General features: G+C 36.8%; 4 protein-coding genes across 6 annotated transcripts; 2 read left to right on the plus strand and 2 right to left on the minus strand.

The window, feature by feature from the left end:
* Positions 1–3,816: 3,816 nt before the first annotated feature.
* Positions 3,817–41,427, minus strand: LOC111518978. 3 transcript variants are annotated; one of them, XM_023177467.2, is made up of 2 exons: positions 41,352–41,393; positions 3,817–4,731 (listed from the first exon to the last, which is right to left on the minus strand). In XM_023177467.2, exons 1-2 carry the CDS (start codon positions 41,385–41,387, stop codon positions 3,844–3,846), a joined length of 924 nt encoding a protein of 307 aa, XP_023033235.2. In that variant the 5' UTR covers positions 41,388–41,393; the 3' UTR covers positions 3,817–3,843. The 3 variants fall into 3 exon arrangements, with proteins under 3 accessions (XP_023033235.2, XP_046867792.1, XP_046867791.1); XM_047011836.1 differs by lacking the exon at positions 41,352–41,393 and adding an exon at positions 4,788–4,855; XM_047011835.1 differs by lacking the exon at positions 3,817–4,731 and adding an exon at positions 40,294–41,295 and having other exon boundaries at positions 41,352–41,427.
* On the plus strand, positions 12,359–19,642 carry LOC6645527 (LIM domain-containing protein A). The gene is made up of 3 exons (XM_023177466.2): positions 12,359–12,746; positions 12,872–13,172; positions 18,397–19,642. Exons 1-3 carry the CDS (start codon positions 12,587–12,589, stop codon positions 19,403–19,405), a joined length of 1,470 nt encoding a protein of 489 aa, XP_023033234.1. The 5' UTR covers positions 12,359–12,586; the 3' UTR covers positions 19,406–19,642.
* Positions 22,102–24,205, minus strand: LOC6645550 (serine/arginine repetitive matrix protein 2). The gene has a single exon (XM_002068193.3). The coding sequence runs from the start codon at positions 24,137–24,139 to the stop codon at positions 22,361–22,363; it is 1,779 nt and encodes a 592-aa protein (XP_002068229.1). The 5' UTR covers positions 24,140–24,205; the 3' UTR covers positions 22,102–22,360.
* A 7,490-nt stretch (positions 41,428–48,917) lies between the features above and the next one.
* LOC111519000 lies at positions 48,918–50,056 on the plus strand. The gene is made up of 2 exons (XM_023177515.2): positions 48,918–48,982; positions 49,039–50,056. The coding sequence occupies exons 1-2, from the start codon at positions 48,947–48,949 to the stop codon at positions 49,918–49,920; spliced, it is 918 nt and encodes a 305-aa protein (XP_023033283.2). The 5' UTR covers positions 48,918–48,946; the 3' UTR covers positions 49,921–50,056.
* Positions 50,057–72,089: the final 22,033 nt, after the last annotated feature.

A 72,089-nucleotide genomic window follows, 5' to 3' on the forward strand; every position in this document is an offset into this window, starting at 1 on the left:
GGAGAAAAACAACACACTATTAACAAATTCTTTTTTTGTTTAAAAACATGTTAATAATTTTTATTTTAGGTAATATTTTTATTTGAAGAGGATTTAAATATTCTTAAACAATTTTAAGTTCAAGTGTCCTATTCAAGTGGTGCACATTTAAGACTCCACATTTTGTTACTTTTTGGTTAACACTGTTTTTTGTATACTTACTGCTTTGGAATAATTTTGAAATTTGCGTCAAATTATTATAGTAAAAGAAACTTTTGAAGAAAACAAAAACTATATTCATAGTTGTCTTGGCTTAGCAGAGATTAACTATACAAAATCTATTTCAGAGGTGTCCTATTCAAGTGGCGCGCAGTGTATATAGCGCTGTTGGGTAAATCTTAGCGAGTCTAAACATGTCAAACCTTTGTATTCTCCTTGACTGGATATGCACCTATGTAGGTTCTATACAAATGATTTATGTAAGCCCATTTTAAAATTATTTTCGTTGTCCATTAGCTGATCCAAAAAATCATCATGTTTTTCATATATTTGAAATAAATCCTATATCATTTCTCTCGATAAAAAATCATTATAAAAGTCAAAAGCTTCAAATATAGAGGACTTTCAAAATTGTCCGCTATTCCCAGTGCTTTTAGGATGATTATTACTTCTCAGTTGCACCATTTTTGTAGCTTTTTAATTTCACCATACTTATGTAAGTTTAATTTGTGGATTCAGGAATGGCAAATAATCTGATGTTATTTGTTAGCGATTCTCTCTTAAGTGTTTGAAAGAATTCTTCTGGCTAGATTATTACACCTACGGGAAGAAGGTTTTCGAAGGCATCACTGCACCCCAGGCGCTCTGCTCCTTCGAAGATAAGCAGTACACTTCGGCAGTCTTCCCGGACGTCAAGATCGACCGAGTTTGGCACAATTGATTTCTACATAAATTGAAATTAATGCTAACTGCTCAGCACTACATGATCTTAAAATCATATCTCGCTGATAGGCGCTTTTACGTAAGGTGTAAGAGCTCGATGTCGAGGATTGAGCGGATAAAAACAGGCGTCCCTCAAAGTAGCGTCTTGATCCCCATTCCTAATACGTCGTACACCGCCGATCTGCTTGATTGCCACAATGCAGACGATACTGCCTTTGTTGCTTCCGATTCACACCCTTCGGTGGCATCGGAAATCATCCAGGATCAACTTAACCTTTTGGAACCATGACTGTGCTGATGAAATGTCTCAGTCAACACGGCTGAGGGATATGATTTTCGCCACTCACAGGCCAGACAGCTTTAATGGGGCGCTTCTCCTGAGTGTGGACAAGGTGAAGTACCTGGGCCTTACCCTTGACAGGCGTTTGACCTGGAAAGCTTACATTAAGGCCCAAGACATCAAGAGAATTTAGGTAAACTTAAAACTGCCCAAGATGCAGTGGTTACTCGGCAGGAGATTTGAGCTCAGCACCTGCAACAAATTGCTGCTCTACAAGGCCTTTCTGAAGCCTGTATGCATACAACTCAGCGGCACAGCGTCTAACTCAAACATTGAAAATCTGCAGCAATTCCAGCACAAGATTTTACGCAGTAATGGTATAGCGCCTTCTTACGTGCGTAACTCACTCATCAACAGAGACCTAATCCTGCCCGTGAGTTATCTGCGAGATCCAGAGGCATGGCATGCGGTACTTCCCAAGGCTAGAGACTGCTCAAACTGCTGGACAACAGCATGCAGATTAGACGTCTGAAAAGAAGTCACCCACTTGCTCTGCCATTTAGACCAGCGACGGATGGGTAATTCCACCCCCATATTATGATTACCTTTGACAACAAATATCCATTTAGGATATATCGCAAATAAAAATAAATATAAAAAAGAAGAAACAATTATACTAAATTAAGCAAAGCTTTTGATTCTATTCTCTAAACTGAATGACATTGACTTTGCACCTCTTTTCCTTAGGGATGTCTGCAACTAAAATTTATGATAAATTCCTGTTATTCAGTTGGTTTTTCTATATGAATGTATACACATATTATGTATGTATGTACATATGTATGTGCGTATGGCCACATGCGGGTCAAGCTAGCCGATGGCATCTGGATGCCGGCTCTGGATTGTCAGTACCTAATATCATATCAACGCTAATATATATACATTCAATGGGCCAAGAAGCAAATGATCGTACAAAACAACAACAACAAATTATAGCAATTACAACAATCGATGAACGAAAAACAAACTGAATTCAACTCAACTCAACTGAAAAGTCAACTGACGACGACAACAACAATGCGATGCGATAAGACCATGACCAAGACCAAGTCAATGTTGATGTCTGCTGGCCTACACTTAAAACCGCGATTACAAACGAATGAAAACCGATTTGATTGGCTTAAAATGGGGTAAATAGATGTGTGAGTGTGTATATATACATTGATATGTGTGTGTGTGTGTATTACTGACTCATTCTGTTATTTAATCATTTGAAATGCAAAGACAACAACCACAGTCTAAGGAAAGCGTTGTCTACATATTGGCTATCAACATGTTGCCAAGCCATCACAACGCAAACGTCTCTCAAAACTAAAACGCTCTTATCTGAATGGATTTTTAAAGAAACTCATAAATAACAAATAAATATACATATGCATCTGTATATTAACATTTCAATCGGTTCAAATGTGTTTTACTTTCATGCTTAATGCAAACTACTGCTGAAATTTCCTAAGCGCATACAATTAGTATTCGACTTTATATTTAAGTTTTAAAATAAACTATTCGTGAATCTAAATTTCTTCTATTTTTTATTATGATCACACATTTGCACATGGATGTATGTCTGTACATGTCTTCGATGTATGTTGTGTCCATAATTGAAAATATGCCAACTTGTGGTGGGTTATCTTTACCACAATATTTCAAGCTATCACAATATAACTGAACACCAAAATCTGAGTCTAAAAATGTTCAGCTGATTAGTGTCTGGTTAGGTAAACGAATATTAAACAAGTAAATTTACTAACTAATGTTAAGTGGCAACATGAGAGATTTCTTTGTTTAAAATTCTATATAATGACAACATTAAAATGCCAAAACATGGGCACTCTAACACTATCCAAAAGTGATATATATGACTTCTCCTAAAAGAAGAAGAAAAGGATAATAAGGAGTGGAACAATAAAAGTATGGAAACTGTTAAAAAAAACTAGTGTGTTCAATGCCAAAAGGATTGAAACTCTTACAAATTCTCAAGTTGGACAAATAAAATATTGTTATATATTTTTTTATACCTCAGCTAAACGATTTTTGATCTCTCAATATAAACTATTTTTATACCCTTGCAAAAAGGGTATATTAATTTTGGTCAGAAGTGTGCAACGCATAGAAGGAAGCATCTCCGACCATATAAAGTATATATATTCTTGATCAGCATGACGAGACGAGTTCAAATAGCCATGTCCGTCCGTCCGTCCGTCCGTCTGTCCGTCCGTCTGGATCAGCGCAAACTCCTTCTAGACTGTAAGAGCTACAGAGTTAAAACTTAGCATGTAGGCTTGTATATACTGCAGGGGTTGTATATTTCGGATTCAGTCAGATCGGACCACTATTTCATATAGCTCCCATATAAACGATCGGGGGAAAACAGTGAGTTTGAAAATTCACTTGGCAACGTTTCGGTAGTAAAGCAACGTCCATAAATTATTATTATATTTTATTATTTTTATATTACGATAAACTATTTGACCGTTGCCAGTCAGAATAATCGGTAGGCAAACGAGTCTGCCGTAATCGTAACTTTTTTTTCAACATTTCAAAATGTAAATTCGATAAAATAAAAAATATATATGGGTAATCTAATCGTAAAACTCAAATTTGATCGTCCAAAAACATAGTTTAAGGCAGTTGAATCTCTCCTTGATGATATCCGCACTGCCCGCATCCATCCAGATGTAAACCTGTTCATTGGGGCAAATATTTGTGACTGTAGGGGGTACATATTCCCGGCTCACGACAGCCCACTTCTCCGTCTTTATATCAGTGTTCTGCTGTTCGAGGAGCGTGAAAATTCGCAGCAAACAAGTCTCTACCTTTGGCCAAGTAACTCTGGCCGCTGTCAGGTGCAGGAAGTCTATAAAACCAGCGGCCTCATAGAGCCCTATAGAACACACGCTGCTCGCCACCCATTCCCTGGTCTCTTCGTTGTCCGCTGCGATGTACAGCCGGCCATGGTATTCAGCGACCGGAGTGACATCATTGAAATCTAAGCTCCGAACGTCTCCGAAACGCAAAAATTTACCAAAGAACCCTTTGAACAGATCGCAAAAGTTCTTTGCGCATTCGGAGGCAGAAACTATCACAACAAACGGCCTCTTCTCTGGCAGGATGTTCATGTATGGGGGATGCTGACCAGTTGTAACATCCGGTTCCATTTCCATTTCAGATTCAACTTTAACTTCGATACTTGAGTCTGACACCGAATTATCGACTAGTGGAAGCGCGATATCCTCGGCCTCAAGAGAAAATCGTATCAAGCACACAAAATTGTTGCCTTCATAGCAAGACACAATCGGCTTAATTTGTTCGTTGTTGCCTAGACCAGCAATTTCTGTCAAAAGAACTGAATCGGCCAACGTTACATCAGAAGTACAAATCTCCAATGGTTCCTGAATATTGAGAAGACTCTGCAGCTCTCTCTTAAGTTCGTATATACTAGCTGAGATCGGGAGCTTCATAACCAATTGCTGGAAAAGAACACTTGGTCACGATTATGAAAAGTAATATCCTCACGTTTACTAACCTCTCCGGATTGCATGATCAATTGAACAGTCAACATATTTTCACTTTTGTTTTTCTCTTTTTTAATATTCAGAATTAGAGCAAAGTTTTTGTTTTATTTTTGATGTTGACTGTATGAGTTTACGAAGTAGAATGATTGAAGTACTGTACCCCCTTGACCAGGTCGAATTTTACAAACATCCCAGGCCTTCTTGGATCTCAAAAATATGTGAATTGCTTCCGTCTAGTCGAAAGTACTAGATACTTTCGAAAATAAGCTGAGCAGTATGCAATTGTCAAATATTTCTGTCTCTTTTTATACCCTTGCAAAAAGGGTATATTAATTTTGGTCAGAAGTGTGCAACGCATAGAAGGAAGCATCTCCGACCATATAAAGTATATATATTCTTGATCAGCACGACGAGACGAGTTCAAATAGCCATGTCCGTCCGTCCGTCCGTCTGGATCAACGCAAACTCCTCCTAGACCGTAAGAGCTACAGAGCTTTGCATGTAGGCTTGTATATACTGCAGGGGATGTATATCTCGGATTCAGTCAGATCGGACCTATATCATATAGCTCCCATACAAACGGCAAAGTAACGAACAGTGACTTTTATCAATTGGTGTGTTTATTACACCTATAGACGACTCTGCCAAATTTGATCAAGATCGCGTGACTATATCATATAGCTCCCATAGGAACGATAGGTCGAAAACAGTGACTTTGATCAATATCTTAGTTTTTTCCTATGCTAAGATTGTTGGCCGTTCTTTCGCAAACATTAGCCTTTTTAGCTTAAACGTTTTTCCACTTTGATGGCTATAAGTAAGGAAAGAGTTACCAAAGAAGTTGCAAGGTTATACAAACTTTGACGCGGTCGAAGTTAGCCCCGTCCTCTGGTTAGAAAACAATTAAACCGATTTTGAGACACTTTATTTTTAAGACCTTACAGCAGAAATAACCCAGTAAGATATTTGTATATGAAAAGCAACCATTTGATCTAATTTCATTTTCATTTAAGCCTAGTTTCCTATTTTCAATTCAAATTAACTTATATTACTTGTTGTTGTTGTTTTAATCAGACGGAAGTATACCGTTAAGTTCAGGCAGATTAGAATTTCTTGTATCTTAAAATCAAAAACTGTTGCATCCCAGCAGTGGCTTAAAAAAATGTGTCCAAATGATCAGACTATCATGTCTATGTCTTTGAGACAGTGTAGCAAGTCACAAATATTTCAATAAACCAAAAATGAAACCTATTTCGATTCAAAAAAGTTTTTGGAAACGATTTCAAGGCCTGATTGACCTGTAGTCTAATAGTAACTCTTGAATAAACGTTAAGAGAATACGTTTTTTTAGTATTAAGTCAACTGATGGCTAAAATTCATTCATGATCTAAAAACTAATATTTGTTGGTCTTTTTGTTGTACATACCTATGTATGTATGTAGGTACGTGGATGTATGTATGTATGTATGGATGTGTGATCTATTGTCAAATAGAATAGACTAAATTTAATGTTAAAGGCGAAACGAATCTTTGGTGTTAAAGTGATTGAAATGCCCCCCGTTAATTTGCATCTTTCTCGTTCCCTCTCACTCTCTCTCTCTTCCCCGCTTTTGACTTTTGTGAAACGTTTTTCACTGTTTCTGCCTATCTATCCGTTATACGTTATATACGTACACACACACACAATACATACATATACATATATGTATATATATATGTATATATACCTACACATATCGCCCCAGCCACATGGCCATTTACCAATTGCGACGCTGTTTCAGTTTTTATTTCGCTGTCGCTTTCCGTTTGTCGTCTTCGTCTTTGAGGTTCTTAACGATATGCGACAATTTTGACCCCAAGAGACCAGACACATACACATACACACACACACACACACACACACAAAGAGAGAGAAAGAAGCACACACACACAGCTGCATATTACGCCACAAATTTATTTGGATTGGGGTTGGGTCAAAATTTAAATATGTACAATAACAACATGAAAATAACGCCAACTGGCAAACTGATTTTCGCCTGACAGAGAGCCAATCGATCGTTTTCAGCTACATACAAAAATACATACTTACATATGTATGTACATCAGAACATACAGAAAAAATTTGAATTCGGGCTCGTTTTGCTTGACTTATTGTCACCATCAGAAGTAGAAGAAGTTTGATCGTTTGGTATGTGTTTTGGTTCGTTCCGTATCATTCCGTTCCCCAAAAGACCGTCGTCATCTTTGTCTCTCTTTCTCTCATTCATGGTCTCCCCCATATTTGTTGCCAAATATGTGTATGCAGCTGCGTCTCAGACGACGGCTTCATCAGACCTTAAAATGATGGTTCGAAATGATTTTTCAAACTTGGTCTTGATGATGATCGGCACCACCAACGCCACCACCCGGCTCCCCATCCTAACCCTCTGCCGTCTTTCAGCTTGCTGTTGACATGGCTGCCTTCTATTTTCTCCATCCCTTCCCCCCCTTATATGTTTTTTTTTTTATGGCCCTGATTGAATTGAGTTGGGTTGGGTTCGACTTTTTTTCGGTTCAATTAGGGTTCGTATTCAGGCTTATCGTAATGGGTAAGAAGACAAGCAAAAAAAATGAAAATAAAATTATATGTACATATATGTATAGATATTTGTACACACATATGTACATACATACTTATGTATCTGTATATGTATGCCAACAATTCCGATCGTTCATGTTCAGTTCGGTTTGTGCCTTTTTCTACTTCTGCCTGCCGCTGCTGCTGCCTGCTGCCCCTGACAATGTTGTTTTGACCTGTGTCAATATTTATTGGCTTTGTATTTTTACAGCCAAGAAACGTAGACGTTGTTCCGTTCTCTTCATCATAATCATCATCATCATGGGGTATTTGCATTGAATTAGTGATTAATTTTTACTGATAACGCCACACGGCAGGGGGATCGGCCGATTTGGACTTGCTTGGTGTTTCCTACAAATTTTTATTCTAATGTAGGTATGTACATATCTATATTTTTCTATATGTATATATGTATGTATGTGTAGACTTATTACATAAAAGCCAATTATGAGCATTTTTCTATGGGATTTATTAACTAATTTGACATACATAGATCTACATACATATGTATATTGATACTTATCCATGTTATCCCATTACATTATTCTATTATCCCCTATATATTTAACTAACTTATTTATATTTAGATATACCAATAACATTAACTCAAACAGGCTAGTTTGGCTGACTCTAAATAACAGAAGGATAATAAAAATATACCAAAAGGATAATTTTTTATATAAAAGATTAAAGTAAAAGGTATACCATGCCTCAAAAAAAAACAGTGCGAAAAGAGGCGTGACGAATATTTGAAATAATCTTTATTTCCATATATACCAAATTTGATAGCTCTAACTTTTATAGTCTCTAAAATATGGATGTTCATATGGACGGTAAGAGTAACAAACGGACATGGCTAGCTCGACTCGACGGCTATTGCTGATTAAGAATACCTTATGTGGTCGGAAAAGCTGTCTGTTATATACATTTCGACGACTTTAATATACCATTTCATCCAATGAGTGCATGGTATAACAATAATTCCATCACTCTGGATTCGTCGCTTTAATACTAGACTTTTATTATGGGAAAAGGGATAACCAATTTTTTTTTGTAGTCAACAAAAATTTGCTTCATTAAAGCGATGCTTGATTTCAATGGATATTATTTCAATATCGACAACAAGCCAGATATATTTTATGAAAGGACAACTATCGAAAATCAGGATTCAGATATGTACATCGGGGTATCCCTGACTTTAAAAACAAAGTGATGTGAATAAATTCAACTTGTTTATTTACCACAATCTACTCCTTATAGATTATAATCAACTGGCATTATACGATCCTGTAAAGTAAACCATATAAGTGAGTTAAAAGAACTTTTTTTATTTTAAAATAACCTCTTTCAATCAACAAATAAGTTAAGTTATTAAGTTATTTCTACTAAATATGTGTTATAATTTTACATAAATAATGTCAAACAATTCTTTGCAAAAGGGAAAATCACATAAAATAATACATTGAGAGTAATATGTATGTATGTATTTTGTAATATTTAAAAACCACTAGCTTACAATCAGTTTATGGTTATTATAATACAATTTTCTACAGCTTGCAATATATGTACCTTTGGGATTATTATAAGAATTTCGATTCGATACTACTGAGCATGTATGTATTGTGATTAATTGTAACTGAAAATGGATTGTTCTTATCAAAAAATTATAAAATAAAACGATCTACATAGATCTTTGATTTGAAACTCTTGCAAAATGGGTCAATTCCAATTGCTTGTTCCAACAATTTTAATATGCAAATAGGCAAACTTATTGGCCATGTTGGAAAACTTTGAAGAATTTGAGGTATGAATGTGTTTTTTTTTTTCTTTTGGATCTTGTTCCATTTTGGGAAGGGGGCAACGGAGATTGGCGACGTCGCTGGACTTGAATTTTGTTGCTATTTTTTTTTTGCGGTTGCCCAATTAACTGCGTATTATTGCCCAAGTCAAGCACAAAACTCATCTCGCCTCATAAAAAACCATAAATGTATGTACATATGTATATGTATGTATATACATATGTATGCATGTGTGTGTGTGTTTGCGTGTGTGTACATACACAAAATTTAATCAGCAGTAGCCGTCAAGTAGAAAACACAAATTCCGCTTGCATGAGTTTCAATTTGGCTTGAAAAATGCCAAGAAGATGCTGATGAAGAAGAAGAAGAAAAGGTCGAAGAGATGGGATGGAGATGTGGGATGCGATGGGATGCGATGCGATGAGATGAGATGAGAGCACCGATCGTGCAACTGCAACGGAAGCAGAGAGTTGAGAAACCCTGGCGGGAGGTAGGGTGGTTGGAGGTTTTTGCCAGAAATGAAAGAAAGATGAGGCAAAAATATGTATACAGAGAGGCAAAAAAAAAAAAAAACAACAACCATTATCATGACAACATTTGTGCGGGCACGTTATATGTTATACACCCTCTCCCCCAATGGGCCCCCGTTCTACACCCCGCCTCCTACTACCCTACCCCTACCCCATACCACACTCGACCAAAACAGAATACATTAATTGACACTTGGCCGGAAATAGTTCATTAGGCATAAATTACATACAGACAAAGCATTCTCATTCTCATTTCTCTTTCACATCCCCCCACGGACGCCCCTACCGTATTTCTCTCTCTTTCTCTTTCTCGGTGGCTTCTCTATAGTTGGTTGGGTTTTTTTTCGCCATTCCCATTCCGGCGCATTCGGTCGGTCCCAGGCGAGTTGCTGTCTGTCGATTATATTTACTAGATTTCAGCGGCTTAAATGCCTGGGCCGAAGAAGAAGTACGAATTTGTATGTACGTGTATGTGTGTGTTTGTGTGTGTGTGTGAACGAAGCACTCGCAGAGTGTGCTGCGCTTATCTCTTTTATTTTTCTCTATGCTGCACTGCAACGAATATGAGGGCAAAGCGCAGGCCAAGAGAATAGCGTCCTCCGCCTACTCCTCCTCCTCCTTCGGTTCATCCTACTCTCTCGTCTTTGGCAAGATCGTTGACGACATGTGTGATCCAAATGTTCCCGAACTGCAAGAAACAAACCAAAAACCTATGGAATAAGGCAAAGAGAAGAAGAATAGCAGCAGCAACAACAACAACAACAACAACAACATCCAAAAATTAAAACTAAAAACGCAATTGTTGTAGACGCCACCACCAAAACGCCACTAGAAATAGAAGAAGAAGCAGCAGCAAGCAGTGCCATATCGTCGTGCATTACTTAAGCGGGCTCAAATCCCTCTTCAGCTCTGCCGCCCCATCCCTGCCCCAAGCACATAACGAAAAACGACGACAATAACAACAACAACGACGACGACGACGCCAACGACGACAATCGACGATAAAGAGAGCGACCGACCTAACAGCAACTACGAATTGGAAAATGAAATAAGTGCAACAATAACAATTTTTGGATGGGGGATGGTTAGACCAAAAATTTAAGAGAGTGAGAAAAATTGGAGAGAGAAGCAAAAGAAGTAGGAGGAGGATCGAACAAATCGAATGGGCCGAGTTTTAAGACGGCCTGGCTGAGTTACATACAATGTTGTTGTATTTAATGCATTTCGAGTATGTATGTATGTACATATGTACGTGTATGTGTGAATGCAAGCAATTTTGGGGTAGGCCAGACCGATCTTTAACTGAGCGCTACTTGGCTCTGGAGGATCCCTCATCTTCCGTTGGGCAACAAAACGAATTACGCCATGGATAAAATCGATTTAAAAGAAACGCCAAGATCCCGTTACCCCATTTGAACTACTTATAAGAAAAATTTTAATAATCTTGCAGTTTCTCCTATAAAGTATGTTAAGCAATTCTGTGTACAAGTAAAGTGGGTATTTTGAAACAGATTTTTGGCTTTAAACCAAAATATATTATTATTATAATTAATCAAAATGAATATTTACTCTATTATAAGAAGGAAATAACGGTAAAAAGTACCGAGAAATTTTTGATTCATTTCTTAATCAACATACAACCGACTCTATGAATTAATTCTTTGGTATTGATAATTTTGGTTTTTCCAATTGAAATTTAGAATTTTATTTAGTTATTTTATGTAGACAAATGTTATTGACTTTAAATGTTATATAAAGCAAACGGTACAACCACAAAAAGTGTACGATTTTCAGCGACGTACACTGTACATTGTGTGCTTATCTTTTGCTTAAACATTTAAAAAATAGTTCTGCAAATAAATGCATCTTTTCGCAGAATAAAACATAATCACTATTAATTCTGATCATTATCAAAATTAGTTTTTATTAACAGTTAAAAATCAAAATCAGTTATTGCAGGGTATTTGCATACACAGAACTTCTCAATTGTTGTTGCTGCTGCTAACACACACGTATAAACATGCGCCAGCATGGCTCTATGTGTGCGTGTGTGTGTCGCGTTCGTTCTTTTGCTCGCTTTTACTTTCTGTTGTGGTTTACAATTAAACGGCATTTTTCCCCCTGAGCGAATGCGCGAGAGGCCACATCAAGAACATGATCGAGGGAGAGAGACAGAGAGGACGAGACTCTCTCAGATTGTGGCCTGGTCTGCAACTATGTCTGGGCCTGACTCTGAGCTATCAACGCGGTTTTGTTTGGGGGCTGCGACGCCGACGCAGATAACGGTAACCAGAACCAGGCACAGACGCAGCAGCGTCAGCAAGGAGAGAACGGGCGGAAGCGGGCGCATCTTTTGCTCGTTCGTTTGCCTGCTCTCTCGCTCTCGTTGTCTCGCTCTCTCTCTCTTCTGAGCGGAGAACATTGTGTGCGCGTGATTTTCTGGCTTAGTGTACATTTGTATGCGTATATACACATATGAGAGAGTGAGCGAGAGTGAGAGGGAGAGCATACAATTTCGCGGTTTAGTTTGGCCTACGAAATGCGGGCTTGCTGCCGACTGCTCTGCTGCCTTCGGCTTCAACGACTTCGGCGCGTTGACGGTGGTTGTTATTTTTTTGTTTTTCTTTCTTTTTGGCTTTGGTTTTTAGTTGCTGTTTAAACTTGGTCGTGAGAGGGTAGCAGCCCCGTCAATATCAACAACAACAATAATAACACCCCAGTGGATCATCCATCCATCCCATCGATTGATCGCGTTCGAAGTGAAGTGAATAGAAACAAAATTACAAAAAAACAAAACAACACACACACATAGTGAACATTAAACACTGGCCAACATAAATCATCAAATTCTTCAGCAAATTTTGATGGCGCCCATCTCTGGCTCATCGCCCACAACAACGGGCTCGAACTCGTTGCAGGATATGACCGCTGCAGCTGCTGCCATTGCCCTCGATATGAAGCCAAAAGTGGATCAACTATCATCATCAACGGCTATAGTTCCGCCAGTGCAGAAGATTAAAAAATGTGTGTACTCCCCACCACCACAAAATTGATCCTCCATCTCCCTCCGCCCCGCCTGAATTAATCCAAATTTAATATAATTAATTTCTCTTCTTTTCTATCTCGTTCTCGCTCCCTCTGCTCTTTAGTGGTGCGTCGCAATGCTTCGGACAAATTGAAGCTTATCCAAATGGTTCACGACAATCCCATATTATGGGACTCAAGATTGCCCAATTTTAAGGGCGCCGAAGAGGAAAAGAATCGCGCCTGGGAGTACATCGGTCGAGAGTTCAATGCTCCAGGTCGTCGAGTTGCGCGAGCTTTTAAATCTTTGCGAGAATCTTATCGCCGCGAATTGGCCCATGTTAAGCTAATGGGTACTGGATTTAAACCCAAATGGAGTCTATATGAGGCCATGGATTTTCTCAGAGATGTCATCAGGGAGAGAAAGTAAGTAGATTAGTCAGTCAATCGATTATGAGATTCATACCAATTAGATATATATTCTATGCACACTTTTTGACCAAATTTTTGTGTTGACATAGAATCAGTTACAATTTCTCGATCTGATTTGTTGTTACATTTGTTTTTTTTGGAGGTCTGTTTGAGGTCTTATCATTTTTAAAGCTCCCGTTACAAGTCGTCCACCTGTCAAATGCGATCGCGTTTTTGTAATAGTAGAAAAAAGGCACAGTCCCTGGGACTGATGACGACGATCGATCCATATAAAGAGCAATATATGTATGTATATTCGATAAGCTTGCTCTCGTTCTGTCACTTCCCCCCTTCCCTCTTACTCTCTCTCTCTCTCTCTTTCGCACTCATTCTGTCTCGTCCCCATAAAGCAACGCAATGAGTGAGCGCAGTGGCCAAAGTGCGGCTAGCTGTTGTTGTTACCCAAAGCCATGAATAACGGTTCTTGGCTGTGTTTTGGCTTTGTGTGTGATAGCTTTAACCTTGCCATTGTGTCACACTCACTCACTCAGTCATTATTTTTGTTTTGTCTTCTTCTTCCTCTGTGTTCTGCGGTTCAAAATGCAAACTACAAAAATATTTAGTTCTTTCGATCAATTTTGATCGTGCACCCCATTTTCCTTGGACTGAATGATGAGTCATTACAACTGATCTGACACACAGACTAAGTGAAGTGAATATGAGTGAGTTGCCCCCCGCCCCAAACCCTCATACCATCTACTACTCCTTCTATTCAGGCTCCCTCCTGTTGATTGCTAAACACGGTGGTGAAAAGTGGAAAAGCCAACCACCGGCCCAAGCACCACCTAAATGATTACAAAGAGTTTAGCTTATTGAAATACTTGGAAATTTTAGGGTCTTTGGGAGTTTAGTTTACTTTTGGGATTACATACACACATACATATGTACATAGGCAGGAAAGTGAGTCACTCAAAAAAGAAAAGAAGAAATTCTTATTATGATGGTTAGAAGGATCCTTTCAATTGATAATACATATATAAATGGCAAATGGTGTTTCCCCAATTACGATTACGAATTCCAAGAAAACTGATAAGAATACGCTAGAAATGGGAAGTGTCTCTCAGGGGCTAAACGAATTCGTACGTTTGGTTGTGTGTGTGTGTGTGTGTAGATTTTTAAAACGTATATTAAACCTCGGCCAAAGAGTAGAGGAAGAAATCGGGAACATGGTTGTGGAAAAAACCAAATCGAGAAACAAAGGAATGACCAACAGGCCAGAGACCCGCAAAAAAAATGTTCAAAACTGAGATCTCTGAATCGAGTTGATTTGAGTTGAGTTTGAGGCTGAGAGTGTGTGTGTATTGTACTTTATGTACATATTTATATGAAATAAGGCCATTTCCTTTCAATTGACTGTACCCACATGGGCAACAGCAACAGCAGCAGCAGCAACAACCAGCGGTTCCAATGCCCCGCGACACATGCCCGCAGCACAGTCACACACACACACACACACACACACACACACACACACACACACACATACGCTTACACATATTTAAATTTTTATTATTTTGAGCTGATAACAGACAGAAGCAACAGCAACAGTATAAAAACGGAACGGACCCGGCTCGGCCTGGTCCGGGGACTTGAGCCATAGCCATAAAAACAGATCTCTCTGCCTCTCATTCTCTTTCTCTCTCGCTCTCACTCTCTGGCATCTGCCGTTTAAAAGCAAAAGCGAAAAACTTATACAACATCATTCCACCAGAATCTCGTGTCGTCTCCTCAGGTCTTGGTCTCAGTGAGCCACTTGAACAAAACAAAAACAGAATAGAGCCGAGGGAAGCTGCAAAAAACCAAAAACACCAACAAGAACTTCCATGGTGGTGGCAGAGCGAGAAGAAAAGAGAAAGAGAGGGCTCTACACACACAAACACACACACACACACACACACGAATGAAAATGAAAATCAGTAAAGGAGAAATACAGATGATTGTGGACCAAGTTTAGAAAAATGTAGAATCAAAGAGAGCAAAAAAAAAATTACATACGAATGACAGGGAGAGTACAACACATGTGTGTGCGTGTGTGTGTGTGTGTGTGTGTGTGTGTGTGTGAACGATTTAGCGAACGAGGCTCGGCTGGCTGCGTCTGCGTTTGCCGTTTGTTTCTGCGGCTTCGGCCAGGGTTAAAAATATATTGTATTTTATGCCCACCGACCCGACCGAAAAGCAAACATACACACACACATCACATCCAACCAACGGGGTTGGTCGCTGGCCACACACACACACACACACACACATACATATATCGCATCCCATGTACATGTGTGTGTGTGTGTGTGTGTGTATGTTTTGCTGTGTGTCACGCTTATGATTTAATAAGCAAATGAGCTGCAAAATTGATGAAATTGTTGTTTCGACGACAACGACGTACCTCCCCCCACCCATACACACCTCTTACGATCCCTGTCCCCCTTGATGCCCCAAAAGGAAAACAAAATCTCAGTACAGACGGGCCGGGCCGGGTCGACCCCGTTAGCATGCGCGTGTCACTGACCACCACTCCACACACACATACTACCCAGAGAACAGTGACTCAAAAAAAATATTGGGCGTATACCACCTCCCCTCAAAAATTTTAATTGAAGAAGCAAGAGAGAGGCTTATGGCGGATTTTTACAACTGAAAAATCAAATCATATGTACATATATATGTACATAGGATGACATTTAGAATTGCTCCTTCTCTCTGAAACTTAAAACATTCTGAATCGTTTCGAAATAAATTTATAATTCATTTCATTTCCAAGAAATTTATCCAGAATTCATACATATGCAGTTTAAACTGTCTGATAATTTATGTTTAAAAATTTGATGTACTGATGTAATGTATGTACATATGTAACATTGTTTGTATCCTAGCAATTCTCAAAAAACCATCGTTGGAAACCCACAAAGAACGATCTTTGTCTCTAGGAAACGATCTTTATTCTTTAGGAATCCTCAAGAAACGATCCTTGGCCCTAAAAAAACCTCACCAACATTTCTTGTCACATATCAATCCTTATTTTCACATATCAATACAATTTTTGTCGTTTCTTACCAATCCTTATGAAACGATCTTTGTCCCTAAGAAACCTCAAGAAACGATTCTTGTCCCTCAGCTAATTGTAAGATGCGATCATTGTATCTAGGAAACCTTAAAGAACTATTTTTTCTTACCTAGGGACTAGGAAATTCCCGAAAAACTGATATTGTTTTTTTTTTTTTGGCGATATCACTATACGAGAAGCAACTTGGAACTCTCAAAGAATGGGATACGTTAGGGAGGTTTCCAGCTAAATGTCCCTAGAAATTCTTTAGCAGATTTGGGTGAAAATATAATTAAACTAATTTAATTCTACAAAATTTTCAAAGTGTTTTAGCCTGAGACGTCATTATGTTATGTAGTCGTGTTTTGAGTTGCCTAAATTTTATTACTATATACATATATAATCGTAACGAAATCAAAGATATATGTATGGAAATTACTTACAAATTAGCTACATACATATGTATGTACATAGTTCATTTTAGACATGTACATATTTCTATGGAAATATTGTCCATTTGTCTAATGAGTCGGTCGGTCGGTCAGTCTGTTTCCATTGCGGTTGGGTATAGAGAAGCGGAAGCAAATATTGATAAGCCAAAAAATAACATGTACAAAACACTAAACTAAAAACCGAATCGAATGTGAGACGAGAGAAAAAGACCACAGAAGCCGCAGGCAAATAGAACATTTTTTTTTTTTTTTGTTTTGGGTCTATACGAAACATGGGAAAATGCATTTGGCCCTGATTAGGAATCGACGACCATTGAGGACAAATAATGTGCCTCTAGGCAGGGCCCCCAGGCTAATGTATGTATGTATATACATGCATTCAAATATTCTCATACGCTTCACATTTCACATTTTCCAATTGTCAACTACCTGCGATCGTTTCTCAAGGAGCTGCTGCATTGCTGGTTGGGGAAAAATGGCTAAAAATAGCAAGGATGGGATGGGATGGGACGGGATGGATGGATGGATGGTTGGTTAGTTCTTCGGTATAGCAAAAGCAGCTGCATCTTGTTGTTGGAGATGAAAATGCTCTTGAAATTTGAGAAGCATAAGGTCGGTCGGTCGGGACAGACGCTAAAGGAAATCAGGCCTCGACGTGACTTCTTCTTCTTGTTCTACTTTACCAGCCCAGCAGCATCATCTCATATAAATTTTGTTCATAGTTTTGTGTGTGTGTGTGTTTTTTTTTTTTTTTGGGGTTTGTTTGAGCACGTTCGTCGTCGTCGTCAACGTATTCATCATTTGGTCATATATGTACGTACTCTGGTACTTAACGGGTATGCCAATTTTTGGCTAAAAGTTGTAGATTTTAAGCAAAACCAGAGAGCCGGGGATAACTTCGATCGCGCTGAAGCTTGTATACCCTTGCAAGTTTTTTTCTGTTACTCTTCCCTTACCTATAGCCGTGAAAAAATCTTGACTGAAGCCTGCTTTTTTTTATCGTATGTTTATATGACAGCTATATAATACAGTTATCTGATCTGATTTTGATCAAATTTGGCATAGTCATTAATAGGTATGTATATGTATTTACTTGACGAATGTAAATTTTCATGAAAATAGCTTATAAAATTACAAAGTTATTGATAAAAGTCACTCTTTTCGACCGATCGATTGATTATATGAGAGCTATATAATATAGTAGTCCGATCCTGGATCCTGGAAGCTCACAGGGGTTTGCGTCTATCCAGATGGACGGACATGGCTATATGAACTCGTTTCGTCGTGCTGATCAAGAATATATATAGTTTATATGTTCCGAGATGCTACCTTCTGACCAAAATGAAAATAAAATATAAAAATATGGCTTTCCCTTTTCAAAGTCCGATGTTGTCAAGTGATATGGACCTTAGATATTGTTTCTCTTTTAGGTTTTGATCTTGCAAGCAAAATGCTCTAGAAGGATATTTGTATAGGGTGTTAAGACTTCGACATATTGAAATATTCACTGGGCTATGCCCTTGAATATGTTTTTGGGGGTTGGTTTAGGTTTTTGGGTATATTTTTGGAATTGAAACTCGATTGAACTTGGCTTTCCCCGCTCCATTATGTATGTGCCATATTTATATGTATGTGTATGTGTGGCAACTAACTAACCGTGACCATTCTTTCTCTCTTTCTTTTAAAGGGGCGCCTCCCATGCCAGCGATCTCAACTTGAGTGCCTTTGCTCAGCATCTTCACAATAATAATAATAACAACAATAACAATAACAACAGCATTCAAGGCAATGGCAATAAAACGGGCGGCCTGAAGTTATCCTCATCCTTTAATGACTCATCCGCTGTGCTCAATTTATCGAAATGCTCGGGACTGAATATGAGCAATGAAGACTATTATAGCGATTATTATGTTAAACCAGAGATGGATCTCTCAACGGGCTCTGGACTAGGAGGCGGTGGCGGAGGCGGAGGAGTCAATGGCGGAGGAGGATCTGCAGCTGGTAGCAGTAGCAGCGGTAGCAGCAGCTCAACTGGAGTTCAACCGCTGCCCGCCCATCAGCAACAGCAACAGCAGCAACAACAACAACAGCCAAATGACAGTCGTGTAAGCTCCACCCGAAATGAGCATCTGCATCATCATCATCGCCATCATCATCAGAGCTACGATGACATGGATGCCAGCTCACTGCGCAGTGCCGATGCATCCGATGAGGTCGAAGAATTGGAGGCCATAGATGCTGATTTCCCCTATCCATTGATACTCGATTCGAATTCACCGCGTAGTACAAACGCTGGTGGAGATCTGGGCATGCAACGTAAACGCCGCCAAGACGATCTCGATGACAATGATGATGATGATGACGCGGATGTTGTGCCCGGCGGCATCGATGGCGATGACTACGAGGATCAAATGCTACAGCAGCATCATCATTTGCGTCAGCAACAACATAGTGCAGCAGCTGCCGCCGCCGCCGCCGCTGCAGCTGCCGCAGCTGGTGGTGGTGGTCCTGGATCCGTTGTCGGAGGATTGGATATTGCCCCACCCCAAACAGTTCGTGAGATACTCAATTCCAAGTTTTGTGGCTTCATATCAGCCAAATTGAACAGCATGGAGGATTCCGAGGCGGATAATCTAATGAATCGAATTCTTTTGCTCCTCGTCCAGATGCAACAATGCGAGGGAAGCGCCAAATAGAAGAGAAGGAGAAGACAAAAACCAAAAAGGGGGAGGCGAATGCGTCTCTGGGTTGTGGATTTTGCTGTCGGGTGGGTGGGTTGAATTATAAGTTGTTTTTTTTTTCTCTATAGCTAAGCTCATTATGGATTGATGCAGCTGCTCAAAGCAAGCGCAATACGATGTGGTTTATTTTGCCCCCTTGCCATACATTTACATACATTTTTTTCTCTCTCTCATTTTGCCATATAAGTTTCAATTTCAATGCCAAATTTGTGCCATGCCAAAAAACAAAAAAGAAAACAAACAAAGAACAAAACGAAAAAAAAAAAACCAAAACGAATATGTAAATCGTTTAATCGAAAGAACTAGTTAAACCAAATGATTTTCAGTCAACAACTGCAAAGACAAAATGTAACAAATATGAACAAAGACAACACAAAGACAAAGAAAAAATTTACAATTTATGTTTAAATAACGATATCTTTATATATACATATATACATTTTTTTTTCTATTATCGATATAGCCAAGTATGAGATTTAGTTAAATGTTAATTTAGTTTTAAGTTCCAACAACTGTAGCATATATAGTATATATATCTATAACTATATCATATCTATATCATCACATGAAGCAAATCTATAATGCTATGTAACTTTTTTTTTTTGTTTTTTTTCCCCCTTTACAAGATTCTACTTCTTGTTGATCATCGAAGTGAAACGAAAATTAAGTTCAAAACTCTTGTCAATGCTTGCCAAGAATATAAACTGTAAAATTAGCTATAATTTTCAAGTGGCAAATTTATATACAATATATATACATACATATATACTCTAATCATTAAATATCTAAAATGTTGTTTCATTTTGTCTACAATTGATCATTTTAAGCATGTGTGAATATGTTTGGGTCTTATCAGTACTTATATCCTGTAATTACAGGGATGGCAGGGTATTTTAGGGCTAAACAAAGAATGTACAGTGGATCACATTAATATTCGGGTTTTTCAATAAGTAAAGCATTTTAATTTATTTAATATTTAGTGTATGATACTCCAACAAGGCGTTTTGGCATATTTTTCATAATTTTGTCAATGTAATCTTTGCCTATTTTGTCCCACTGTTTTTTTTATCTGCACGACGGTCCAGCTCACTCCACAAATTCTCTATGGGGCTGAGGTGTGGCGATTGTGGCGGGTTATCCAACTTTTGGGCAGTTGTATGGCAACCACGACTTTACTTTAGAAGCTTAATTCTTCGGGTTATTATCCTGGTAAAGGTTGAAAATCTTGGATATGCCGATTTTCCCTGCCGATTGTTTTATGTTTTCCTTCAAAATCTATAGAAGCCCATCCATAAAGACCAGATATTCAGCTCCCTTTGTCGAAATGCACCCCCAAAACATTGTGTTGGGTTTCTGCCAAACCATTGTCTTTCCATCACTCCCAAAAAGATGGAACTTACTTTCGCCCAAGAAAATTACGTCGTCCCACCAGCTTTGTGGCTTTTTAGATTACTACTCTTGGGCAAAGACTTCCTTTTTTTCCGATCGCACTGTTGTACTCTTCCTTTTTTATGGAACGACGAATGCTTTACGAATATTAATCTGATCCACTGTACGTTTTTAGGAATATAACTTTCTGATAAACATCGTTAGCTATTTAGCCATGTTCCTTGGGATCTAACAAATTCTTTTACTGATTTCTATAGGGTATTTTCAATTCGATATTCAATATTTTCATGATTTATTCTTGTTTGCTGCTGCGTCTTCATCTGCGACGCATTCTTCGGATTGGTTTTGTTGGTACCATGACAAACACACACATTTGGCCAGATGTCACACAGACGATAATGCTTACAGCGAGAAAACCCTCTAAATATCGGACATGGAGAGAAAGAGTGAGACAGAAAGATTGTAGCTAAAGACCATTAGTACAGGAGGCGTCATAAAAACCAGTCAACAATGAGACAATGAAGATAAGGAACAACAAGCGGACAGGACGACGATGCGAGCATGCGCCATACACAAAAGAGAGAAGAGTGAAGGGAGAAGGGAAAAGGGAGAGGGACAGGCGGCAATATAAACTGCGGGGAAGCCAGATGATGAGGGCATGCCAAAAACGATATAGACCAACTTATGGACGGAGACTAGCTGGCTGAGAGTGAGGCGGCTCAGTCATGAATGAAATGCAGACAACGGGAAAGGGGGGTGGTGGGAGGGGGAAATTTAATCTCAAACAGAACAATAAACCAACCCTCGAATGGTATTTGGGTATTTGGGATTGGGAATGAAGAGAATCGGGCCTGGTTCGGACGGACTACCTAACACAGAGCATTTTCGAGAGCGTTGCGGGCATGCGCGGAAAATTTTGTTTTTTTGCCCAAACTGCGATTCTTCTTTCTTTATGGCACGACAGGAAGCTGCCAAAAGAAGAAGAAGTAGAAAACTGGTTACCCCCTCTCATTGTTGTTAGCCTTGTTAAAAACAAAAAGCAAGCAAGCAAGCGACGCTTTAAGGGATGCTGCTGCTGCTGCTGGTAGCCGTCGGATCTATGGGTTCAACGACCATGGCCAGCAGCAATACATGAGGGTAGAAAGCAAAAAGAGGAATGATGGATAGTTGGTTGGAATGATGATCATAATGATGGCCAGCAGCAAGGAGCAGCATCATTATCGTCATCATCATCTTTGTACACTACATTTTAGACAATTGGAAAAAGGGCTCAAAGAGAACATTTAATCTATATCAAAAATATATATACATACATATATAGAAATCTCAGCTTTCGTTGTTTTTTTGTGTGTGGTTTTTTTGTGTTTTTTTTTTTTTTTTTTTTGCCAGAATTGAGATTTTAAAACTTAACACAAAGCACTCACACAGTTGGGCAAAACTTTTGTTTGTTCGTCTGCTGTTGCTGTTGACTGTGCTTTATGATAAATTAAAATTTCAATTCACACATCCTTTTTGCCTATATTATTTATCCTTTTGGTTCTTGTTCAAATCATCCCATACAGACGATTTAACAACTATAACTGGCTTATTCTGATTGGGAGAATTATTGTCGGCTCTATTATTGCTAGAACTAGTACTTGGTCGTTCCGGAGGGATTATACCAAAATCCTGGGTCATACGTCGACTACACGAGCAACAGGTACAAGCTATGCCATGAGATTTATGCGGTGATTTATCAGTTTCTGCCGTATTGCCTTGATTGGAAGAATTGTTGTTGTTTGTTTTAGCCCATGCCTGAAGTCGAGAATTATCCCCGATGATTTGTTTTTTCTCATTCTCCGATCTTCGATCGTAAGGAGAACGCCGCATGTATTCCGTTCGATCAGTGTCTGCATCAGATTCAGAGCGATAATAGGTTCGTCGTCGTCGTCGTGGTTGGCCTTCTCCACTACTATCTGCTATCTGTTGGTTTTCCTTTGGCTTCTGACAGAGGCGATTGGTGCGACAAACTGCTGTACAACGAACCCGGGTTTCACCTGAAGGACGCTGACTTGGCGTACTTCGGCGCAAGGGTTCACTTTTTGAGTAGTTTGGCAGCAATTGCGATTGACGTAGTCCAGAGTGATTGCTACCCATTAGAGATGCCTGACCAGTGAGACGTTTGGGCGAACTAGCATTCGAGTTCTTGGGAGGAGATGGAGTCTGGCTAGGAGCCCGGCTGGACAAACGACTTCCAGTGTGTGGTGGCATGCGTTCGGGACTTCTGGTGTTGGTCGAACAGACTCTGGTTTGACGTAGTTTACTTGGACTCTTGGCGCGGGATCGCCTATTCGATGGGGCATAACGATCACCAGCATTATCCTCTGAAGAATATTTTCGATTTTTCTGATCACCAGCGCTACCCGAATCTTGATAATCATAATGCTGTTGGACTGATTGTTTTCTGGATCGACTTGAGCTCTTTTTCTTACCTGTTTTAGATTTTTTCTTCTTCGCTGATTTGGATTTCATTTCATCCATATCGACCATGCCATAGTCTGTGTCTGACCAAGTTTCGGATAGATATCGCCGTCCAGAGGGTAAAGCAGTAGAAGAAGCTCCATTTTCTTTGGCACCTTCTGGCAAACCCTTACCCTGCTGATCCAAACGAGCCTGACAACGACAGCAATGACAACCCTGGTCATGTGAGTCAATCACATTCCCATCGTCATCGAAAATGGGCAATTTCACTCCTTGCTTGATCTTGCTTTGGCAGACACAGCGACTGAGATTATAGCAACCACCGGTTTCCGTTTGGAAACAGGCTCCAGCGGCATCCGCCAGATTCTGGAGCCTGCCGCGCAACTGTGTTAGTATCTTGTGCTGTTTTACTCGCACATTACCCAAACTTTGAGAGTCACTCGCAAGGCTTGGCAATTCACTATCAATCTCCAGTTGCTTAGCATTGTCCAAGTCCTGGCTAGTCATTCGCTCCAGTTCCTTCAGCAGACACATTCTCTCACAGCCCGAGGCGGTGGCTATTTGACGCAAACGAAACTGAATTTTGGCATAATGTGATGTGATACGGAAGAGGGCATCCTGCAGTTGCTCGACATCATCCTCAAGCTTGCACTCGTACGGTGTCAATTGACGACATATCATCTCACCATTCTCATCCAGCTCACAATAATGACGCTCCTTACTGCCTCCTGGTCCTCCTCCTCCTCCTCGTCCATTCAGATGTGAACTGGAATTGGAATGGAATTTCCTCTCTTCAACGTCATCCTCCTCCTCTCGTTCATCGTTCCATCTGTCTCTCATGTTCAAATTGTTTTACTTTCTTATTTATGTATGTATTTTTTTTCCTTTTTTGTTGTTGTTTTGTTCCTAGTCTGATTTGGGTTTTTGTTTTGTCGAATAAAATATTTTAATTTTGAGTTTACGAAAATTTCAATGACAAATTTCTATGGCCCCCCAAAATCAATAATAATCCTATATGTATATAATATATATCTATTCGAGATATATGTATGTACATACATACATGTGTATTTAATAAAGATAAAATACCAAAATAAGCTGAATTTTTAATTATTTCAAAGATCTAATTGACTGTTGGTACGATTATTTCAATACAAAGCTACTAAGATTAAGATTTTAAGATGGTTTACTTTAAAAATGGTTCCAAAAACTTGATTTTATGAAATCTTTTGATCAGTGGGTCCACGGAGTGGGAAATGAAGGACACTTTATCCATAAATCCTCGATTTTACCTATGAAGAAGTTCAAATTTTGAAATCCATTTTGAAATCCATTTTTACATTTGTTTTTAAGTTCACACATTTCAAACATTCAAAAAGTGAATGGCTTAGGAAGAAAAACTTATTATAACAGAAGTAACTTTTTTGGGGATCCACCAAAAGTAGAAACCTATTGAAACAACTGATGTTTAAAAGCGGTCCAAAAAGAGACCCAATAGGAATTGATTTGATCAGTTGGACATGCTACTTGGACACAGACCCGCACCTGCTCCATACATTTTATCACAAAATACTTTACTGACCTACATATGTATGTACAATGTATAAGATCGAATTTTTAGTACATTTTAATCATTTGCGGCAAAGTATGTGATTTATTAATAATTTAATAAAAGTTACTTCATATGTTCATCTCCTTTGCACACACACACGTAAAACACACAACAAAAAAAACAAACAAAAAACACTTTGCAACACTTCGGCAAAATGCCTCACACACACACAAACACGCCACACGCGCAGAAACACACACGGACACGATGCTCTCTCGTTTTTCTTGCGCTGCGCCTTTTCCGTTTTCTCTTTCGACTGCGCTCAGGCGCAACAGCGACGTCGACTGCGGCAGAGGTTGGGACGACGGCATTGCCAACATTAACTTTTTATGCCAAAAGTAGAAATTCTTTTGGTATTTACATACATAATGATGTACATATGTATGTATGCAAGTATGTACATATGTATGTACATATATTGCCAAAATCAGTTAGAACAATTAAATGTTTTATTTTTTTTGCGTTTAATTTAAGCCGCTATATTATTCACTTGCTATATGACACTTATGTACATATGTACATATGTATGTATGTATGTACATATGTAAAAACTTTAGCGAACCAACGCGTTGAGCGCCAAAATGAAACAAAAACAAATTAGCGGGATGTATTGACAAGAGAGGGAAAGACAGCTTCCTATGATCCCAGCAGAATTTGCTCCTTTGCTGATGTATGTATGTATACATATGTATGTACATAAATACATACTATTTTTTATAAACTGTTTGTTCATACATATGTACATGCATACATACATATGTACATATTTATAGTAAAAGGTTTTTTACATTTTCATATTTAATTGCAAAAACATAAACAAAACAAAGCATCAAACCTAACATAAATTTCGTTACCAATTTGGCGACATGACGAATCACGCTTCACTCACACACACGCATACTCCATGAGTTCTCTCTTTGCGCCTTTGCTATTCTATTTTCTCTTTCGACTGCGCTCAGGCGCAATATCGACGGCGCCCGCAGCGACGACAGCAATGTCTATTATTGGCTGCATTGCTTTTCGCTTTTCTTTTCAGAACGTGCAATGAAAATTTAGTTAATGCTTATTATTTTATTAATTTGTAACAGGTTTTATAATTTAATGCTTTGGTCACTAATCACATGCAAAAAACAAAACCAAAAAGAGAAACGCGCTGACTGGCAAAACTAAGAGAATGCAAAGGAGTAGGAGTTTTACAGAGAGCTTTATCTATGATCCAAACCGAATCTTGGCCTGTCCCGAAGTCGAAAATTGCGAAAAGTAACGGAAGTCGTGATCTTCAATTTATACATTTGTATGCACATACATATGTACATACATATGTACATACATTTATATTTATACTTATGTATGTATGTATGTACATATGTACATATGAAAATCTTTTGTACATACATATGTACATACATATGTGATTTGCTTTGCATATGTATTTATATCGTTAATTTCGAAACAGTTTATAAAAAGTTTTCACATCAAGTTGGATAAATATAAAATATGCATAAATCATCATAAACCATCAATTAATTAAAATATGGATATATTGTTTAGTAAAAGAAGAAAATAGTATTTTTTCATAAGTCAAATATTAATACATGAAATATCATACCAGAATGTTTTGCTGATAAGAAACTGCCCAAATTGCTTAAATCAGACATAAAGATGCATATATCTCGCTATAGAATTACATCCCGTCATAAAATGTTTCCTTTTTTTGAAAAGGGAATGCAGCTCATTAAATTTTTCATACGATTTGCTCACATTTCTAGCATTATTGTTCATATATGTACATATGAATGTAGGTGCATATAATGTATAATGACTCTTGGCTGAAACATTGTTTAACCATCTTTTCCACTAGCCACAGTCATCCACCGCTTACTATTCACCCATCTCATGCCACCCGCCACAGGCCACATCCAACATGCAACATGAACACGCGAATGTGCAACAAGCTGAAAAATTGCCAGTTGTAATCAATGCCCAGTCCATTGGGGGAAACTTCTATCTTTTGCCTTCTTCCTTTACCATCGAGCCGGTCTAGTCCGGTACGGTCCGTTTCGGACCATGCCCTTCACCTGCCCCACCACGACTCTAAATATGCTACTGGGCGCCAAAGCAGAACACACTAACCAAATTTCGTGTATCCAAAAGATTTACCATGTTGCGAGCAATTGATTTGGACCCGGCCAAAAACTAGGCACCACCTGCCTGAAGGCTAAGCCCAACGGAGTTGAAACAAACCCATACACATATGTACATACATATGTATGTACATACATATTCGAAGCGCAACCAAACCGGATCGAACGAAACCAGGAACCTAGAACAAAAGGCCACGTTTGTGTCAGCACATGAACATAAAAACTATATAAGATTTTAGGCAAATGTGAGTGACAAGCAAACTTGCGGAACGACAGGACGACGGGTATTATTGGCAGACGGGGGGAGGGGCAATCTGGATCTTTCATGCTGCGTGTTTGCAGTAGATTTTGAATGAAAGCTGATTACAGGACAGCAGTAAATCGCAGATTCTTTTAGGACATGTTTTTTTGTTTTGTCATCTATTACTGTTCTGGAGAAGTAGCTTAAATTTCACCCAGTTTTTTTTTTTTTTTTGCTGTAGACGTATAACCTATGACAATAGATATTAAACTAGACCCTGACCACAATTCAAACATATGCTATTAGCCATAAATAAATACATACATACTTATACATATGTATGTAAGTTGCTCCTTAAAATTGGTAATAAATTTACCTCTGTTAAGGGCTAACAGATAGCTCAAATGTGAATAACAGCACTCTGTTAATTCAGTTTGTGGAACTCAAAATGTGGTGCATACTTTTCGGCATATTTTGTGTGCTTATAATTTTTGAGCCAAATATTAATAATGCGAATTAAAGTAGAAATGTTTATGATTATTTTTCCAAAAATCAAAAAACTGAAAAAGTCGAACCATGAAATTTGTAAAAAATAATTTTTAAGACTCTTTTTTGCTTCTATTTATTAAACTAAAATATAATAATATTTTGTTTGGCTATTATAACGTAATGTCACAAAAGCGTCTTATTCAACTTACAAAATTATTTTAAAAACTTATTTCATTGTATGTGATTGCTTCAATTGTCAAAGCGCCATAGAAACAAATCAATTTTATGGCATTAATTACAATTTTAAAGCTAAATAAATGAAATTTGAAACTCACATTTAAAAATAGTTTCTTTTTTGCAATTGAGCCATGAATTTTATCTGTACCGCTAAAAATTAATTGCCTTTTTAATTGTTATTAAACTGTTTTGAACCATTAATTAACAAATACAAGTACATATAAATTAACTTGTTTCAAATTTACCCCAAATAACTGAATGTAGGTATACTATTATATAAGAAGAAGCAATTTGTATCTTTTTCAATCGAATAGTCTTTCATTTCATTATCCGAATCAATTGGTTACATATTTATTTATACCTTTATCATCTTACGTTTATATATAATACTTGTATTTATAATATTCTCTCAATATTTGGTGCCCAATTACGCCATATCTTGTGCGGAATTTCTTGGAACGTTTCTTAATAATTCCCAATAATTTTTAAATTGGGGTTCATTATTTAATTTATAAAGTTCTGTTTTTAAACCGTAATTTAAATTTCTTAACTTTTATATCATGCTTTAGCCAACCATACTGCTAATTGTTGTTCCCTACTTCAAACTACCTAAAAATTAAAGTTTGTGTTCCTAAGCAACATATCAATTTTGCGTGAAATGGGAAAAACGGAAGAAAAAGTCTTGTTTCCTCCTCCTCCACCTTCCTCTACTTCTACTTTAATACTGAGTGGACTCCTCGAAACTCAAAAGTTGTACTTAAAAAAGCGCAAAAATAATGTTAACTTTTATTTTGAAAAATGCAACAAGCAACTCATTGTATTAATATACAATTCAAAACATTTAAGGAAACAAATTGAATACCAATTTAATTTCTTGGCATTAGAATTAACACCTCACAACCTTTTAAGGTTATGTTTCTAAGTCTCTAAGTCTTCCAACTTTGATTAGCTGTTTTTTATACCCTCTGAAGTTTAAAGACTAGAAATATTAAAATAAAATAATATCCATTTATGCCAGGAAATCGTGCAAAGGGTACTAGGTAAACATTAGTTTACATGTACATACATGAAAATAAATATTCAAATGATGTTTATGTGGTTATGTTTTCATTTCTTTAGATGTGATGCAATTCTAAAATCCCATTACTTAAAGAGCGCAAATTCCTAAGAAGCACATCTCGCCCCAAAGGAAACAGATGAAGAAAGAAATTCTGCATACCAAGTTGCCGTTGCCGTTGCCATTGCCTTTGCCATTGGCTTGCTTCACTAATTTATTGTTCAGCCGGCCGGCAAAGTTGCCATGTGCTTCCCGCTGTTTTGTTGGGGCAGGTGCTTGCCATGTTTCAGTTGTTGTTTCTCTTCATATTATTATTGTTGTTGCTTCCCTTTTGGCGGCTGCCTTTTTGGCTTTCGCACTTGGTCGTAAATCGCGTTGCCTACTCTGCACCAAGTGGAGCCCACACGAGTGTGTGTCCTAGCGGGAGTTTGGGGTAGAAATGACATCTCCAGAAACGTCAGCTGTCAGCAGTTTGCGGCTTTTTGAAATGTGGAACACACGCGCTAAGAGCCATAGACACTAGAAGAGAGCCAGAGTAGCCGACTAAGGCCGAGAGAGAAAGAGAAAGAGAAAGAGAGAAAGTTAAGAGAAAGTCATGTGGAGAGGAAGAGCGCATATCCTTTTGACAAGAGAACCTAATAAATACCTTTGAGAGTCTCGCTGGAACTTCGGCTAACACAAATAACACAATAGACAATATTTAAGAGAACACCTTGTTTACTTAAGAGAAGAGGAAAGAGAATGCTAACAGATATTATTATTAATCATAATAACAAAGTTTATACAAATTTAAAATGCAATAAATTGCATGCAATATAATTCACATTTATCTATCTAACTTCAATGACTTGGCCAAATAAATGATTGTGATTAAAGTATTTATGGTTAATAAATAATTTCCCTTTTTAACAATCAAATGGTTAATAATTGTTTTCTAAGACCACGAATGTTTTGAAAACTTCGTTTATGTCAGGCATACGGCCGTACTGTCGTCATTATCCTCATCGTCATTGTCTCATCGTCATCGTGGTTGCTGCGAAGCACTTTTGGGAATGAAAGTGCCATTCGCATCATTCAGGCACGAATACTGTCGATTGTACGTGTCTCTGTGTGTGTGTGTGTGTGTGTGTGTCGGGACACCGACTCCGACTCTGGATACGTCTCCTACATACAATATAATACAATATTCTCACTTTCGGCTCCTATTCGGTTCGCATATTGGAAGCCATTCTGGTGACTGGTGACTGGCTGCCGACTGCCGACTGTTATCCTGCTGCTTGACTCCTTTAAACGAGGCTTCTGCCTCGGATCCGCCGATTCTCTGGCTGCAACGGCAACAGCAGTAACAGCAGCACCAGCAGCAGCACCAGCAGCAGCAGCAGGAAGCAAAAGTTGAATTTTTGCTGGCAAACTGTGTGCACTTGTCGCCATTCAGTTTTCAGTTGCAAACGAACAATTTAAGCGTAGAGTTCGAGAGTTCGGAGGAAACATTTTCCCCAAACGTCGCAGCCAACAAGCAAATTGTCACATTGAAAACATTCAAGCCAAATAGCTCTTAGCTAAATACCAACTAAAAGCAAATTTCCACTTACGAAAATTTTTCGTGTTATTTTCCTCAATTTGCTTTTGACTTCATTTTTTTTTGTTTTTTTTTTGTTAACTTGTTTTTTTTTTTGCGATACGTCGAAAGCAAAAAAAAAAAAAAAACCTCAAAACCAAAATAAATAAATATGTTAAAATTACAAAATATTTGGGAAAATATTGCGCTAGGTAAGGGTAAGTGTTTTGTATGTAGGAAATGTCTTAATTTTGATGACATCTGGAAATGATTTTCCTTTTTCTTTCAAAAACGAATTTCTAGTTAGTTTTGCTTTAATATTATGCTAAGTTAGTTAAACGACTTTCAAGTTCAAAAAAGTTTCTGCTTAAAACCAATTTAAGTTTTCAATTAGTTTAGTTAATTTGCTCAAAACAATACCAAACCAATAAAAATTACAAAGAAATGTATTTATAAAATATAAATATCGTGTGTGTCCACATTAAAAACAAAACGAATAATAAAAACAAACAAACCAAATACAACAGCAACAACAGCAGCAACAACAAGTGAAATTGTGAAAATTGATCAACTCTTATTTGAGCAATAAAATATTTATTGGCCATTGCCAATTGTTGGTCAAAATTTCTCCTCTAGGTAAGTGCAAATTTGTGTTTACACCCAACAAGAAAAAACAAAAAACAATAAACATAAAGCAAGACACAATAAAACTACAAATGATTTGTGTTATAGGTATATATATATGTATATATATTTTGTGTAAATTCTTTATAGCAAATTGTGAGCGACAAATAAAAGAGAAATGGCATTTACTTAATTGTGTAATGCACTTTTCTCAACGAACAGCAGGGAAAATGATTCTAACAATTTCTCATTTCGCCAGATGAAAATTCTTTCAATTTAAATGATATTCCATTTTATTGCTTGGCACACACGTTAAAACTATATTAAAATACTTTCGATTAAACTATGCAACTCATTGCATCAATGAAGTGGCCTCCAGAGGGGGCAGAGAATGAAGAGGAAGGATGAGAATGAGAGGAAAGTTGAGAGAGAAGTTGAGTGGAAAGTTGGGCCATTAGTTGAAGCTTTGTTCTGTTCAATCAATCAACAAAAAATAACAAAATTGCACTAAACATTTTACACAACAAAAAAAAAAAAGGAAAGAAAAACAGGGTAAAAGTGGGTGAAAGTATTTTAATTAAATACGAAATACTTAAGAGAATAAATCGCGTTTGTGTGTGTGCATGTTTACTGTGGGATTTTTTAGTTGTTTTGTGGCATGTGTTTTGTTGGCACATCGATTGTCATCAGAGAAAATGTTAAGTTAAATATACATATATAGAGAGGAAAGAGCTAAAGATGAAAATGGAAATGGGAGGCAAAGAGTGGAATCCCTCTTCAGGTGAAGTGCGAATTGAAGCGCCGCTTGAGTGCGACCAAAGAAAAGCTCACTGCTCAAGTGGAAAAGCGTTGAGAATCTCCGCAGAGGATGAAGAGTGAGTTCTTTTTTTGTTTTTTGTTGTTGTTTGTTTCTTAAATGGGTGGGAGGACAAATGGAAAACGATGCAAAATATGCAACCCACTAACCGGGCACAATAAGAAGCAACAACAATCATCTACAAACTGCAGCAGATGCTTTTGTCTGTCTCTGGGGATAAAAATTGAAATAAAAATATAACACCAACAACAACAACAATAGCAACAGCAAAATAGTAGAAAGCAAAAATAGGAAAAACTGTGAGCGAAATGAAAGAAATTGCTTAACAGCACCCAGAATGGTGTGTGTGTCTGGGTGTGTAAAAATGAAACAAGAAAATATGAAAATAAAAGCAAAGATGATATCGATGAGAATAGAGTATGGAGAATGTTGCCCTTGCTTGCTTTCCTCCTTATCCCCCGCCCCATTTTCTTTGCTGCTGATGATGCAGTTAAAGAAAGAATTATGAAAGTGGAAACGATGCAGCTTGTTGCCTAAAGGAATTCCGGAAGGATGTCAGGAAGTGTTTAAACCATGGCCCATCAAATTGATCATAGCAGAAATAGATATCCATACATATACATATATTTATACCGCAATCAAATCCATTTTAAATTGTTTGGACAATGGACAAAACCAAACACCTTAAGGAATAATCAGCTGCTTTTGATGGCCAAACAGATTTAAACGATACCCAGAACACAGAGTAAACCAAAATAGTGAGAATTATTCAGATTTATTGTTAAGATAAGTTGAGGTTCCTGCAAACTGTAGAAAGACATGATTAGATTAGACACAACAAGAAAGCCTAACTTTAGGCAAAAGTTCATCAATATAAAATTCATATATTCAATGATGAATAAATGAACCATTTTATCATTTCATTTCCATTCATTTCATGATTAATTTCCTTATTTAATATATTTAGCTTATGCTAGTTATATACACTTCAGAGTTTAGACTTATTATATGACTTTTCAGCTGAGATACAAAAATAATATTAAGAATTGTTTTGTACACGGCAAACAAAAATGGAATAGAATTACCTTGATAAGAGACTTAATACTGAGGCTTTTTGGGCAAACTACACAATAGTATTGAGTATTTGTAAAGATCACAATAACATCCTACCGTCGCAGCAGTTAGGATTTCGAAAAGAACGTAACACTGTAACATTCAATATAGTCCAAATCAAGAAAACAAAGTAAAAGGTGAAGGGTTCTTTTAGATAACCCTTCTAAAGCAGTATTTAGAATGTTTTTTTAATGCCATTTTTTTGCATATTTTTTCATCGAATTTAATCATTGTCCAAGTCTGGACAGATTTTGAATATACTCAATTTAGGACTTTGCTATAACAATTCATTTTGCTGCATCTATCAGCTGGCAGAACGCTTAAACATCAGAGTGGTATTATGCATTATCATTTGCTGAATACGATGAAACAATTGAGAATTCGAATACAAAACGATCGCAAGTGAATAAATTAAAAATGCAATACCAGAAACTTTTAGAGAAAATCACTCAAGACGAGGACGACAATCGACAAGGGTCAATGAAGCGCTTTGGTTGATTAAAGAAATTTTTGAAGGTGGCAAAAAAAAGGAAGAAATTGCATCATCATTAGTTTTGGTTGGATATATTTCAAGTAGTCGAGTCGATCTAAAGCTGGATAGAATTTTGTATTCGATGCACACCGCACGGAACAATTAACAAACGTAGAAAAAGACATTTCAAATTAACAGTAAATTACTAAGGATTCTGTTTTATAAGCATTAAACTTAATTTTCCAGTTATAGAAATAATCATTTAATCTTTTAATTTCAATATTGTCATATTGATTTGATGTATAGACCAAGTGTCAAAATTCTAACTACCTCAGCATTTTCTAATTCAATTCTTGTTCTGATTTTTAACTCCTCGAAAAAATGCTCTTTGCAAGATTGATTGCAAATCTATTTATAAGAAACGTTAAATAAAGATTTCTCTTGGTTAACTATCAAATTAATGATTTATTTTTTATATATTCACTGTAGTCGCGCTTAGACCGACTGCAGATTCAGTTCTTATCTATTAGTATGGTCCATCTTTCAAGCCCTTTAAGTGTGTTATATTATTAAGACTTTTATTTCAAGACTTTAACTAGTAACATAGATATGAAGTTTTGTCTTAATCTTTACTGCTTTTATATCCAACTGTTAGGCATGTCAACCGCAGCTTGACTAATAGTTGATGGCCAACGAGCACTGCTGTAGTACATAGACCACAAAGACTCACCTAGAAAGAGATATTTCGAGTTTTACACTTGTCATTTTCTATTTTTCGCTTTTAAAGTCAAAAGTGGAACTCAGAAAAGTGGTACTCAAAAAGCATGCTTTTAAATTTTGTGGGTTACTTCTATCAATAAACGAAAAGTACTCGATAAAAAAGAAGAGAGCGAACAAAAAAAAAGGAAAGAAATATTCTAGTCGTGATGAATATGGCCAATTTTGGAGGTCTGCGTGCCAAACGCCACCAATCGATTTGCATGACAAAACGAAATGTGAGAAATTGCCCAGCATAAAAAAAAAAAAAAGAAAATGTCAAAAAGGAAAATGGAAAATGGGCATTGCGGGGTAGGTAACCGGGAACTGACTTAAGGCGGCTTTCGATTTGTAACAATTATTGGTCGTTATGACTGCTGACTTTACTAGTTTGAAAGGTCTCCCACTCTCCCATCATTTCCCTGCACTTCATACTCCGTCCGGGACTTATTGCTTCCAATTATTGCACATTTTTGTGGGATACTTTGCGGCACGAATCGTCAGTGAATTCACCTCAATCCACCACTCAGGCTAATGCCTTTGAAATAATCATAATAAATATTATTGACATGCAAAAATGCCACAAAATGTCAGGAAATATTTATTACACTTTGAGGTCCGTCCGTCCGTCCGTCCGTCCGTCCGTCCGTCCGTCCGTCCGTCAGTTCTTTCCAGTTACATTCATATCATCATCATCATCAATCCCAACAAACGATATATATATATATATATATATATATATAAATATGTAACTATTCAATGGATAGGTAAAGCAAACAATTTTCGTGGTTTGAATTTGGAAATGTTGGCATTTTGGTTTTTTCCTCTTTTTTTTTTACGGTGTTCCATGAACGGCTGCTTGCAATTATGGCTAATTGATTTTGTCGCCTGCGTCTCTACAATTATATGGCATAGTTAATTCTAAGCGAAATATTCATCCTCCAATTTAGATTTTTGTATACTTTTGGTATATACATACATACATATACCCAGTGCGGGTCAAAAACTGACTTTAATTCGGTTCAGTCTGTTGTGTATTTTTAATTGAAATTCATGTTGACATTTTTATGGCTTTGGGTTTTGTTAGTTTTCCACCAGGCCAAAATCCATAGTTTTCGTTTAGTTTACGGTTTTCATTGGACCGTTCCCCGTATTCGATGGTCGGTGTTTCAGTTTTTCACCGCTGCTTTTCCAGTTTATTTATTTAAATTTATTGACTTTTGCTATTTGGCTTGTCATGCCGTTTAAAATTTCATTTTCATATCAATAAAAATGTACAACGGATGATAGAGTTTTTAACATATATGACCAATGCATATAGCATTTTAACTATCATTTAAAAACTTAATAAGAAAAATGCATTTTAACTCAACTTGAACTTTAGTTTACTTAATGAAAATGTGTACTCGGGGAATAGAGGATAACGGAATTCAAAATGAAACATTAAGCAGACTACCTAATTATAAGATTATAATAATTTATCTTGAAGCTTTTGAATATTGGATAGCCATGAAGATTGTTCTAGTTGTCAATTGGAATGAAGTGTTCTTAGCATGATTTCATTACCAGCTTAAGCTATTCTTGGGTTCAATCCTGTTGTCTTTTTTGATTGATTTAAGTTTTGGTAAACGTATGAGTTCATCTTGAGCGATTTGAATGAACGAATGATCATCCAAGTTCAGGGTATTCTTCAAGTTCATAAAGCAAACGCTTGAGGTATTGACTTTTATATCTTGGTTATGTCTAAAATTGATTCCTAATATGTATATCAAGATATGTATGTTTACATTTCATTTTAACTTTCAATTTGTATTTATTAAAATATCAAAACTGTTAAACATGCGCTTAACCAAATTTGAAGGGAGAACCCAAAGCTTGTATTAGAATTCATTTAATACAATTCATATACACTTAATTATACTAAAAGTACTTAAGCTTTCGATTCTTAGAGGGTTACGATTTAAGAGTGGCTTAAGCCTCATATATGTAGATATTTAAAAGTATCATCATCATGACAATTTTTTAATCATTTGGTAAATAAACTTAAGCTAAAAAGTTTCATTTGTTTATTCCCAACTAAAATATATTTCCTAGATTTTTATATAACAATAAGAGGTTTAGAGACGTTTGACTTTCGATTAATTGAATCGTTATACGATTAACGACTCAAATAATCGCATAAAGGTATGCAACAGTTTTTTGTTTTAACTATTAAATAAAAGAAAAAATCTAAAATATCAAAAAAATAAAACAAATAAAAAACCCAAAAGACGTTTTACCTACGGGCGAAGTCAAATTTGATTTATGGGCCCACAATTAATTTTTTGCCACAAACTCCCAAAAGGGGCCAATAATACTTCTCAAATTCAAGACGAGCTCAACTTTTTTGTTGGAGCTTTTTTATATCCTTTCATAATAGTGGCTTCCGTAGATAGGGGCATGTCCTGGTTCCACAGAAAAGAGGAACAGATTAACCACGATTTTGGTTGAATTGTTAATATTTTACACTCTATTATAGTCGCTTCTTGAAAATAACTCCATGATATAATAATATCTCCTCGTATATTTAAAGGTGAATGATTGAAAGATCAGACATTCGATATCGTGCAAGATCTGTTAGAAAGTTTATGATCGATTTGGAGACGACCTTTAACAGGAACTTGTTGACAATAAAAATTCCTACTTACATCGAACTTATAGCTTGAAATCGTCTTCTGCCTAAAAGATGTGAAATTCGGTTCATAAAAAGTTTTATTTATCCTTCATAGCTACAGAATGTAACCCTGTATATTGTATGATGTCCACTTCACTTATTTTATGTTATATTAATTATTTCAATGGAATAAAGCTTCGAATGCATTAAGGATGATGTTAAGATATAAATACTAAGTTTTTGTGTTGCATTTATGACCCTGACTTTTCTGATTTTTTTGCTTTAAATTTAACACAAACCTTGGAGCATGTAACTTAAACAATTGGTTGAGAAAGTAGAACCAATATGAACTATTTTGGTCAGCCATATAAAACCACATTGCGTATACGTAATTTCTGCGTTGCGTTAAAGCATTTACCAACACCTTCCAAGTCAAATCTGCCAACGCCGAATAAAAACCCATTAGCAAACATTTATACAAAAATTGTAATTTAGTTTAGAACATTAGAACTAGTTTTGAGACCCCCAGAGTCTTCGCTCATTTCCGTTCACAATAGACGAACACTTTGGAGGCCATTTCCTCTTATTGGATTACATTAATACATATGATTAACATTTAAACATTATTTACAAAAATACAACTAGATGTTCCCCTTTGTATACACTGGCTTTCAATATTCATGTTTTACTTTCACTTTTAATCCATGTGCTAGAAAATTAAAAGTGCCTAAAGTAAGCCGAAACTTTTCGCTTATTTCGTCGAAACAAACCGCTTGAAAAGGCAATTTAAATAACCACAAAATAAAAACACGATCTTCATTTGTTGCAAGACCCACATAGCTAAGTTAGTTGTTTTTGACATAAGTAAGGTTGCATTTCAGATTTCATTACCGTATCTGATTTGTTGCCACTTCAGATAAACACGGTGTTTAACGCAACGACTAGGCACAAATTAGAAGACAGGTGCAAATGGGCGCTAGTTTAGGTATCAAAGGTCATATTCCTTTGCTAAGAAGGTTTCTAGCTTTGTTCCTACCTAAATATTCAGCTGATGAATGATATATCCGGATAGTACGTGAATTCAAAGTAATTGTAAACTTTATAGGTTACTCAAAATATTTGTTAACATGACCAAAGCATTTGCGTGGGGAATCTAACATCAATTTAACGTTAAGCTATTGTCCTCGAAATCGGACAGGACATTCTATAAATGATTCTGGCTTAGCGAGTAAGCCAATTCACTTAATTACTTGGTCTAAACTATCTAGAGAGCAATATGTGTGTGGCGTTTAAAGATGGAGTTGAAGCAAAAAAAAGAGATATAATAAAATGGAATGAAAAAATTCATTTATGCCCTAGCATCCATATATTGTCAATATATTGTGATCTCTCTTGCTGTCTCATTCTGGCGTTTCCCTTTGCCTATACCTTCCTCCTTGTATGCATGTAGATGTTCTCATGACAGGCCACAAAAAACTGCCTCTAGCCCTTGCCCCATAGTTCGTTTGGAACGTACGAGTTCGCGAGTTTTTCGGTATGGAAACTCGAGGCGGATTCGCGATGAAGTTTTCGCTCGTTTCAATAGCCAACAGGCATTGGGCACACAAAAGCGCGTAAGCGTATTATTAATGGCCTGCATGGAGGATAAGGAGACAGCAGGAGGTATGAGAATGGTTGGATGTAAAGGGGAAGAGCAAGAGGCAAAGAGAGAACGGGGGCCACGCTAGGTAGTATGTGTGCTGATGGTTTCAATTGTGCTCAACATACACACACTCACACACACACACGCAGACACAGCTGTCCAGTTCATATTTACTGCTTGTCCCGATTTTTGGTCAACATTACGGTCCAATGGGGAATTGTCATGGCTAGGGGAATGGGAGAACAATTCTGGCCCTCGACACTGGCTCGAACGAACGATGGCTCTGGCACTAGGCATGGATGCATCGCTGTATTCCCACAATCTATCTATCCAAAAAATAAAGCAATATTCCATGGAAGAAGAATTTTTTGGTGAAAATTCAATTTTGCTCGCCCTTGTGTATGAAGTGAGTGGCGAGGGCGGTAGCGGGGACGGGGACGGGAAGGTTGACAAGGTGCGAGGGTGAGCCAGTGAATGTAGCTCATTTTTCACTTTTGACCAACAAATATTTGGCAAATTAATTAAATTGTTTGTATGAAAATCGTCATAAACTGTAATAGGCGAGTTATCCCATTGATTTACCCATTGATTTAATGAAATTTTCTCTTCTCCTTTACTCACTCTCTCTCTCTCTCTCTCTCTCTCTCTCTCTCTCTCTCTCTCTCTATCTCTCTCTGTGCCGCTACGTCACGTCATAATTTTGCTTACATTTTGTATTCTCGTTTACGTTTTACGCGTATTGTTCTGTTGTGTTTTATGCTCAATCAACGTTTAATTAATTATAAATACCTATAAAATGTGTATTCATATTGATAGTTTAATGCAATTTAATTAAATAAAAAACAAACAAAAGCCAGCAAAGAAAATGAAAAACAAAAAATATTCCACAAATGTAAATCGATCTTGAAGTACTCTATCCATGCGAATGGAATCACTTTCATGTGTTGTCAATTGAACTATAAAATTGGAATATTAACACACAGATGCGCACACTGTCGCCCCTAGCGTTAAGTATTCAATTCCGACTTGTTTGTCAGCCAATGATATTTACCCAAAATCGTTTAATTTTTAATGAAATTTTCTATTAATTTTTATACCCTTGCAAAAAGGGTATATTAATTTTGGTCAAAAGTGTGCAACGCATAGAAGGAAGCTTCTCCGACCATATAAAGTATTTATATTTCTTGATCAGCACGACGAGACGAGTTTATATAGCCATGTCCGTCCGTCCGTCCGTCTGTCCGTCCGTCGTCTGGATCAACGGAAACTCCTTCTGGACCGTTAAAGCTACAGAGTTCAAATTTAGCATGTAGGCTTGTATATACTGCAGGGGTTATATATCTCGGACTCAGCCGGATCGGACCACTATATCATATAGCTCCCATATAAACGGCAAAGTCATGAACAGTGACTTTTCTCAATAACTTTGTTATTTTCTAAACTATTGTCATGAAATTTAATATTTGTTAGTTTATTACACCTATAAACTGTGCCAAATTTGATCAAGATTGGGTGACTATATCATTATATTTTTTTTATTATATTTTATTATTTTTCTATCATGATAAACTATTTGACCGTTGCCAGTCAGAATAATCGGTAGGCAAACGAATCTGCCGTAATCGTAACTTTTTTTTTAGCATTTCAAAATATAAAGCGAGATATCGATAAAATAAAAATATATAAAACTCATCTAATCGCGAAACTCGAATACGATCGTCCAAAAACATAGTTTAAGGCAGTTGAATCTCTCCTTGATGATATCCGCACTGTCCGCATCCATCCAGATGTAAACCTGTTCATTGGGGCGAATATTTGTGACTGTAGGGGGTACATATTCCCGGCTCACGACAGCCCACTTCTCCGTCTTTATACCAGAGTTCTGCTGTTCGAGGAGCGTGAAAATTCGCAGCAAACAAGTCTCTACCTTTGGCCAAGTAACTGTGGCCGCTGTCAGGTGCAGGAAGTCTATAAAACCAGCGGCCTCATAGAGCCCTATAGAACACACGCTGCTCGCCACCCATTCCCTGGTCTCTTCGTTGTCCGCTGCGATGTACAGCCGGCCATGGTATTCAGCGACCGGAGTGACATCATTGAAATCTAAGCTCCGAACGTCTCCGAAACGCAAAAATTTACCAAAGAACCCTTTGAACAGATCGCAAAAGTTCTTTGCGCATTCGGAGGCAGAAACTATCACAACAAACGGCCTCTTCTCTGGCAGGATGTTCATGTACGGCGGATGCTGAACATTTGTAACATCCGGTTCCATTTCCATTTCAGATTTATCTTCAACTTCGATACTTGAGTCTGACACCGAATTATCGACTAATGGAAGCTCGATATCCTCGGCCTCAAGAGAAAATCGTATCAAGCACACAAAATTGTTGCCTTCATAGCAAGACACAATCGGCTTAATTTGTTCGTTGTTGCCTAGACCAGCAACTTCGGTTAAAAGAACTGAATCGGCCAACGTTACATCAGAAGTACAAATCTCCAATGTTCCCTGAATATTGAGAAGACTCTGCAGCTCTCTCTTAAGCTCGTATATGCTAGCTGAGATCGGGAGCTTCATAACCAATTGCTGGAAAAGAACACTTGGTCACGATTATGAAAAGTAATATCCTCACGTTTACTAACCTCTCCGGATTCCATGATCAATTGAACAGTCAACATATTTTCACTTTTTCTCTTTTTTAATATTTAGAATTAAAGCAAAGTTTTTGTTTTATTTTTGATGTTGACTGTATGAGTTTACGAAGTAGAATGATTGAAGTACTGTACCCCCTTGACCAGGTCGAATTTTACAAACATCCCAGGCCTTCTTGGATCTCAAAAATATGTGAATTGCTTCCGTCTAGCCGAAAGTACTAGATACTTTCGAAAATAAGCTGAGCAATTGTCATATATTTCTGTCTCTTTTTATACCCTTGCAAAAAGGGTATATTAATTTTGGTCAAAAGTGTGCAACGGATAGAAGGAAGCATCTCCTACCATATAAAGTATATATATTCTCAGCATGACGAGACGAGTTCAAATCGCCATGTCCGTCCGTCCGTCCGTCTGGATCAACGCAAATTCCTCCTAGACCGTTAAAAAGCTACAGAGCTGAAATTTTGCATGTAGGCTTGTATATACTGCAGGGGTTATATATCTCGGATTCAGCCGGATCGGACCACTATATCATATATCTCCCATACAAATGTCAAAGTCACGAACTGTGACTTTTCTCAATACCTTCGTTATTTTCTGAGCTATTGTCGAAATTTAATATTAGTGAGTTTCTTACACATATAAACGACTATGCCAAATTTGATCAAGATCGAATGACTATATCATATAGCTCCCATAGGAACGATCTTTCGAAAACACTTTTGTCAATAACTTCGTTACTTTTGACGCGATTGCTTTCAAATTAAACATTTGTTAGCTTAATCTACCTGTTAATGACTGTGCCGAATTTGATAAAGATCGGGTAAATATATCATAGAGGTCCCACAGGAACGATCGGTGGAAAGCAGTGACTTTGATCATAATCTTCGTTATTTCCTATGCTAAGATTGTAGGCCGTTCTTTCGGAAACATTAGCCTTTTTAGCTTAAACGTTTTTCCACTTTGATGGCTATAGGTAAGGAAAGAGTTACTAAAAAAGTTGCAAGGGTATACAAACTTTGACGCGGTCGAAGTTAGCCCCGGCCCTCTGGTTTTTTATTACTTTGTTGTTTAATTAAATAAGATTTAAATAAGGTATTAAATAAAATGTATGTAGATATATATATCAATGCAGTTTAAGAGTTTTATAGTCATAACTTGCGAAATATTTTTAGATAATTGTCATTTTCATCTTAATCTTAATACACATGTTTGTTTCAGCGCTTGGAAAATTGTTTTTATTGAAATCGCCTAAATAAATCTATTTTGTTGCTAAAAAATAATAACGTCAATGTAAATGTTTAATTTGTTTTTCGAGTTTATTCGGGTTAAAATAAAACACATAATTTTTTCGAGATTTATATCTCCAAATATATGCCCAACCAGCATTTGAAAAATTGTTTTATCAGAAATGAAATGATTATTTTCATACTTTTTTAATAAGGCACAAAAATATCTCTTCTAAATGCTGAAAATCTGATTTAAATAAAGAACAATAACGAAAATTAAGGTTAACGTCGTATTTAATCATAAAATATAACTGATTAAATGATTAGAAACTGATTAAAAAGAAAGAACTTCAACTAGGTTATGGCTAGAAGCATTTTCTTTCGACAAAGAAATCATTTATGCTTAGAAAATGAACTCATTATGTATCTAGAAGCAATTTAATCAGAAAGATGATTGACAAAGGATTCGAAAAAGATTCGAGTATGATCAGAAACTTTATAAAACACTGTCTTTATATTATAATTATAGAGCTCCTACTAACATTTAGTAGTAGGATAATTATAGAGCTCCTTACTAACATTTAGTAGGTATTCCCTAATTAGAAAATAGTTTATAAATTTGCAATACTGTTAAGTATATAGAGAAGATATATGTAAAGGTATAAACATTTTATAGATTAACAAAAGCTTGCAAATACTTTAAGTGCATTAAAATAATAAAATAAAATTGTGTAGAGTAGATGTCATAAAGCTGAAATAACTCTTATCCTGGCATATATAATAATAATATATAGAATATAAGCTATATACATACATACATACATACATATGTCAATATGAAGATATGTATATATGCAGATGGAGAGAGTTGTTGTGTGCTGTCATCATTTTTCTTCATTAAGTGCCAATAAGAGAAAACAATCAACAATAATTGTAAATACTGGAAAATTTCAAATGATTTACATGATGACTGCAGTTACAGATGACTCGATATGTTTCAATATGTACTTACACACACACATATACATTGTATGTAGATAAAGTATATATATATATTTTTGGTTTTATTCGATGTTTCATTGGTTCTTTAATTACTTGACGGAAATCGGTCTATAGCGGGAGAGAGAGAGAGAGAGGGATAAAAAGGGAACCAGGCTATGCATCAAAGGATCTTTCTGTTCTCTCATAATTAATTTATTATTCAGTTCGCGTTAATGCGCTGCGTATTAATATTAATAATATAAAATAAAATATATATGCATACTCTTTACGAGTCTGTGTGTGTGTGTGTGTATGTGTGTGAATCTTGCGGCAACGTTTGACAATTATTAATTTATAGGCAAGGACTTTATCCACTAACCCCACCTGCTATCATCATCCCCTCTGAATCCCTACGTCACCATTGTCCACATACCCTTCCGCCAACTGAACAGTTTAATTGTTTTCCACATTCCAAAAGGCATAATGCAATGTCAGCGAAATTGTTTGGTTGCCTGATTTCTGATTGACATGATCTGACAGTTCGAATCGCCCATTAATTGCCCGATGAAAGATACAAAATTTGCCTCAATTATTAAAAGATGCCTACGCAGAGTTGCTTAACCTGTCGATTGACAACTCGCGAACTTTCAAAAATTCATCATTAAACAGTTGCCATCCAAAGTAGATGGAGGACCCTTTTAAAGTTTATTAGCTAGCAATATTTAAATTGATATTCCCATTAAAAACTTGAAAAGCTTTCCCTTTAAAATCATAAATTCTGGTATATATTTCAAGGAATTTTGCATACCCTTTTTCTCTTTTTTTTTTTGTTGTCTATAAAATGGCAAACGGCCTAATAAAGATGTTAGCCATGTACATAGAGAAAAAAGGCAAAGACAAAAATATGAATGTAAATCCTGAGAAACTAAGCTCATGCATAAACGAAGAGCAAAAGGACACCAAATAAGAGCAGTGTAGGAGGAAGATGGGTGACAACAAAAATAAAAAAAAAAAAACAAATAAAACACTCTAGATTCAAGAAGATGCTGGAAAGTGAGTAAGAGAGAGATAGAGAAAGAGAGTAAGTTTTTGGTGATGGCCATTGCAGTTTAAATGTTCATCAAAAGGCCTTAAGAAATGTTTTTATTTTCAGTGACAGGACACACACACAGAGAAAGAGAGACAGACTCACACTTGGATCTGGTGGATATGTGTGCATGTTCTAGTTGCATTTTGTCCAGGAAAACTTTTGCCAAAGTCCAAGTATAGCATAAAAAATAGAAGAAACTTTATCTGTGGTTTTGCATTGTATGCATATGTTGGTATTCCCCCCCTTTGTCCCTAGTGCCAGCACCCCTCTCCCCCTTTAACCATTCCCATCCCCTGTTTATCTATCTCATTCTATGTGGGTTTCACTCGCTCTCTGTGTGTCTGTCTGTCTGTCTGTCTGCCTGCCTGCCTCCTGTGCTTAGTCATTGTCTTTTGCGTACAACTTCCGTCTGCCATTCCAATGCGACTTGACGTTGGCTATGGTTTCCCCCTCCACCCCTGCTCCTTGTATAGTGTCTCACACGTTCCGTATCCCTCAATCCTCACCGCGTTTCCTCACAGTTGTCCCCTTGCCCTTAGCCTTATTCTAACCAGTAAACTGACTACGCAAATGTCTAGTCCAAAAAAAAATTTACCATTGCATACTTTTGCGTGGAATTTCAAATATTTTTCTTGTTGCTGTTGCTGTATTTGGTTTTTTTTTTTTTTTGTTTTACGGTTTTTGGTCTTTTGAGTAAAAACAAAAATATTTTTGCAATGTGCGGTAAAAAAATTTATATGTGTGTGTAACAACGAAGCAAAGGGAGAAAGGAGGGATAGCAAGGCAGAGAGAAAGCGAGAAAAAGAGAAAGAGAGGGTGAGAGAAGCGAAACACATTGTGGTAAATTAGGAAATATTGCCCAGATGGAGGCACCGTGACGGTAATATGAAATTCAGACACTTGAGCTGACTAAGCAGGTGATAGATGATGTAGTGAAAACATAAATTGGATCTTGCCCATTTTGGCAACATTATTTCATCAGAGAAAAGAAAAACACTAACACTAACAACAACAACAAAATGCATAGTAAGGCTTCAAAAGCAACTAAACAAATGAACTTTAGTTAAAGTTAATCTCCTTATGACATCAAGTTCGTACTTTAATAGGGGCTTAAAGGCAAAAGGTTGAAACGAACAGAGTAAATATGAAGATTGAGAAAGACTATTTCAAGGCTTCAAGTACATTAAAGCCAATTGCCAATCTGTTTGTCTGGAACTCATTTTAACATTTTTGAATTTGGGCTTTTAATAATGTTGGTAAATTCCAAGAATTCTACAGGTAAATTGCTTTCACTCTATATCAGTCTTGTCTTGAGATTGTGAGCCATACAGCAGACTAAACCTGCTGCAGATCTTTTTTTAGAGAGAGAGAGAGAAATCATAAGTAATATTATTTATAAATTTCTCATTTAAACTTGTTCTTTTTCTTACTATGCGCATGTAAATGTAAATTTTGTGGGCGTTTGCAGTTCAATTAACTTTTGGCCAACAAATCAACAAACACAAAAAAAAAAGGGTAAAAGACAGAACAACAAAAGAACAAGAACCGATACAACTACAACAACAACATTAACAACCACCAAAAACCGATACAGAAAAGCGCCAAACTATATATATATACACACACACACACACACACATAAAAAATAAGAACCCAGAGAAACAAAACGAAAATAAACAAAAAACAAGTTGCTAAAACAGTTTAAACTTTTTGGCTCATGCCAGACAATACTTTGAGTGCTGGAGGTGACGGTGGTGCATGATGGGCAAAAGGAGGGGACAAGGGATAAGCACGGAAATGGGGGAATACTTATACTCTTCATTGACATGCAATGCAATGCAATGCAATGCAAGCCAACCAGTTTCAGGCAGCTCTCCTCCTAGTTGTCCTGCCATTTAACCGCTACTTGTCTACTACTTTAACCTATATAACAGAGCTCTATAATTTAAATAGGGGAAAACTCTACTCCTTGAGATATATGTACTTAACTATGGCAAACAAACAAAAGCGTTTAAAGAAAAGGCCGAGAAATCTGAAATAATTTTTGGAGATTAAAACTGGTTTCGATGGCATTGATGGTGACCCCTATGTGTGAATTGTGGGGGCAATAGGATGGCAGCTATCAATTATTTATTTTTATTTCTAGTTTTCTGTTTTTTTCTTTTTTTGGCTGTGCCCATTGCTTCTGATCTGATCCCTTGTTTGCTAATGTGTGATTTTGATTGATATTTGACGTTTATGCTTTCGGTCCTGCGCTTCGTTCGTTATGTTGTTTATTTGCACACATTTGAAGGCTAACAACCTTTTCCCTGTTCTATTCCTATACGGCGAAACTCAGTTTCTCCCCCTTCTATCCCCATCAAGTTGCTTACTACACCCACTTATATACACACACACACACACACATACTCTCATAGAGGAAAGTTACTCTCCAACGACGTCAACAAACAATTTTCGACATTTCAACATTCATTAATCAAAACGGAAATTATGGGGGAACATACACACACACACACACACACACACACACATAGACACAGACACTCACACACAACACCAACAATTGTGTGCACTGAAGTGTGCTAGAGACTTGAGCAAATTTTATAGCTTGATTTTGTAAGAGAAGGCATGGAGGTGGATTGGCGTATCAGGGGATTTAATTTCAAAACTAAAAGAGTTAAGAGTAACATGGTAAGCTATTGCAGCAAATTAAAGTATGTAGATATTATGGCAAGTTTAAGTCCAAACAATCTCCAATAATAGAATTCGAGTGATGTGTAACGTAGTTTTGATTCACAGATGTATAAAATAGTCTAATAATATGGATCCGTATACGAACTCTACAAACTCTTCATAAAACTTTCCAACAACGCTTTTGTTCAAAGCGGAAACATAACTTTTGTATTAGTTCTACAAAGTCTCCACAATTATAGATAACTCCATATATGACACAAACTGAGTTTTCAACTCATAATTTAGGCTTCAAGGTCAAAACAAACTGCTTGTACAAAGTCTCCACAATTCTAGATAACTCTACAGATGACACAAATTGAGTATCTAACTCTGAACTTGGGTTTCAACCACAAATTAAAGTGATTGTATAAAGTCTACAAAGTCTCCACAATTTTATGTAATACTCTAGAGTCTAGACGAAAAAAGTCGGGTATCCAGCTCTTAACTTGGGCTTCAAGGATAAAATAAAGTGATTGTAAAAAGTCTCCACAAAATTATATAGCTTCACAGATAAAACAAATTGAGTGTTCCACTCATAAAAAAGTCTACAAACTCTCTACAGTTTCATACAAGAGTATAGTTACCACAAACAAAATTTCTAACTCATAACTTAGACTTTAACAAAAAAATGAAACCAGAGGGCCAGGGCTAACTTCGACCGCGTCAAAGTTTGTATACCCTTGCAACTTTTTTGGTAACTCTTTCCTTATAATGATGGCTATAGCCATCAAAGTGGAAAAACGTTAACGTAGATACAAAGGCTAATGTTTGCGAAAGAACGGCCTACAATCTTAGCATAGGAAATAACGAAGATATTGATCAAACTCACTGTTTTCCACCAAACGTTCCTATGGGAGCTATATGATATAGTCACCCGATCTTGATCAAATTTATTATTTATTTAGTTTATATGTTTAATAATCTCACTAATATTAAATTTCACGACAATAGCTCAGAAAATAACGAAGTTATTGAGAAAAGTCACAGTCCGTGACTTTGACGTTTGTATGGGAGATATATGATATTGTGATACGATCCGGCTGAATCCAAGATATACAACCCCTGCAGTATATACAAACCTACATGCAAAATTTCAGCTCTGTAGCTCTTACAGTCTAGAAGGAGTTTGCGCTGATCCAGACGGACGGACAGACAGATAGACGGACACGGCTATTTGAACTCGTCTCGTCGTGCTGATCAAGAATATATATACTTTATATGGTAGGAGATGCTTCCTTCTATGCGCTACACACTTCTGACTAAAATTAATATACCCTTTTTGCAAGGGTATAAAAAGAGACAGAAATATTTGACAATTGCTTACTGCTCAGCTTATTTTCGAAAGTATCTAGTACTTTCGACTAGACGGAAGCAATTCACATATTTTTGAGATCCAAGAAGGCCTGGGATGTTTGTAAAATTCGACCTGGTCAAGGGGGTACAGTACTTCAATCATTCTACTTCGTAAACTCATACAGTCAACATCAAAAATTAAACAAAACTTTGCTTTAATTCTGAATTTTAAAAAAGAGAAAAACAAAAGTGAAAATATGTTGACTGTTCAATTGATCATGGAATCCGGAGAGGTTAGTAAACGTGAGGATATTACTTTTCATAATCGTGACCAATTGTTCTTTTCCAGCAATTGGTTATGCAGCTCCCGATCTCAGCTAGTATATACGAACTTAAGAGAGAGCTGCAGAGTCTTCTCAATATTCAGGAACCATTGGAGATTTGTACTTCTGATGTAACGTTGGCCGATTCAGTTCTTTTGACAGAAATTGCTGGTCTAGGCAACAACGAACAAATTAAGCCGATTGTGTCTTGCTATGAAGGCAACAATTTTGTGTGCTTGATACGATTTTCTCTTGAGGCCGAGGATATCGAGCTTCCATTAGTCGATAATTCGGTGTCAGACTCAAGTATCGAAGTTAAAGTTGAATCTGAAATGGAAATGGAACCGGATGTTACAACTGGTCAGCACCCGCCATACATGAACATCCTGCCAGAGAAGAGGCCGTTTATTGTGGTAGTTTCTTCATGCGCAAAGAACTTTTCCGATCTGTTCGAAGGGTTCTTTGATATACTTTTGCGTTTCGGAGACGTTCGGAGCTTAGATTTCAATGATGTCACTCCGGTCGCTGAATACCATGGCCGGCTGTACATCGCAGCGGCCAACGAAGCCACCAGGGAATGGGTGGCGAGCAGCGTGTGTTCTATAGGGCTCTATGAGGCCGCTGGTTTTATAGACTTCCTGCACCTGACAGCGGCCAGAGTTACTTGGCCAAAGGTAGAGACTTGTTTACTGCGAATTTTCACGCTCCTCGAACAGCAGAACTGTGGTATAAAGACGGAGAAGTGGGCTGTGGTGAGCCGGGAATATGTACCCCCTACAGTCACAAATGTTTGCCCCAATGAACAGGTTTACATCTGGATGGATGCGGACAGTGCGGATATCATCAAGGAGAGATTCAACTGCCTTAAACTATGTTTTTGGACGATCGAGTTTGAGTTTTGCGACTAGATGACCCATATATATTTTTTATTTTATCGAATTTACATTTTGAAATGTTAAAAAAAAGTTACGATTACGGCAGACTCGTTTGCCTACCGATTATTCTGACTTATCGTAATAGAAAAATAATGAAATATAATAATAATTTATGGACTTTGCTTTACTACCGAAACGTTGTCAAGTGAATTTTCAAACTCACTGTTTTCCCCTGATCGTTGATATGGGAGCTATATGATATAGTGGTCCGATCCAGCTGAATCCGAAATATACAACCCCTGCAGTATATACAAGACTAAATACATGCTAAATTTTAACTCTGTAGCTCTAACGGTCTAGGAGGAATTTGCGTTGATCCAGACGGACGGACATGGCTATATGAACTCGTCTCGTCATGCTGATCAAGAATATATATACTTTATATGGTCGGAGATGCTTCCTTCTATGCGTTGCACACTTTTGACCAAAATTAATATACCCTTTTTGCAAGGGTATAAAAAATTTTACAACGTCTCCAGAAGACAAAAATTTGAAGTTGTAATTGTTGTAAAAAGACTACAAAGTCTCCACAGTTTTGTTTAATTTTCTTAATGACACGAATTGTGTATCCAACTCAAGACTTTGGCTTTAAGGATAAATTAAAGTGGTTTTACAAAGTCTCCACAATTCTTTTTAAGTCTCTAGATGACCCAAATTGAGTTAAATAACTTATAACAAAGGCTTAAAGGGCAAATTATAGTAGTTGTACCAAGTCTACAAAATCTCCAAAATGTTTTCAACATGAGCTGATATATTTGTAAAGATTCTAACGAGATGAGATTATTATATAGAATTTATAAAGAGTCTCTGACTGGCCATTTGGAGCTCTAGTTTTGGCAAAATGGTTGACAATGGGAAACATTTGCTTAAAGCTCTCCAAAAATTCGAAATGTGCCACCAACTTTGCCTCTTATTTGACACCAGAGTTCTATATCAAACAATTGTAAAACGCTAAATTTATAGTCCCACAATTGCAGCAACAACAAGTTAACTAGAGTGTGACACATTTTGGCATACACAACAGAAGCATAACTCAACAATGGAAGTTGAAAACAAAAAGAAATAGAAACTAAATACCAATATTCAGAGAACGATTTGCATGATACCCTGGGACTTGAATCGCTTATATATAACACAGATTTTAACTTATTTGAATGATGTTCTTAGATTTAAATTTGGCGTAAGCGTCTTTCAAAATGTATATATCCTCTCTATTTTATGGTTCCAGGGTATACAATTGTTTGGAAATTCTTCAAAATGTTTGGCACAAATGACATAAATGATTTGTATGTCGTTTGGCAAGGGAACACTTAACTATTTCTTGAAGCATTTATTTGTGTTATATATGGCACTATAAGTAGATCAGATCTATTTCAAAATTAGCCAAAAAAAGAAAAAAAGCTATAAGAAAAGACAAGAAACAAAAGCAAAGGAAATGTGTCAAACTCAAATAATTGGCTTAGTCAAATTGAGATATTGATTTTAGTGGCCAAGGCCTGTCCATAAATCAAACCACACACAGACAAATAGGCAGACACAAAGAACGGCAAAGACGGCAAAAAAAAATTCCAGTAAAATTTTGTAAGCCAAAAAGCCAAATTGACTGAGTGATTGCCCGGCCATTTGACAGGAGCAGCAGCATCAGGCATTAGCATCTGCTTTAGACCAGGCTAAAAGCTTGATATGAATGTGGATGCCAGCATTTTGCCTTGCTCTTGACAGCCAAGTAGATGGAGATGCGAATCGAATATGGAGTTACTCTTGAAACTCGCAAAAGTGACAGGCAGGCGGCAGGCGGCAGGCAGGCAAGAATAGGTGAAATAAGTTTAACATTCTTTCATTCTTTTTCTTCAGATTGTGAAATATTTTTACTCTATATGTATGTGTACATATATATTGATATGGAAGAATGTTTCGATAATAATTGAAGGCAAGTTAAATGACGCTAAGAGAAATTGGTTAAAGGATAAAATGCTGTTGGCCTGTTGTTCCGAGACCATAAATTTCAACACTTGAAGTTGCTTAGGCGTTGGTGTCTAGGTGCCTTATGGCCAAACTTAATGTTCCTTGTTGTTTTTTTGTTTTGCTCTTTTGTTTTCACTTGCCATTAATATTTATTTATGCACCCAATCACTTGAAAGAGGCAAAGAGACAGAAGAGCGACCATCTTCAAACTCAAACTCATCCTCATTGTCTCTCTCTCTCCCTCTCTCTGGAAATAGACTGCATAAATTTAAATTATGCAAAAACCACAAAAGACTAACAAGGACAATTCCAACCGCAATGAACCGAAGTTTCTTTTCTCGACTGACTACAAATTGCGGTAGACAAAACTTGTTACAAATTACCAAAACATAAATCAACAAATAACCAAATAAATGACACAAATATCATTTTTATGAGTCTGCCATAGCCACAGATACACAGATGATACTGAGTATGCGGAGTAAGCGGGATGGCAGCATGAAAATGGCGAAAGCGAGACAGAGAGAAAAAGTGAGTAAAACAGAGAGATAAAAACCCATTAGATTTTCTAATAAATAGCGGCATTAACTAAACATAATGAGCACTTAAGCGCGCACTTCCGTTGTCGCCACAGAAAATCCAACAAACCACCGTTCTCTGCAATCCCCCCGGTCATCATCCACCATTTCTCTCTCTCTCTCTCTTTCTCTCTCTCTGTCTGTCTGTCTGTCTCCTCCTTCATCTCCCTCTGTTTATGTCGCCATTGCTATTCCCATTGCCCATCTAAAGCTTTGGACTTCACATTAAATTCAAACTTCCTGTGTGTCCTGTGGCTACTATGGCTCTTTGGTCTCAGTGTCTTGTAGTTGCTTTAAGTGTTGCCTAATTTAGTTCAACCAAATTGAAGAAAGCACCAAAATGAACAAGCAAAACCAAAAGGAAAATTTTGTACATTCCACAGCTTGAAAGTCGATGCGTTAAATACTCTTACTACTCTAATGGTAATGGAAAGTGCAAGATTTAAATTCATTATCTTTATCTCTTTATCAACAATCGTTTCATAATGACTGACGACTAGGTAAATGGGTAATTGAACAAGGATAAAGCTAAAAGATTGAGATACTTACCAAGTTGGATTGATTTAATTAAAATATATTTTGTTTTTCACATTCAAACAAAGTTTGTATTTTTTAAAGTACAATAACAGGACTAGAACTAAGACGTTTCGTTTCAAATTTAAATTTAAATCAAGTACTAACACTTATATTAAGTTTATGTATATTTGTTTGTTGGTGTCATTCTTATGAACTTTGTAGTTGCCTTCATATATAGGAGAGAATAGTGGCTGGACCTGAAGGAGAGATGGGACATGAGCAAAAGAGACTAACAGAGGGAATAGCAAACAAAAACTTTCGTTTGGCTTTTGTCTTTGCCCTTTTCTTTTTCTGTGTCTCAACGAGAGAAGAAAAAAAGACAAAGAGAGTGAGATAGAGATAGAGAGATAGAGTGAGAGATGTATTCTTGTGGGCTGCTTGGGATATTAAGGACATTAAATCCGCATTATTCATTTCGGTTTTTTTGTTGTTTTGTTTCCCCCCTACCCCCCTTCGTACTGTTTCTTACTCTCGCTGTCTCACTGTTTCTGAATTTATCTGTGTGTGTGTGTGTGTATGTGTTTGCTGTTGCTTATTAAAGACATTTTGGACAATTCCGAGTCGCTGTTGGAGGCGTTGCTTATACGCCCCGTTGGCCATTTGTGCGATGATCGTAAAATGAGTAATTGCCAAGCATGTTTCAACGCATTTATCGCTCTTATGCCCAGCTCTTTTACCTCTTAACCCTCCTCCCTTGCATCATCATCTTGGGCATCCAGCACACACACGCACACACGCACACACATACACACATTGTCATTAATGAGCTTTGTGTGCGCGCTTTCATTTTGATATGTGCAGCATTTTTATATGTTTAATCATTTTTTCGGCATTTTACTTTTGTTGTTTTTGTTGTCAGTCAGTCTCTCTACTCGTTTTGTTGTTGTTGTTTCTTATATTTTTTGGTTTTTTATTACTTTTTCTCATTTCTTTTCATTCAGCTGGCAGAGGCAGTCAGGAGGAGTTGGTCAGCAGCAGCAGCAGCAGCAGCAACAGCCAGGACAACGGGAAAAATCGCAAATTACAAAATCGTGACTAGCGTAAATTTTGGCCCGTTTTGTGGGCCATAAATTTTTGTTTTATATTTTGTTAGGAATTCCCTTTTGTCGTTTTCCTGTTTTCATTCGTTTCCCCCCTCTCTCCCTCTCTTTCTCCATATGTGTGTGTGTTGCTTGTGTTTCATTTTTCGCTTTTACTTAAGTTTTGCTCATTTTGGAGGTGCTCTTTCTCACTCATATGTATGTTTTTTTTTGGGGGTAATTTTTGAAACTTATTATTCCATTTGTGAGATGAAATGTTTCCAGTTTGCCTTTATTGTTAGTGCCAAATCGCTAGAAAATTTGTTCTAAATGTTTTTTTGATTGCCCATTTAGTAGACAAAAAATGAAAGAGAGAAATACGAAAAGGGAGGGAGGGGGAGATAGAGAGATTCTAACAGTTTAACAGTGAAACAATTGACATAAATTGAAATCAAGCAATTGAATATTTTGTGCACTTTAAAGTAACAATAGACAAAAAAGGTAGAAAGATAACATGAAATAATTCTAAACACACACCCACACACTTACACACATTCGCTTCTACATAAGGCAAAAATTTACGTTACTAAATAAACAAAACAAATGCTTATGCAGAGAAGGACTTTATGTGAAAAAAGGACTAAGATGATACAAAATATATCAATAGAAAGAGAGAGTACGAGACAGAACTGTGGAAAAAGAAAATATATACATAGACGCAAACTCTTTTTCCTATTCGACAACATTTGGCTAGCTGGCTAAAAGATGTGGCAGCATCTACAACAAATGAAATCGAAACCGGAAATCGACAGACAGAGCAACAGGACAGGTGCCCCATTCCCCAAAAACTTGGCTACAACCTCAGACCAGAGACCATGCCCAAAAACCCCTCCTCCTCCTTTTTTCTGCCTGTCTATGTGTGTATGTGTGTGTTTGCCACACTTGAATTGCTGCTCATTCAACATTCATTCACATGACTACAAGACGACAACAACAAAGTAGATGGAGAAGATGCCACTCTCTTTCCATCTGATGTTGTTGTTGTTGTTGCTGTTGCTGCTACTTCAGCTACTGCCAGGAGATGCTTCGTCAGAGAAGCAGTCACGTCATCGTCATCGTTGTCATCGTCGTCGTCGTCTGCGGCCAAATGCAAACATCCTTCTTCATCTTCCACAACTTTTTCCTGCTCTTCACCGCGCTACCCATCGATATTCAAATATTTTCCGTTGACAGATTTCACAATTTTCCACTTTCATACCTTTTTGGTTGTGGGCCATGGCCAACAAGCTCACACATACACAGCGAGTATACTGAGAAACAAAAAGCAACACAAAAAAAGAAAAAAAAAAAAAAATAAAGAAACAAACATCGAGAATTTCCTTTTACTTATTGTTCATTCATTCTGTGACAGAGCCGCTTCTTATTTATGTCACTTTTGTCTCCTGTCTTTGTTTCAAATTGGAAAACTCTTGGGCGCAACTAGAAGAGGGAGAACAATTGATGTGTAAAACTTTGATTAGATTTGTGGTGGTGCCCGTGTTCGAGCCCGAGACCAAGCCCGAGTCCTTACCCTTACCCGTAACCGTGCCATGCCGCCTAAAAATAGGCAATCCAATTTTGGGCTTTGCATTTCCTTCTTTTGATTGTAAGCATGCTTGACTGAATGGAATTCCCTTATTGGAAACTTGGCCAAAAAGATTAACTGCTTATAAAGGGGAAAATTGTGGCAATGCATTGCCTATTATTTCATAGACACACACACGCGAACGCAGAGAAAGAGATAGAAAGATTATTTAAGGTAAACCCTTCCCGTAGTCCGCTCCACCTATCATCGACTACTGTAACAATTTAAAAACTAATCTCTTTACCAATGGGGATTTAAAAAGGAAGACTGAACTTAAAACTCTTTTCAAAAATGAATGCTTAGAACCGAATTCATTTTCAAATTGCTAAATTATTGAATGGCCAGATTTACTTAATTGAAATTCTAACACCTTCAGTTTGCTTTCCACTCTGTTCGGCATTATTTATGCACATTTCTTTTGTAATGCTGAAATTTTTAAATAAAGCGTCAAAAAGCTACAAAACTATTAATTAAAGGAGATAATTTGTGCCTGATTATAGATGGAGCTGTTCTTTAAGATGTTTTCTTTTAACAGATATACGAAACTAACAAGACTGCAACTACTTGGAGTAAATAATTTAAATGTCTTTTAATTACTAATCTTCCAAATGTTTTTTATTGTTTGTTGTTTAGTTAAACTATTAGTTAAGTAGTTTAAGTCTATGTTTCTAAACTGATGGCCAGCTTACTTACTTACTTCACTTAACCCATTGAGATAGTCTTGCCAATTTCTCTCAGTGCCGATGATGCCACTGCTATTCTTCCCATTAATAGATGATGTCAATTTACCTTATGCATAGTTACCCAGGTAAACTGGCAGATGACGCCACTCACATTTTTTCTCAGCCAACCAAAAGGGAAGAAGAAAAAAAAAGTGGAGATGAAAACTTCTTAGCCATAACACAAATAAATCTTATGTCATTCAGGCAAAGTTCTTTTTTTTACCATTTTTTTTCCTTTAGTTTTTGTTACCGCAAAGTATAGAAGCATCAAGAATCCCAGCCCAATCCCCCAAAATCCCAATACTAAAAAAAAGTTTCTCCTTCAATTTCCTGCGGCAATTTTTGGAGTGTGTTATGTCTCGTAATACGTCGCACGCTTTTGTGTGGTGCAGCTGTCAGGTGTCAAAGTGTTGCAGTCAATGAGCTTTTCTTTCACGTTTTATTCTTGTTTTTTTTTTTTTTGTTCTTGCTTCTACGGTTTCTTGTTCTTGTCAGTTGCCAGCTCACTAGTTTTTTTTTTGGGGGTGAGGTGGAATGCTGGTTTTTGGCGGAGGGAGGCAGGCAGCGGGGGAAGTGACTGCCCAATGATGACGATAACGACGATAGCATCGCCTCTTTGGCTTCCAAAAAAATAGAAGCAGCTGTCCTTTATCGTTTATTCTCTTCCTTCACCTCCACTTCCTCATCATCATCTCCATCTCCAACTCGCTCACACTTGCTCTTCTACTTTGTGGTAGACAGAGAAGAGGAGAAAATGTTGGGTTTGAGATGTATAGCGGAGTACGGGGACGAGGGACGGGGAATGGGTAGTATTTTGGCTGTCTGGGCAACAATCCATAAAGGAACAAATTGCCTGAAAATCAATTTCGTTAGCATCGGCTACATTTGGATCCAACTAGATGCTGCGGCTGTTCTTTTGCTTCTTCCTTTTCATTTTAATTTTTTTCTTTACATTGGCTTTGACTTCGCCTTTCCTTTCATTTGCCAGTTTCAGGTTTGATTTTCTTTTCGCTATATTTTTGCTCAACGCCTTCGCTACTGTATTCTATATCCTTTTGTGTGCGGCTTTGTTTAAAGGCGTTTTTCCGTCTCGTCTTTGGCAGTAAGTAGCTGGTTTTATGCGAACGTCGAACTGACCTGAAAATTTATGCACATGTTTTTTGTATTTTTGTTTCTTTCTTTCCTTCTTTTTGGTGAAATCTTCACTCCTGTTGTCTAGCTTTTTGGCTATTTCCAAATGTATGTTAGAGTTAGGGGTAAATCTGTCTGTCTGGCAGTCTGCCTGGTCATAAACTACTGTCGACAATGTTTGGATGTCTGCCCAAAAGTCAAGAGAGGTCGTCTCAGAGAGAAAGAGAGAGAGAGAGAGAAAAATAAGTTTATTGGGTAGAAAGAGGGGAATAGTAGACAATGTGTTTTTCTATCAAATGCGATCATTGATTGCATATATGATAATTAAACTTTTTTTTCGTTTGTCAAGAAGAACTAATTAACCTAATTGTTATCTTAGTCAATTCTTGAATGTTCAATGACGAAACTTTTGGGTTTCAACTATCTGCAAAGATTTCCGTTGGTATAATAAGAAAAGTTAACAAAATTTGCGATAATTAATTTGATTTGCGAAACAAATAAAAGCTTAATTTTAAATCATTTACTGTCACATAAACAATGTTTGTCTATTTAAGTTACTCAATTGACTACTTGAGAATGATTAAGGCCTAACAATTTTGTAAACAAAAGTTTTTCACTTATGCGCGCCGAGTTTAAGAGAACTTTTCCCATGTACATACATACATATATAACATCTTAATAGTGTATTAAAATGTTGCTTTATTTCCATTTTCTCTTGAAAATAAGTTGAATCTAATTAAGTTTTCCAATTTGAGGTGAATTTGTGTTTATTTTTTCTTTGGCAAATTTAATCTCTATAGTTTATTATAGTTTGTTTATGTGTGATGACAATGTCTTGTGTCTTTATTGAAATGACAGGCATACTTTCCTGGTTGCTGGCAACACTTGAGTGCGTTTTACGATGTGTTTGTATGTGTGCGTGTGTGTGTGTGTGTGTCTTTCTGGTTTTGCTGCCCGCAGGGATGCAGACAACACCTAAACTCAAGCCCAGCCTCATGATATAACCAATGACGCCCACTTCAAACCACAAAACGCTTAACGATTAAGCTCTAAATGTCACTTAAATGTCATTTGATTACACGTTGATATGTTTGGCGATGACTTTAGAAGGGAAGGATTCGTCCTCACTGGCCAGTTGTTGGCTGCTGGCTGCTGGTTGCAGGTTGCAAGTTGACTGGCTGGCTTCTCATTTCCCAGTTTGCCATCTCTCTGACCAAAGGTGAGCAATTATCGGCACTTAAGCGTGGCGACGTCGACGTTCAACGGACCGGAAGTGCCAGACGGCATGGCAGAAGGACAACAGACCGAATGGACGGCGACAACAGCAAGGACATCAAGGACAGCTAACTTGGAGTAGTTAGTTGGCATAATTTAGCTGCCATTGGAGTAAAGTCTCGTTTCCTGCAGCTTCCAAATGCAACTGAGCGTACATAATTAATTATTTCTGTGTGTGCACACCACCGCTGGCCTCTCTCTCTCTCTCTCTCTCTCTCTCTCTCTCTTTCATTTTGAGTTTGTGTGTGTTTGTACATGTTTGTCTGTGTGTGGCTGAAAAGTAAATCGCTTTACCCACGCTCATGCACATACAAAACAACACTTTGGTCCTTTGGCCCGTCTCTATTTCTCTGTCTGCGGTCAATTAACAAATGTTTGCGGTCAAAATTGCATACAAATTGAATGACTTAAAACTCCTTCGTTCACATTTTCCGCATTATGTTGCTTTCCATTTGATTGATCGATTGATTTTATTTGCAATTGATTTACCATATGAAGGTATCCTATGTATGTCTATATGTGTGTACGTTTAGATAGGTCTTCGAGTTTCGAAATAGACTTCTATTTTCACAAAAATTAATCACAATCAAATTAGCTGCCTGCCATTTGTCTGGCAGTATTTCAATTAACTTCACCCAAGTTCAAAGTTCACCATATAAATGCAATTTAAATATTCTTTTATATCTCTCTCTCTCTCCATCTCTCTCTGTCCATCTCTCTCTCTCTGTGTGTGTGTAAGTGTGCTCGCCTAACAATAGTAGAGAAGCTTTTTACAGGTGGCAAAAATTCAATCAATATAGCTAAAATAAAATAAAAAAAAAAAAGATGAAGAAAAGAAAAAATCAAACCATAAAAGAAATTCGTCTGCTTTTTACTTGTGTTTTTTTTTTTTTTTTTATTCTCATCTTTTGCTTTCAAAAGATTTGCATTGCTGTGGTTTTTCGCCTTCAATTGGTTCTCATTTGTGCAGCTGCGACTCGCATTTTTCTTTGGACACACTGATAAGGCTTACCTTGAGTTTCATTTTTGTTATTTTTTCTTCTTTTTACAATTGGTTTTTTCTTCTCTTGACAAATTGCAGTATTTGAACAAAAGTTTCAGTTATTGTTTCCTTTGGACTTTTAAAGATATTGCATACTTTGCTTTAAAGGAAATTAAGTCACACGTTAAAATAAGGCTCCAAAAAAGGTTTTTACGTCTATGTGTACTTAAAACACATATATCTAAAAGTTGTTTTACAAAACTTTTATGTTTTTAGTTAACGTACAAATGTGTGTGCTACTTTAGAAACATTTTTTTTAATACAATCCAGTCCAAAAAATATTAAAAAAATGCATAATTCAGGACAGTTTTGTACGGATATTTATCAAACAAAATTATGTGTAGAGATATTTTAGTCAATTTAGTCTAGCAGGTTAAGAGATCAATCTTATGCCATGCACAGAAAGAAGCAAGTCATGGAGAACCGAAAAAGCGAAGACAAAATGTCAAACGGTATCAAATGAGAAATCAACAAATACTTATTTTCGCCTAAAAGCAGTTTGGCAATTTCATTTCTACTTTTTGATTTCTCAACCATCTCAACTTGTCTCTAAACAAAAGTCAATAAACTTGGCCCTAACACCTTGCCCTCACCATCCCCAAAAGAAAACAAAAAACGTTTGAATTTGAAGTGTCACTTAAAGGAGTGGGGAAGAAGAGTTGAAGTTGTGGGCGTGGTATCTATTTGTTAAGAAGAGAAAAAATCAATAGGTAGATGCCACATCATATGCTCAAGCGGCTAGCACTTATTAAATTGAAAATTTTCTACTGCCTAGATACTTAAGGGCCAAACACCACCACCAACAACAACAACAACAACAACAGCAGCAGCCAACGGCAACGGGGCAATCCCTTAGCATTTCACCCATTCCACTGTTAAGAAGTCCCCCTCAAACGTCTCTCTCATTTTGATTGATAGCTGTCGTAGTCGAAAAAGGGGGGGGGGTAAAAATTTAATAAATGAATGTGGTTTTTATTGCTATGTATCTATGGCATGTGTGTGTGTGTGTGTGTGTGTGTGTATCGATGTGGTATTGCCTACTTTTCGGTGCTGTCTCTTTCTATCAAGTTTATCGTGGCGTCATTTGATTAATTGTTCTACGACCCCAAAATGAGTGATGACAGCTGGTTGAAAATGTAGTTTTCAATTAAAATATAAAACAATACAGCGAAAAGAAAAAACAAAATGATAGCAAAGAACTTTTCAATTTTGGACTACTACTTTTCGTGTTTTGACTTGATGAATTTTACGTTTGGCTAACCGCAAGCAGCAAGCGGCAACAGCGGAAGCCAAAGTGTCAGCCTAAAAGGCGGCAACTACTTTGTCTTGGCATTTACAGCCCTCCATTTATACACACACACACACACACATACACACATACACGCATAGTCTGGCAGCCGTCACCCGGTTAATGTGAATCCCTGTAATCCTTCATTTCATGTTCCCACTGCCAGTTCGAGTGCCAAGAGCCAGAAACCATTCCCAGTTGCTGCATTTGCAGCCTTTATCCAACCATTTGTAGTTTATGTCGCTAGGACTCTAGCCTTTGGCTTTGAGGTCTCTTCCCTTGCCACAACATTTTCTCCTACTCTCACTCTCGCTCTCTCTCTCTCTCTCTCTCTCTCTCTCTCTCCTTTTTCCACTTCTTATACTCATTTTTATGATATTCATTCCGTCTCTGTTTTTATGACCCAATGCATAGTGGCCCCTCTTCCCGGCTACTGGTGCAGCTCTTGCTATCTTTTGTTCTTATAGTTTTGTCTTTTAGTGCCGATGTGTGGAAAATTTTACACTCGTATCGCTCATCACCGAATGAAGACCACTGAGAATTCTTCAGCGAATGCATCTGTGGAATGCCTTAGTAGCAAATTTCTAATTACTTTTTATACTCTTGCAAAAGGTTTTATAAAACACAGAACAAAGCGGTTTTTTTCCCTAAAAAGTATGTGATCAGAATCAACTGCAGAGGCGGTCTCCGTATAAACATATATATTACATCTTTAGTCGAATCTAACTTACTTTTAAGAAAAAATATAAATGATGAATACTTTTCCAGTCTATTGCATACTTTTGAGCGCCTGGTTCCCTCTTGTAACTTTCATCCCTGTAAAGTTCAATATCCTGAATTCTTGGCGCGACAAGAATCACTCCAATTTTCTAATATTTCTAATTTAGGTGTATATAGTTTATCAATGCGTATTAATAAATTGTTGTTAAATCAATTGCTCATTTTGCTAAGCCTCAGCTAAAGAAAAAAGCGTTTTTAATATAAATCAAACCACGTTAATATGTATATTTTGCCTAACTTTATAGCCATAACTGAATTTACTTGTAGTTGATTTTTATATTTGGTAATTTATATATCCTAAAGTGCTTGTCTAAACTAAGCCCAATGAAAACGAAAGTCGGCATTGGTTTATTTCGTTAAGAGGTACAAACAATATCTTCATTAAGTAGTATGCTTTGATTGAAGTACATTTCAGCAAAAATAAATTGTGGAGTATATTAAACTTTGCTTTTATTGTGATCTTATGTACAATTTATGTAGTCAACTCCTCAAGATATGAGCTATTGTACATACATATATGTACATACATATGTATAGCATAAATGTATGTAGCTTATCATATGACTAATTGAACCCATTCCACTTAGCTGACAGCTAGTGAAAACAAACAATATCCATTACCCAGAGACATGCACAAGAAAGAGGGAGAGAGAGAGAGAGAGGGAAAACCTCACCTAGGGCCGCACCAAAAGGCAGGCTCTCCATTAATGGAGCATTAACGCTAATAACTCTGATGACATGCAATGTCCTACTTCTTTGCCCTGCCACTTCAGGCTGGCCTCATCAGTAACTATTCAAAGAGCAATTCATCTGCCACAATATGCCTCATTGGCCATAAGCAAAAACGAGAGAGAATAAGAAAAAAGAATTATAGATAGGGAGCAGAAAAGAAGAATTTGCCGATAATCGGCTTATAGTTTTTGGCTAGCCAATTTCTCATTTCTCCTGCCATAATTTTCCGCATACACGCGCTCTAAAAGTACATGATGATGATGCTCATTATGATGCTGAGGCTAAAAGAAAGCGAAAACGTAAGCATGTAATCATTATTTTCAATCGGCAAACAAGAAAATAGAGGAGGCATCCATACGATGAGAAGAACAAAAACGCAAAAGAAAAGAAAATTGGAAGAGAAGAGAATGAAGACGATGTGGAAGTGGCAGTGGTAGACAAAGTTAGAAGAGACGTGGAAGAGGATGAAAAAAAAAGAAAAGAAAACGATGGGATGGGTTAGCATAATGAACCCTAAATAAAAGTGCGCTCCTAGGAAAACTTTTGGCCTGAGCCTGAACTTTTCCCTTACGCTTAACACTTTTCCGCAACAATTTATCGTTCGTTGTCGTTGTCGTTGGGCGGAAATGTTTGGCATTGCCAAAAGATAATGCTCCTCGTTGTAGGCGATGGCCTGGCGTTGAGATCCCAAGGACAAAGTTTTTTGTAGCCCAAGCAAATCCTTGAGAGCCTGCGATGAGCGAGACAAACTTGCAATGCGCATTGAATTTCAAAGATGCGTTACCATCCACCCATCCACCCATCTCACTCCCACCCCACCCTTAGCCCTATCCATGCCATCGTCACTATACTTGTACTCCCGCTCGATTCCCTCTCGCACAAAACTAACCACGCGAAGCAGTTTGTGTGTGGAGGAAAATCACTGCAAAATAAGTAAACGAAACCGCCATATTATTTCTACATTGATTACAAATGGCGTAAATTCTTTGTTATGTGGTGAGAAAATGGTGGGAGGGCTGAGCTGAGCCAAAGAAGTGCCTCAAGTTGTAGCAATTGGAGTTCGAAGTGAAGATAAAAAGCATTTTTCGCTTGTTTTCGCTCGGGAATAAGGAAGCTAATGTGTCTAGTTAATGTTTCCGTTCGCTTATCAATGCATCCTTGCTTAAGGATTTGGGGGTTGCAAAACTTCCTCAAGGATATTTTGCTATATAATTCTAAATTTTCTTCTTTTGAAGCAGGTAGAAAATGTCTTATATGAAGGTTGTTTATATTAGTTTGTTTTTTTTTTGCACTGAGAGTAACTTGATTTCGGTTTAAAGGTTCTATAGAGTTTTCTGTCACAGTTTTGTTTCTGACTATACAGAGTTAACGATGTTGCCAGATATAGGGATGTGAAATATGATATTTCCGCCCTTAAAAGTATGCAATAGACCGTTATGGAATTTATTCGTCTAAAGTATTATGTATTATCCTTGTAGCTATTTCTGTTTAAGCTCCAGAAAATTCAAGAATATCTAATTTCCGGATTACCTTCCAGGACTCAGCGACGTTGAACCCTAAAAGTCTAAAAGTTTTATAAAGGATAATTAAAAAGGTAAATCCAAATATTCATCTAGGCATTATAAAGTTATATATAGTTTGCAATCAATCACATTGCTTTATGAAACTCTAACGAGTTTAATTGATTTGTAAATAAAGTCTCGAGACTAAGGTAAAAAAAAAATCCAATTTAAAAAATTGAAAACTTATTTTTATTGCTGATTGCATAATCCGATTTGTTTGGCTTGTTGCCAGGTTGCCTGATTGATACTCCCCATTTGGCCTATTCAATCTCTAGTCATTTCACTTTCAATAAGTAACTGAAATTGACACTCGACTCATATTCACACGCCCTCATAAAATGCATGCTGAATGCATTCGCTGATTGAATGAAATCTGCAAGTTGCCAAGGCAAAGACCCTGGCAAAGGCAATTCAATTGCTTCTGTATGGGGAAAGGTGATACAAAGTAGCTGCAAAGTAGCAATGGCAAAAGTGCAAGTAAGGCTTTAAGCAAAAAATAAAAATATAAAAAAAAAGGGAAAACGAAACTCAAAAGAACTCGCTTTTCCCCTTTTGCTATCAGTGGGTGGTGGGAGAGGTTAGGGTATGGGGGATCTAATAACATTCACAGCTTTTTAGAGCAAATTTTTTTCTTTCTCTTTTTTAGGTTTTTTTTTTTTTTGTGTCGTTGTTGCAAGAATTGTCAAAGGGAAACGAGACGTGACACAAATGAAATGTAACAACAACAAAAGAGCGACACATTGTGAACGAATAAGGGTCGGTGGGAAATGAAGGCAAACCGGATAAAGAAGAGAGGGTGATGAAGATGAAGTGGAGGGGAAAAGAAGAGCTACTACTAGTGGCTGCTTTAACTTATTTGATGGAGGGAAACTCTTTTTTTTTCTTCTTCCTTGCAGGCATACAATTTTCATTTCCGCTTTTTATTTGCTCAGGCAGCTTCAAGTGTATGTGTATGTGTGTGTGTGTGTGTCTAAATGAAGGAAGGGGTATAAAGAGAAATAGCCAAATACCAGTAAAGAAAAGAATTTCGTTTGAGTTACTTTACTTGAAGGCAAACCGGTATGGGATCTATGTAGTAGCTATATACGTATCAGTGAGTGTGTGTGTGTGTGTATAGAAAGGGCCAAGACAAAGTTTGGTCCATTTGCTCGGCCTTAAGGTGTGCTTAATGAAAAGTTGCCGCTGCCAGAGAGTGGAGAACCACAACCAAAACGACGACGACGACGACGACAATAGACAGACAATAGAATGCAGCTGATGCAGGAGAAGAGCTGCATCAATTTCCTGTTGCCATTTTACGCTATTTACAAAATGAAATACGCCGCAAGTTTTCGCCACAAGAAACACTAAAACACACAAAAAGAGAAAAGGAGACACCGAGAGAGAGAGAGAGAGAGAGAGAGAGAGAGATGGTAAGAGGGAATCTGAAAAGAGCCAAAGTAACCGCGAAAATTAAACTTTTGTCTCGTTTTTGTACGTTTTCTTTTCTTTCGTTTTTTTTTTTTTTGTATATCAAGAGAAGGAAGAAAAACTTTAGCTAACAAGTAAAATGAGAAGTAGAATGAACAAAATTAAAAAGTCCAAATGGAACGTAAAAAAAACCTTCATAGAGTATCGATTGAACAAAAATATTTGGTATTTATTTTTGAGCAAAAAGCATTTTAATCTTGTTTACAGATTTAGAGTTATAAAGGAGATCTGGAAAACACATTCGAAAAGTCATGATTTGATTGGATAAGCGTATATAACTTACATCTATACACTTAAGTAAACGTATTGAGATTTCTATTGAAAGGAAAGATAGTTTGAGTTTTATTTTGCTATGAATTTCAATATGAATAGAAGAAATGATGTTGTATTCATTTTATTTTGTTTGTTTGTTTGGTTTTTTTTCGAGTGTATGCAATTTACAGCATTCAAAGGTGTTTTTCTATTATCCATTGAAAATCAAAGCAACACCAGACAATTGGATTGTCTAGATAGAATGGTGGGTCATTTTCGTTTTCGTCTATATCTATGTCTTCTTTTGCCGCACATTGACTGCATAAAAATGGACTTGGAATAAAACTAAAGCTAAAACCATTGCTTGTTCGCATCATTTCTATCTATCTATATGTATATTCATCCTATCTCTGTCATTCATTTTTCCCTTTTTTTTTTTTTTTATTTTTTTTTGTCTCTCAATCAGGACAAATCAAATATGTAAGTACTACTGCAAATCGAATCTACATGCAAGTCCTGGAGTCTTGGCCAAATTTTTTTTGCTTTTTCTGTACTTTTACTCTACTTCCATCTGTTCTCGTTTAGGTTGCTTTTCTTTTCTCTTCTTTTGATGAGCTCATAAATAAATAAGAATTTTTGCCAGCCAACCAGAAGTCGTTCTAATAAAAGACGCCTGTGGATTTAGCCAAAAGGCAACTGCCAATATGTTTTTTCTTTCTCTCTCTCTCTCTCGCTCTTTCTCTCTTTGTTCCTGTGTGTTCACAGAGTTCGTTTCTGCTTTTTGGCTCGAAGTGCGAACGCGTAAAAGCGTTTATTACTATAAATATTAAAATGGGATTATCAAACAAACGTACTTCAGGTTTTTATTACATTCGGCAAAAGGGACAGAAGGCAGAGGATGCTGGAGAAGGGGAGCGAAGAAGCGAATGCCAGTGGGTAGGGCGTGGGAGGTGCAGGTCTTGTCTCTGGAGAGAGAGAAAGCTGTAGCTTGGTGGCCCTAAGGTACATATACCATTACAACCAAATGCAGCCAGGGCTGCAATTTCTTCCCAGTCTCCCTCTCGCTCTCTTTCTCTCTTTTGTGTTGACTTAGGCATCAATTTGACTGTTTTGCAAGGGGCACTGAAAAGAGTCGGGCTTTGGAGGGGGGGAAGGGGCAACTTTCTTGGTCCTCTTCTGCTTTTCTTTACTTATGAAAAATAAATTTGCACTTGAGTCATCTTACATTCTGCCCTTGGCTTTGTTCCTCCTTGCTCCTTGCTTTTCGTCTCCTTCATCTCTCATTCGGCTTCTTTCGTTTTGCTCTTCAATAGTTTTTTCACGCTTGTTATTTATGCTCGCTTGAAATGAGTTGGTAGACGTTGCCAGAGGAGGTTTCTGGATAAGTGGTTGAAGGTACCAGGGAGATGGTAAATTTATGTTGCATAAGGTTAAAAATTATGCTGCATACTTTTGGCTGTAATGGGAATTCAGCTTAGGATCCAGGTAAGCCGACAGCTGGAGCGAAAACTTGTTGAAACAAGCACAAACTGTGATTAAGAAAGCAAAGTATGTATAAAAAAAAACCAAAACAAAAAAAAAAAAAACCAAAAAACGAAACGAGGCAAAGAGGCAAAGCCCCATCCCGCCATCTTTCTTTCTTTCAATCAGCAATCACAAAACCCTCCAATCCCCCTGTACCTCTGTGCCACGTGTTCTTGGTTAATGAACACATCTGCCACTCTTTTGCCTAAAAATGCCACAGAGAAATCTAAAAAAGAATCTTAAAAAATTACTTCCTTGTAGGAAAAACATAAATCGCTTTACAACATAAATCACACACAACCTTTTCAAACTTATCAAGATGCCAAATATAAAAGAGAAATGAGTAATAATTATGCCCTTAACCAAAAAACCCAAGCCCATTCTCCCCCGTCCTCATCAACACCCCTTCTTGCCTTGCACACTTTTATACATCAAACTGGTATAAAGAAATGAAACATTTCGAAACAAAATTTTTTAATGTGTTGAACAACAATTAAAATCATTTTTACACAAGAAAATGATTAAAATTTAAATGGCCAACTAGCACGCTCGGCCAGAGGGCAAAACATATACATACATATATATACATACATATATACTGGTATGCACATGTATGTATGTATGTATAATAAGGTGAGGCAGTGATGAGAGGGGAGCTTACAATTTATACTAAAATCAAATTGAAAATGCAGTCAGGGCACGCCATAAGAGAAAATGCTTTAAAATTAAAACGAGCACAAAATGAGGCAAGTGCACGCACACACCAAAACAGTTTTCCATTCTCGTCAGCAGTCCTTCTCCTCCCACACACACACACACACACACACACACACACACACAGATACACCCACTCATGCACGCATATCTACACACATTGTTTGCGGTCTCCAAACTGAAAACCAAACGACCCGTTAAAATATTCTTGCTCCTGGTCTCTGGATGAATTAAAAAAACAAAACCGAAGACCGAAAACGACAATCTGAAAGGCCAGAATGAAACTGGACTGTATACAAAAGTTTATATACCCTGAAAAGTTTAGCCTTTAAGACTGATAATACCAATAGATATGGCAAAAGAAGTATCATTAACCAAAAGAAGTTGTTAAATTGGTTTAGGTAGAAATCACAAAAACAAAAATTTTCACATCTACTTTTGATTAGCAAATAAAAATAAATTTGGCAATGAAAAGACAACTTTATCTAATTGAAATTGCAAATTTGTAGGATTATTTAAAGAGAACGATAATTAGTTATTTTAAAAAAATGATTCTCTAGACTATATAAAAAGGAAAAACTAGTTAATTAGAGCATTTATCATAGAGATAAATACCATTTGAATAAGATTACATTGAAGTTGTATGAAAATAATTGAATACTTCACTGTCAAGTCAAAGACTTACTTATATTTTAGGCACTGCCATGGTGTTTGCAAAATTAATGGGTAAATTTTCTTTTTGTTTTTGTCTTTTGGTGCTGTAAGGGTATAAAAAAAGAAGAAAAAGAAGGAAAACATTAAAAACAGGAGTTGAGTCTGCTCTTGCCAACTTTATTAAACACATTCATGTGAGTGAGTGTGTGTGTATGCGTGAAATTAATTTGTGATGTCCGCTTGTGGTTGCTGCTGGCCCAGGTCATAAAGCACCTGAGTTGGCCGCCCCCAAAAAGTATGCTACAAATTGCTTTAATTCCCCCAACGAGAGAAAAATAACTTATTCCGTTTATGTGCAACGTCTCTCTGTATCTCTCTCACACTCTTTCTTTCTCTCTCTCTCTCTGTCTCTCATTTTACCCTCTCAAACTTTTCGCATGTGTTAAAATTAAAAAGTTTTCTTTGTCATCGTCTCTCTTCACACTGCTTTATATTTTTTTTGTCATTTTGTTTCTTATTTTTCGTGTTTTTTGGTGTTGTTGGTACACGTGTGTAACTGTGTGTGTGTATGTGTGTGTAATAGTGGTGGTAGTAGATCTATCTTTTTGTATGGTTAACTTTAATTTTAGTTTCTGTTTCTGTTTTCTTTGCTCTCAATTATTTTGTCAAGGTCAATTTGTTGACTGTCCCCTAAGCATTGGGTTGGCTGGGTTACACAGGACACGGATGAGAGGACACGTGTGTCCTTTATTCAACACATGCATATGTTAGTAGGAATCTGCCTACCTACCTAAACCTATAACTACATCTATTTTATCTTCTGCTTTTGCTTCTTTCTTAAAATTGTGAGAGGGTCACGTGGCGCAGTTTTAAATTGAATTTTACCCAACAAAAAGGTGAAGCTATTGTGATTATTGTTGTTGTTGTTGTTGCTTTTTGTTGTTGTTGGCTATAAAGTGACACAACAGCAAGAGGCCACAATTTTCGAGTCTCTAATTGCATGGGGGAATTGTTGTTGGTCAAAATGGTGTGTTAAGAGTAAAGTTGACCAAAAACTACCAAAAGCACAATAAATATGTATAGAACGACCAACTATTTACACTGACAAGCCCATTCAGTTAAAACTAAAAATAGCAACAATAACACCAACAGTAGAAATTCCTTTTCGAGGGTAACAAAATAAAAACCTAAAATGGAATGCAATAAACTTAATTGCCTCGTTGCACAACTATTGAATTTTTTCGTTTCTTTTCTTTTATTTTCATTTTGTGTATCCTTTATCCTTTGGGTAAACGGGTATATTAGTCAAAATGGTCAGACGTCAGGCAACAAAGCACCTAGGGGACAGAAAGTCCCTGAATGCCGCTAGCAATAAATTGAATATGCAAAACTTTTGCCACTCCCCATTAACATTTGAGCTTATATTAATTTATATTGTATGTATTTTAGGCTAGTTGGTATATCTAAATCATTATTCACTAATTGGCATACGCTGGGTTTATATGTGTATCTTACTAGGTATAACTTTTTCAATAATCCAAATAATAAATATAACTAAATGAAACTTAAAGTAGCCTTGAAAAAAAATCTCACAAATTAGATGAGGCAGGAAAAAACCTTAAAATTATAGAAATAATTTTATCTGGTTTTAACTTTAAATCTACACTTTGGATCGTACATCTATAATAGAGTACATTACAAGTCGGCAAGGATCTTGTTGTTGTTGTTGCATTTTTCTTTCTTTTATGTTTAAGTCTGTCTATCAGTCTATCAGAACTATTGAATTTTCGTTTTACAAGTTTTTAGACGTTTTTTTTTGTTTGGTTTTTTTATTTTTCGTTTACTGACTTTGAATTTGTGTAACTGGCGCATAAATAGCCTTGAGGCAGCAACGGACTGACGAGAACGAGCAGCCAACTAGTCAGCATTCAATTTGAATTCACCAGCAACCGGAAGTGGCTCAAAGTCATATCCTGTGTACCGAAAAACTAAAGCGCGCACGATTCGCACATTCATCAGCCAAACTACATCAAAAAAAAAAAAAAAAAAAAAAAAAGAAGAACAAAAAAAATAACAAAAACAAAAACAAAAAACCAATATCAACAACTCAAAAAACTCGAAAACAAAATATAAAAGAAAGAAACAAAAATTGTGGTTCAGTTTGGCCTCTTTCGTATTTCAGATAAGGTTCTATAGCTGGGGACGAGACGAGCAGAGCAATATAAAATGGTTTAGGTTGAGGAACTTTGTAGTTTTTTTTTTTTTTTGGGTCTTCTAGGTTTTTGTGTGTGCTAAAGGGTTTTCTATTTCGTTTGCGGGCTGATTGCCAATACCTGCTATATACACACATACACAAACACAAACATAGACACACATACATATTTATATGTACATATTTATTTGTTGGCCTTGAGAAAGTTGTACTTTTTGTGTGCGCCGCCATAGACAAATTGGATTTGAAGTGTTAGTTAGGCAAAAGATTGAATCTCTTCAGCAAAGAATTGACTATTTGATGTGAAAAGTATTTGCTATACTAAAAGCAAAATATAGGAATGGGTTCTTCAACATTCAAAATGAATTTTAAAGATTAAAAAAATTAGTTTTAGTTTCAAATCGTTTTTTAAATGCGATAAGATGGAAATATTTATAATATTTTTCACTAAGTAGGATTGCAAATTAATTACATACATATTTTATTATTTTTATGATTATCACATTATTTTTAAAGATTAACTTAAAGAATCTCTTATAAGAAAACTTACCTATATATGAATCTTAAAAATCGGAATGGAAAATTGACAAAATAACAAAGTTATGTCTACTTGAGAATATTTGAGATATTTTTAATCCTTGCTGATTCCACCTATTTACATTCAGACCGATTTAAAATATTTTAAAATGACATTAAAAACTTGGATATTTGGAAAACGTAATTTGATATTTTACGCAAATTGGCAAACGATCTAGTCCGCGAGATTTAAATGCAGATTGAAAGACTTTATTCTAATTTGGAAATGGAGAGATGCTTTTTTTAAATACTCAAAAAATTGACTAAGCTAGAGCATCATAAAATTAAGGTTTATTGAAATACTTTCCTGTTTTTTGTCATTGTTTGTCTTGCTAAAAGATATAACTTGATTGGAGTGATATTAATCATTTAAATTTAACGGAATTCGCTTAAAATTTGACAATGTTACAGTTACTTTTTAAAATTTTTCAAATTAAATTTTTATG

This window comes from Drosophila willistoni (genome assembly GCF_018902025.1).
Source record: "Drosophila willistoni isolate 14030-0811.24 chromosome XR unlocalized genomic scaffold, UCI_dwil_1.1 Seg143, whole genome shotgun sequence".
NCBI lineage: Eukaryota > Metazoa > Arthropoda > Insecta > Diptera > Drosophilidae > Drosophila > Drosophila willistoni.

Coding starts and splice junctions, on each gene's coding strand:
- LOC6645527 (XM_023177466.2), top strand. CDS start 12,587: ATGGCGCCCATCTCTGGCTCATCGCCCACAACAACGGGCTCGAACTCG. Junction 12,747..12,871: donor AGTGCAGAAGATTAAAAAAT/GTGTGTACTCCC, acceptor TCTGCTCTTTAG/TGGTGCGTCGCAATGCTTCG. Junction 13,173..18,396: donor GATGTCATCAGGGAGAGAAA/GTAAGTAGATTA, acceptor TTTCTTTTAAAG/GGGCGCCTCCCATGCCAGCG.
- LOC6645550 (XM_002068193.3), bottom strand. CDS start 24,139: ATGAGAGACAGATGGAACGATGAACGAGAGGAGGAGGATGACGTTGAA.
- LOC111518978 (XM_023177467.2), bottom strand. CDS start 41,387: ATGTTGACTGTTCAATTGATCATGGAATCCGGAGAG. Junction 4,732..41,351: donor TGATCATGGAATCCGGAGAG/GTTAGTAAACGT, acceptor GTTCTTTTCCAG/CAATTGGTTATGAAGCTCCC.
- LOC111519000 (XM_023177515.2), top strand. CDS start 48,947: ATGTTGACTGTTCAATTGATCATGGAATCCGGAGAG. Junction 48,983..49,038: donor TGATCATGGAATCCGGAGAG/GTTAGTAAACGT, acceptor GTTCTTTTCCAG/CAATTGGTTATGCAGCTCCC.